This window comes from Aethalodelphis obliquidens, unplaced genomic scaffold (genome assembly GCF_003676395.1).
Source record: "Aethalodelphis obliquidens isolate GAN/ISIS:26980383/991018 unplaced genomic scaffold, ASM367639v1 scaffold6, whole genome shotgun sequence".
NCBI lineage: Eukaryota > Metazoa > Chordata > Mammalia > Artiodactyla > Delphinidae > Aethalodelphis > Aethalodelphis obliquidens.
In genome coordinates, this window is record NW_020837950.1 from 63,351,556 (window position 1) to 63,423,644 (window position 72,089).

Here is a 72,089-nt window from a genome sequence, read left to right on the forward strand (position 1 = left end):
GAAACAGCTATATGATTTGTTAAAATACATAGAAAGGGAATGATCCGTCTTGCTTAACAGAAGGTTTTACAGACAAAGGAACAGTAAAGATTTTTGTGGTGTTTTTGTTTCATTTTAAAGTTTTCCGCTTGTAGACAGCTTACCATGAGGAACCTTGATGGGCATCCAACAGCTTTTACCCTCACAGCTATGCTATTCCTTTATCAACAAGACAGTTGAGGCCCCCAGGAGACAAGTAAGGTGTCCAAGATTTCCCAGCTAACTAGTGCATCAAACCCAGTTCTGTGGGGCTCCAAAGCTCATGCTGCTTTCGCTCTTGCCACTTTGCTACCCGGGGTCTCAAGGGATCAGGAGAAGTTCATCGGGAAGGTATGGGGCAGGAAGAGGGAGTTTTCTGCAGCCGGAACAGCACCTCAGAGCGAGGGAAGCATTCAAGAGCATGGGATGCTGGGAGATATGAGCATCTCCTTGGCTTAGAAGGTAGAGGTGCTGTGTGCCCAGCTGTCTGGAAAGCACTGTAGTCGATGAAAGGATTTTAATGTCCCTTGAGGTTTTATAATAGTTAAAAAATTATCACCGGCCTCAAGGGACGTATTAAATCCTTCATTAGTTTGCCAAATATTATTAAGCACTTACTATTTGCTAGGCTGTATTCTAGGTGCTGGAGATACAGCAGTAAAGACGTAAAGTCCCTGCTTTTGCAGAGCTCACATATAGAGGGAAACAGATGCCAAACAAAGGAAAAAACAAAGAAAGAAACAATGCTAGACAGTGATAATTACTAGGAAGCCCAAAAGCAGAAAAAGAGGACAAAAATGGTTGATGTGGGTTACGTTTGAAAGCCATAGAAGGCCTCTACAGTAAGTGGATATTTGAGCAATATTATCTAATAGAGGGGATCAGACATGTACATAAGCAACCACAGAGTAAGAAGTATGTGATAAATACTGAAAAGGACACAGTAGAATTTAAATAAAGAAATTAACACTTACTGAGTATGATTATATTTTGGACAACATTCACAATATGCTTGACAGGCATTATTTTCCCCAATTTTACAGATGAAAAAAACCCCTGAGATACAGAGAGGTTAGGTAACTTTTATAACAGCACACAGCCTGGATTCAAACTCAGATTTGTCTGAATCCAAAGTCTGTGCTCCGTCCCACTGTCAGAGCCTTCTTCTTCTGGGATGAAGATGGGAAGCTTAAAGGAGGATTTGTTGGTAGCAAAGGTGGGCTTCAAAGGATACGTAGGATTTTGATATGGGAAAATTTGAAATAGGAATAGGAATGGAGCACCCAAAGCAAAAGGTAGCAGAAGGGAAAAGTGCGGGCTTTGTGTAAAAAGCAAGTTGGTTGAAGCCCAGACTAAGAGGGGACCCACAGGGAGAGATAAAGCTAGAGATAGGAACAGTTTTCAGAACAGAACAGAAATAGACTGTGCCTTTTATTTGGTAGGCGCTGGGAGCAACTGAAGCTGTTCCCCAAGAGATTCTGCTCATCCATAAGATGGGTAAACGCTTTGGGGAACTCCTGTAGTTCCCAATTTCTCTGATTATTTTATTAAACTCACCAGACTGAGCACCTTATTGTCAGTGAGTATTATCCACACTCGCTCACTTCACAATTAAGTCTAGTGTTAACCTGATACAGTTACATCGGGGAAAGGTACTTGGACATAGCTTTGCATGAAAAATTTCATGTGTGCCAGTTCTCAATTGATTCCCTGAGAAATGGCATTATCTCAGACGTCACATTGCCAGAGGGATGTAGTGCATTGGATGAACTCCATCTGGCTGATCCAACCCCCAAGAAGTTGATGAGATGCTGACAGGATGGGGAGGTAGAGGCTAGAGGTGCTGGCATTACAGTGAGCAGTCAGGGAGATGTTATTCAAGAGACAAGAAAGAGCACAACTAAATGCACCTTTGCTCCCAGTTGGAGAGCAGATTGCATTCTTTACAGCAATGTGATGACTCAAGCCACCCGCAGTGGAGGGAAAATAGGCTGGGGCGAGCTCTTTTAGGAAGAGCTCAGTGGTATCACGAGAAACCAATATGTGCCTCCGTGGTGCCAGTCAAGGTCAGACTCCTAGAGTGTCCTTCAGGCATTTTGGTGGCCTATTATATAATCTGCCCTTTTTGTGCTTTCTGTCTATATTTTTTCCCGTGCATTGTACGTCCCAGTCTCTGTATGTCAAGCTGCTTTATGCCAAAGGCGACAGCCAAAATGTCTTTCAAAATCATCTTTCAGTCATATTTTTCATTCAGAGACATAGATTTACAATCAATACCAATGCTAGAGTTCTATCTATGAATGCGCTTTAGAGAGAGATCCATGAACTCTTGAAATTGTTTGTACATTTTTGTATTTATATGCATTTTCAGAGGAGTAGTCCTGAAGCTTTAAAAAATTCTGTTACCTTGTTAAGTTCAAAACCTCTTTTATTTTCTTGGAATTGCCTGTTTTCCTCCCTCCCTCCCTTCCTCCTTTCCTCTTTCCTTTGTTCCTTCCTTCCCTCCCTTCTTCATCGTCTCCTTCTTTCCCTTCCCTTCAACTTGTTAACCAGCTTACTAATTACTTTCTAGCTAACCTCTCAATCTTCTTTATTTCGTCTCTCACTTAATTCGGCAGCTCTTCTTTTTCTCCACGTGGTGTAGGGTGGAAAGGTTAGGAAACAATAAAGGCAGGAGAATGGAAAGAAATGAAAGTAAGTAAAAGTCATAGGAAGTCAGACAGTGTGGGTTAGATTCGGGCACCGAAGTATTGGTTATCATTCCTCCCATACTTTTCATTGGTTATCACTTCTTTCCTCCCATACTCTTCCTTACCTCTTTTGGTAAAAGTACTTACGGCATCTACAAAAAAAAAAAAAAAAAAAGAATAAAGGAAAAGGTAATGAAGGCCTAAATACTGCTCCATACAAAACTAACAAAGGATAAAGGGATACCATATACTAAATTTATTATTTAGGTTGAGAAATGGCAAGTTTTCTTATTCATAAGGGTTAATGTTTCAAGTGGGTCAAAAGAAATGATGTTTGAAACAGATCTGAAGCAACCAATGAATAGAAGCAGAAATTAAGTGTCATGAAGACAAACTGGGAAAAAGGACTCTAGTTATTTGAGTTTAAATGTGTCACAATATGTTCCTCTAACAAAATATACGTAAAGTCAAACTGTACATAAAGTCAGAATTCCTCTAGAATTGTTCTCTAATTTCATGGACCATCAGGAATTGCAGTGTGTCTCTCTGTTTGCAAGATCTGGGTACATTAGTATTATTGTAAACTTGAAAATTGGTATTTGTATATACTAAGTTAGCATTATTATAAATGGAAAAAGGAAACTAGTTAGGATTAAACAGCCCTCGTTTTGAATCCTGGCTCTGACAACCACTATTGTTTTGCTATGGACAATTTACTTAAACTCTATGGGCCTTGATTCCTTTACGCATGAAATAGGACTAATAATGTTTAATCCATAAAGTTAGTGTGCAGTCGAAATCAGATGATTTGTACTTGGCATATAATAGATGCTCAATAAATGTTGGCTCACACCACAAAGACAGTTCTAAGGCAAAACAAACATTTGAAAATTAGTAAACTGTCTTTCATATAATTTAGTATTTTTCTCAATAATCCAGAATTTTGACCTTATCCATGAGTTTTAACACTAATCGTGTAGAGTGGTTGATTATATTTTTCTTTCCCACTCAGAAAGTAAGTGGTTTCAAACTATCTCTGTGCTGCTTTAGCTATTACTGTTTAATTTTTTTTTGCTCTTTCAACTACCAAAGAAGAAATAGTCAAAGGAAAGTGAATCACAAAATGTCCACACTCTGGTCCCGTTTCTGGTTTTACTCACCCTCCTGCTTGCCACATGGTGAGAGTTTGAAATATTTATTGTTATTATTATTGTTGTTATTACTCCATTTTTCCATGCAGCAAAATCAGGAAAATAAGAAATAGCTAAGAAATGGCATGGGGCTCCTGAAAGTGTTGAAGACCCTATGTCTGCTTTCCTCTAATTAGAATAAAGTATTTCTCCTGGTGCTCAAATGGAAGAGTAAAAATACCCCTCCCTTTTCTTCCTCTGATACGGGTTATTATTTTCTGCAGTAGATTGTTGACTCATTAAACACTTCACACTTGGTTCCCCTGAGCTGGACCCCTACACCCCTAAAAGAAGCATTAGATGATAGCTTCTATTAAAGATGCTTCAATCATACTTTTCTTTTTTTATTAATTAATTAATTAATTTATTTATTTATTTTTATCTGTGTTGGGTCTTCATTTCTGTGCGAGGGCTTTCTCTAGTTGCGGCGAGCGGGGGCCACTCTTCATCGCGGTGCACAAGCCTCTCACTATCGCGGCCTCTCTTGCTGCGGAGCACAGGCTCCAGATGCACAGGCTCAGTAGTTGTGGCTCACGGGCCTAGTTGCTCCGCGGCATGTGGAATCTTCCCAGACCAGGGCTCGAACCCGTGTCCCCTGCATTGGCAGGCAGATTCTCAACCACTGCACCACCAGGGAAGCCCCCATACTTTTCTTAAAGGACCGTTATCCATTAAACAGAACAAAATATTTTGAACAAAAATGTAAGTAAAAAATTTTTGAATATTATTTTTATTATATTTATTATAAATAGCTAGAGAATATGTGTCAATTTAAGTACCCAAGAACCTCAGGAATTACCATAAGACAATTCTGATGATGAGACAGTTCTGAAGGAACAGCTCTTCAAACAAGAGTGACTCCAAGAGACATGTACTGGGCTGATTTGCTTGTCAACCACAGGCAATCTGAAGGCATCAACATCGGAGGCTGTGTGTCACAAATTCATCCATCCTTTCCCTCCTGCCCCCTGTTTATTTCATATCTCTGCCAACGCCTTGGACTATTCTTTATCTGAACCCTACTCAGATGATGAGAACCGGAAATAAGAACATTCAAAGTTGCCATCTACTTCTCAGTTGAGACCTTTTCTTGGTTTCAGCCTTTGTTTATAAGTGTAGATTTGAGAAAGGTTGACACTGTACCTTTTGCCAGTGGAATACTTTCCCTGGTGTTGCATACCAATTAGACCCATAGTAGTAATTTTATCATTTTGAGGAGTTAATCTAGCTTTCCAGACTCAGTAGTCAAACTTTATTATAGTTTCTCTTATTTTTCTCTATAGAATGGAGACATAATATCCCCCAGTACTACTAATATTTTCTGCCATTTGGCCCTTTGCATGGAATTATATCCAACATTACCGTGTTCGGTTCCTAAAGTAAAAAAATAATTCTTCATTGAACTTTTGGGGGAAACAATTTGAAAACGACGGCCCATCAAAGGTTGTTTATTTCTGTGATATATTTCACTTTCGATTAACTTTTTTTTAGACTTTTCCAAAATTGAGTTGCACCAGGCACTTTTCCACCCATAATTCTAGCCTACTCAAGTCATTGCTAGTTTTACTGTTTTCCTGCCATGTACTGACTAAATTTCTCCACCTTGTATCATCAGCACATTTCATCCCCTTACTGTATTTCCCCTCTTTTAGGTCAGCACAGTAACTAAAACCAATACTAACGCTGACCCTTAGGACGCGCCACAGGTCGCGTCCCTCCATTTGGTGCTGCTGCCTCCTGCAGACACCTTTGGCTGCAGCATCCTATCTGGGTCATTGTCCACTTCAGCAATTTGGTTCCTCTGGTTCACAGTGTGTCCTCCCTCAGTACACACCTCTCAGAGGATAGCAGACTTCCTTTTTTTTTTTTTTTTTTTTTTTTTACATGTGAATGTATCTCCATCTATTCAGGACCACAGAGGGTGAAAGTTTAAGACTTCAGATAGGGAGGTGATGGAAGAAATTTTCACATATTGAGGTATGGGGAAGTCATTCTGGCTTTTAGATAATGAATTATAATGGAAAAGAGTAAAAAAATATATATATTCTATATATACAAATAATTTTACTGTACACATGAAACTAACACAATATTATAAGTCAACTAAAAAAAATTTTTAATTTAAAAAATAATAAACTTAAATTTTAAAAATATTCAACTTAAAAAATTAGTTCATGCGTGAGGTTAAAAAAAAACACTTTTCTATTCCTATTACAGATTTTCTATTGATTATTTCCATCAACAGAGGGAAACCTGTATTCTCCACATTGACCGCTGCTGTTCCTCTGCCTGACTGTTCTGAAGGGTCGCACTACAGTGTCATCTCCTTTAGGATGCATTTTTTTCCGGAAGTAGGAACGGTTGTCCCCTTCAAGTGCTCATCATAGGTTGTCCATCCCTCTTGAAGGTCCAAATAACTTGTATCTTTTTTTAAAAAATAAATTTATTTATTCGTTTATTTATTTATTTTTGGCTGTGTTGGGTCTTCGTTGCTGCCAGCGGGCTTCACATCTCCTGAGCCCGCGTGCTGCAACTACTGAAGCCCGTGCGCCTAGAGCCTGTGCTCCACAACAAGAGAAGCCACTGCAGTGAGAAGCCCATGCACCGCAACAAAGAGCAGCCCCTGCTCGCAGCAACTAGAGAAAGCCTGCGCGCAGGCTTCCTTTTAAAGAGGCGCTCATGTCTAAAATCAGAGATCCTTTTAAACCGGATATATGTACCTTTGAGAAAGCAGTGGCATGTTACTTCTCAAGGAAATAAAAATTCAATTATACTTCAGTGGAAGTGTGAATAACTACTGGACAAAATTCAGGCATGGGAGACAGATTACATAGATACCAGTCTAGTCCCTGATTCACCTTTGCCACTGGCGATTCCAGATAAGACATTTAAACGTTTAATTTTGACTTTATATTGGAATCCCCATTACTACTAGTGAATGCATTAGGTTGCTATAAAATATCAGGGCAATAATAATGCACTGAGATCATCATCTATAAAGAGAGGGATTTAATCCCTTTCATCAGAAGGTGAGAAAGAAGATCCGCATTCCTCCAGTAGAAAAGAGTTATTTCACAGGCTTTATCATAAAATATTACTAGGTCTAAGATCCCGGAAAAGCCTGACCATTTAATTTAAACCCAGAAATTTTATAGTAACAATTCTGAAGCTGACTCAAGAGCTCAATTAATTCTCTCACAGGTTATAATTAATGAACAGAAACTTTAAAGAAGTTGTTTATATTACTTTTTTATACCTCTGTAAATGTTTGTAAAGAGTTAAAGAGTAAAAAACCCAAGCGTTTCCAAGGAACCTCCCCCACCACCATGTCACTGATAATATTGTGGATTTTCAATGTTAGGCATCTACTCCGTGCTCTAGATTTCATGGTTTTCAATCCAGTCTATTTTCTTGTGATGTTTTGAGCTTGGTTTATGATCTATACGACCTGGCACACTTCATTTGCCATAAAGAACATTTATATCATGTCTATAAATCGCCACTTTGCTCTGATTTCATTAAAATCAAAGTATTGGATGACTAACTACTTCTGTATTAAAAAAAAAAATCACAGCAGTTGCTGTAATTTTAGCCTGAAATCATTTTCTGAAAAACAGATCATTTTGTAGCATGTGTACAGTATTGGCTAAATCAAATTCCTTAGGTTGATTCTGATGAAAAAAAGGCCATCACATGAATCTTGAAGGCAATGAATTAGAAACACAAAAACAGAACAGGTGACTGAAGGATCAGAGGAAAAGGAAGAAGGAAGATAAAATGTATGCAACCTGGGGACGCATCACGCTGCACTTCCTCTCTTTGGTTGGACTCGGGCTAGATTAGGGTCTGTCTACCTCTAATCATTTTAGTTGTTGTTTTAATGAATGTCAAATTACCACAGTCTCCTAAGATTTCAGTTAGGAAGACCTTCTGATGAGTCTTTTACCTTGTTTCCTTTCAATGCAGTAGGAATTATAATGAAGAAATTAAATCATTCTTTATAGACAATAGGAATACAGTCCCAAAAGCTTTTATGATTTGATGTCCTCTTGGCAACAGCATTAACTGAGTTTCAGGTTTATATTTAATATTTTGGAAGATTGATTTTTCAAGAGAAAAATAAGGTTCTGAAATAACGATGTCCTTAACGTGAATACAAATCCCCATATCTTTGTGTTACTCAGTAATTTATGAGTCAATCCCATAGAAATACCCAGGCACAATGATACCTTTGTTTACAATTAAGAAAAAGCTGAAAGATACTTTATTTTTATATAAAAGTATTCACTGGGCTTCCCTGGTGGCGCAGTGGTTGGGAGTCCGCTTGCCGATGCAGGGGACACGGGTTCGTGCCCCGGTCCGGGAGGATCCCGCATGCCGCGGAGCGGCTGGGCCCGTGAGCCATGGCCGCTGAGCCTGCGCGTCCAGAGCCTGTGCTCCGCGGCGGGTACATAGTTGAACAGGACAAATATACCTGCTTTTATAAAGCCTGCGTTATAGTGGAGGATTCAGAAATATAAACAGGCAATTGCATAACAGTGTGACAAAAGCTGTGATAGGGAATTATGTGATTAGGTATAATTCCCTGTTCCCTATCACATGGGAGTACCAAGGAAGGGCACGACTCAGCCTGGATTTGGGATTCAGGGAAGACTTTCTGTATGAGGTGACAGATAAACTGAAATTTGAAGGAAGACGAGGAGGAAACAGTGTTTCAGCAATGAACATGTGGAAAGGTTTGAGAGAATGCACGGAAGCAGAAATAGTTTGACTCACTGACTGAATGGTGGGGATAATGGTAATCATGTTGATCATAGAGAAAGGGGAAGCTAGAAGGTCAACAAGATCTACACATACTGTAAGACGCGTTAGGAGAATGAATTTTATCCTGATGCAAGGGACTGATAGGTTTAAAGGGAAAATGGCATAATTACATTTATTTTTGGAAGATCAGTCAAATCATTAAGCAATATGTAGCAAGAAACCAAGTTTTCAGTATCTCTAGTTCTAGGGAACATAATACATGTATAGATTTATGTTTAGATTCAATATAAATGGACTTCTGTTTTTACCAGTAGCATACTAGATTCTTTGACAGAACTACTGGCTAAAAACAACTGAAAATCTTCCACATTATTATTCATTGATATTCTGGCAAGGAATTAAGAAATTCTCAGAGGGAAAACCTAAGTGTAAGTGAGAACTCAGGCAGATAACTAGAACATTGAGGGCAACTTCCCCTTGAAAATATTTGCCAAATCTAGGTGACCTGACCTTTAGTTTTTATGTCTTCACAGGGTATGGAAAATTTTTAAAAGGCACCCCATATAAAAATGGGACCCCAAATCCCTGTACCCTCAGGATAAGGATGAAATAAAAATTGGGAATAGTACTCCTTGCCTTGACCCTCTTACCACAGCAAAGGAAATCTCTCAAAGTTTGACATTGATTTGAAGAAAAAAGGATCTCTTTAGAATTTCTAGCCACAGGACAGTCCTCAGGTAAGTTTGAAGTGGTTTGAGATTGGTATGTTTTAGGATTAGGGAAGAAGCACATTCAAATCCTCTCTGGAGGAATTCATCTTCAACTCAGTTCTCAAATAATTCCCATGAATATCCTAAGGAATATGAATGTACAGCCCAGATTCCAAAACACAAAAGAAAACAAGAAAGTGAGAGCTATCAGAAGTAGCAGATGGTAGTATCAAGTTCAATAAGTCTTCGGATATTGATAATATTAGAGACAGAACAGAAAATAAGCATGGTTACTCAGTTTGTTTATAGAAATAACATACAATATTTTAAAATTAATAAGGAGCAAGCTAATAAAAATGACTAAGCAGATATGAAAAAATTAGAATTTCTAGAAATGTAAAAAGCAATTTTTAAAATTGAAAACTCAGTGAACAGGTTTAACAGAAGACTGGAAACAGCATCAGAGAAAATTAGTGAATTGGAAGACATCGTTGAAGAAATTATGCAGATGACGTGCCAAGAGACAAAGAGAGGTCAAGAGCATAGAATACAGAGTGGGAAGGTGTAGCATATGTCTAATCAAAGTCCCAGAAGGAGAGAACACAGAGAATGGGGGAAATAAAATATTTCAAGAAATAATGGCTGTAAATTTCCCAGAATTGATAAGAGATACCAACACTTAAGTCATGGAAGCCTAGTGAATCCATCCAAGAAGAGTGTATAAAAGAAAATCTGTATCTAAATTCACCATAAAACTGCAGAATCAAAAGAATATTTTAATTCAATATAAAATGTTTATTCTAATATTTTATCCATATCAACATTAAAACTTTATAGAGATTTCCCTATTAACACAGTAATTAATTATAACTACTTTTCTAATCAGAGGTGGGTAAAACTTTGGCTGTACTCATTCGTTTATTTACCCATGTTTAATTATCATTTTATTTTATTTTTATTAATTTTTACCAGAGTATAGTTGCTTTACAATGTTGTGTTAGTTTCTGCTGTACAGAGAAGTGAATCAGCTATACATATATCCCTCTTTTATGGATTTCCTTCCCATTTAGGTCACCACAGAGCATTGGGTAGAGTTCCTTGTGCTCTACAGTATGTTCTCATTGGTTATCTACTTTATGCATAGTATCAGTAGTATATATATGTCAATCCCAATGTCCCAATTCATCCCACCACACCTTTCCCCCTTGGTATCCATATGTTTGTTCTCTACGTCTGTATCTCTATTTCTGCTTTGCAAATAGGATCATTTTATTTTAGATTGCATCTAATTTTTAACCACATGACCATGTGGTAATATAACCAGGATCTTGGACTCCTAGAGTGAAAAGAGATCATAAAGATAATTTATCCCAGTACTTACTTTAAAAAAGAAAGAAAGAAAGAAAAAGAAGTATTGCTTTCCTGTATCATAGGGCTGCTCAGTAGTTGCAGACTCAGGTCTCAAATAAAAACTCATTCTAAATGACTTAGTACTGGTGCCATTCCCCTTCTTTAGTCTGATGAAGGGAAAGACCATAGTTTAAATGGTAACACTGACAAGACTCACAGGACAGGTAAAATGTTCTTTGCTGAAACAGTGTTGGTACGACTAAAGTAAAATTGGAGTCTTTTAAAATAGAAATTTCAAGGGCATAGTGGGAAGAAATATTGCTTTTTGGCTCAAAGTCACAAATTTCATTTTAATCAACCAATAAATAATGATATTAAATATAGGGCTTGCTATTATGATTCACAAAAACTCCTTTCCCCAAGATTGCTGAGAACAGAAAAAAGGTCCATTCTCTTCCAAGGGGGAGAATGCTTTTAAGAGATGCAGCTTTTTCCACATGGACTACATTCTATTTCTAACTTAAACCTACATTTTAAATTAAACAGTTGTATGTCCAAAGCAACTAATAACATACCATAATAATTCCTATCTTCTCATTGTACCTGGCCTGAATATTAATAGAAACATTAACAGCTTTATTTTCTTAGCCTCTCACCCCCATAAGCTATATAAGCCTAATAATGTTTCTAAATTTGGCTTCTTTTATAGCTATAGTTATTCTTGTTTTCATAATTTTCTAGGCCGCCTTAAGTTAATATATATTAAGCATCTTCACGACTTCATTTAGGTGAATGGCAACAACTTTTTAAAAAGAAAACGTTTTTTATTCTATAAGACAAAGTATGCTGTAAGGGAGAAATGTTATAAAGGTATTGAAAGAAATAGGTACACTGATTCTGGGTCCAGAGGGCTAAGGAAAACCCACAGGTGAGCCTCTGAATGTCAGAGCAAAGTCATGTCACACAGTCACACACGTACTCACACCAACTCTGTGTACCTGTCAGTAACTCAGGGAAGCATCTTGCTAGGAGAGAACTACCTTTTATGAATTCCCACAGCCATTTGTCCCCACCAAGCCCATACTTTTCTTAGAACAAAGAGTGGATAAATATGACTTCTGCACACCTAATGAATAGGATAATTACTGGCAATGTAGGATGATAATTAAAATCATTTCCTTGCCAGAGTTGATAGCTGGCTATTCTCACTTCTCCCTCTAGATGGCAGTGGCACTCTTTCATTCTGAGACTGTTTTGTCTTTTTTTTTTTTTTCATCTGTTCTCTCTCACTCTCCTAGATAGTTGTTCTCAGCTCTTCTGGGCAATGATTTAAACAGTGCTTTGATGATGTAGGATGTTGGTGTTCAAAATCAGGTCTATCCTTTGCTTTTTTCTAGAAAGATAATATATAGCTTTTTCAAAGTCAATTAACACTTAGGGCAAATGAAATGGGGGGAGCAAAAGGTCACTTTCTAAAGGGTTGCCTTGAAACATTCTGGTATTATTCAGGTTTCATCCAGGAATTGCAAATCACTGGGGAAAAAAACGAAATAATAATTAGCTCATTTTGTTTCTTGATAACACCCAATAAGATGGATTAATGTGACTTTTCTGCTTTATTTCCTATGAAGCCCGTGGTGTGCTCAGAATGCTGGCTGGTAATTTCTACGTGTCTTGCAGTCTTGAAGGCAACTGGGATGCTTTGGGGACGATGTATGCATTGGGAGATGGCTGCTGCAGAGAAGCCCTAAAATTTCTGGATTGCGATGTGGTTGAATATGTTTTATAAAAGAAAATTGCCCAGTTTGTGGCATGGCAGAAGATAGGGAGGTGATAAAACAGCAAAAATTACAGGACTTTCTTTCACAATATAATCGGCATTAATTCCTACCCCAAATCTATGCTAAGTGAACTGAAGCTCAAGAGTTAGTAGAAGGTGGCTGCGTAAATATAGAGGAAGTCCATATTCTGACCTCAGATGCACTTTGAAATCATTGCCTGAGTATCAAGATGGTTCCCGAATGAGCATCTCAGAATATAACAGCTCAAGGTTCTAATAACTTACTTGAATTTCATTTAGAAAACTAGCCTGGACACCCCAAAACAATAAGCAGATATTAAAAAAATAACTGAACACATTGCAAATGAGGTTATCAACAAATTGACTTTTAAACTGACTGCTGGCCACGTGCTGGTTGGAACAGGCCGACCTGGAACTGTGCATTGGCCACACCTCTCACATCGTGACTCGCAGTTAAGATTGCAGTCACAGCTCCTTCCTTTTTATTTTAATATCAAAAGACCTTCACTCGGTTTAATAACCTTTTCCTTCTTGGATAAGGAGTTTCTGTTTGCAATCACATGAATAGAAAAAGACCTGCTCCAGAAGCTCTGGGAGATTATTTCATGCCTAGCTACAAAAATAAAGTTTTGAAAGAGCAAAAGGGATGGAATAACTACATAATGAGCAAATTCTTGTGAGGTAAATTATTATTCAGGAGTTTTGAACGGATCTCTTAAAAAAAGCAACTAATAATAATTACAATCCTGTAAATACTGTGGCCTGGTGGGAGACAACAGTAGCTTTGCTGGAAATACTGCTGGGCGCCTGCACTTTCTTCTGCTCGCACATTGCAGCCTGAAACTTTATAAACCCAGCAAAAGACCTGCATTCCCCCGCTGGGCAATGTCTCCTAGCTTTGATTCCACATACATTTCCAACTGTACAGGGATGGACACGGTAATGTGTGCCTTTTCACGCTCTGTGGGTCAGAGTAAAGTTTGAGGCTTCAGGTAAATTATATGCTAAAAGAAGGGTTGATTCAAGCTATGACGCTTCATCATTAGAAATATTTCTGTTGGGTGTCATTCGAAATTCCACGGTCAAAACCAGCAATCAGGTAATTGAAATTAATTGAAGGAGCGAAGGAGAGGGTGACTGCAAGCCTGTATTCACAGGTCAGACACTCTCTTTCTAGTTCTAATACTCCCATTAGAGTCTCCTGCTTCGCTGAGCCTGGGCCTTTGACCTTCTCCACCACTTCTTTCCGCATCTAATAGGACCAACTTGGATTCCCATTCTTGAAAACTTTAATAATGACAAATACCTCCCTTTGCATTCAGTTGAAGATTTTAGCTGCATTTTGGAGAGAGGTTTCAATTCAGAGCTGGCTCGAGCAGTTAGGAAGCTCTGGTAGGAGGGAAGAGGGTGTGTAAGACTGATTTCTCTACGATCATCAGAAAGTCTCGGGGAGGGGAGTGGTGGTTGATCTCAGGGCAGCAGCTTACTGTGCTCCTGACCTCTTTCTGGTCTGAGCTCTCTCTCTCTCTCTCTCTCTCTCTCTCTCTCTCTCTCTCTCTCTGCTGTCATGAAGAACTTCAGTGTCTGTCTTCCCCTCAACTCCCGCATCAGCACATTCAGTACATGTGACACAAGATTGTCACCAGAATCAGCCTGGGCCTCCCCTTGTCAAAAGGACCATCAACATCCGACCCCCCTCTTCCCAAGCGACTTGGTCTCTGGCAGGTGTTACAAGCTAAAATTGAGTTTCGTGGCAGCTGCTTCTGGAACCTCCGAGACAGGGCTGCATGCCTGGAACACAGGGAACAATGAGGAAGCTGCCCATCACCATCCTGTGCCAGTGCCCACTCCTCCCTCCAGAGAATGTGGCTGCTTGCAAAGAAAAGTTGTTTCATCTCACATGAAAAAAAATTTTTTTCTCTTGCTTGTTTACCCAGTGTTCACCGTTTAAAAATAAGGCAGCCTCTTCATTAAGGGGTAAACTTAGGAAACATTACTCCTACTTGCATTTTCCTCTAGGTGCCAACACTCCTCAGCAAGCTTTCAGACAACAGTCACCTAGCAACAGTTTTTTCATACATTAAATGATTTCAAACTCTCCCGTTTCTTCCATGAGCTGTATATTTCACCTTTTCTCTCCCTCTTCCCGCTCAAGGAAAGAGCAACCAAGAAAGAGAAAATGTATTCAGTTTCATCATAAAGGATCAGTTTTAAACGATTGCTTTTAAATGGGAAAATGTCTTCTGTAATAATCTGCTAATCCATTTGTGACTTTTTATTTAAGTGGCCGGGTATTAGGTAGGATCAGGTTCCACTGCAAGTGACAGAAATACCAAAAATAGAGTGAGTTTTACCAGAGAGAAAAGGTAATGCAGGCAGTCCTGGGCTGGTATGACAGCGCTGGACTCATTGGGAATCCAGGCTCACTGTTTCTGATTCATCGGCCATCCTCGATATGCAATGTCTAATTCTTTGTCTGAGGTAGGTGTCAGAGGTCCAGTCATTATGTCCTCGTTTTGGAGATCAGGAAGAAGAAAAGAGAAATAAAAAGGCACACTCCCTCACCTTAAGGTTACTTCCCAGGAGTTTCACAAATTCTTTCTGCCTACATTCCATTGGCCAGGACTTAGTCATAGAGTCACGCAGCGCTTCAATGCAGTCTTTATTTTGTGCTTTCAGGTGACCAACTAATATTCGGGTGTTCTATCACTGAGGAAAAAGAGAGGATAGATACAGAAGAACACCCAATACTCTCTGCTACAGACCAAATATTAAAATTTAGATAAACTGCAGAATTTATATTTCATCACTAGCTCTTTGTTCTTCCAGAAGAAAAAAATACTTTCTTCTCTTCTCTTGAGAGGAATAGATGACAGAGATGAAAATGTAGGCATGATCTGAGTTGCAATTGTTTAGCAGGCTTTGAAAACATCCTAGTGGATTACACAGAAGCTTAAACAATATTGGAACCATATTGCACTGAAACAATATAGGAACTTGACTGTGCTATTTATCACCCTAAGGAATCCAGAGTAAGGTCCATCTTGGTGCCCATCTGAGGGCATTTTCATTAAACGTCTTCCTAAAAGAATTTCTTATGAGTTGTGTGTCACAGCAGGGAGACAAGGTTATAGAGTCTTAAATCATTAAAAGAAAACTTATCTAAACTGAGAAATGTGTGCTGGAAAGTATCTGGGTTTATGGAAACGTTGAAGACTTTTAACAATATACCTGACTTTAAGGATGTTAAGGATTTCAAGTTTACCTATAGAATGTGACTTTGCATCTAGGTCTTTACCAGCTACCTGCTTCCTGAGTAAGCACAGTCAGCCCTTAATCAGTTGAATATTTTCTACTGGTTATGCAATTAAAATATGTATTAGTATATGGATGCCTGTTCTTCACTCCAGAGATGCTGATTTATTGGGCTGGAGCGGGTCCAGATACTGGCTTTTGGGAGGAAGTTTTCCTCATAATTCTGGCACTCCCTTAGGCTTGAGAACTAGTAGATTAGATGCCCCCAAATCGGACTCCTCTGACTCTATGCGATAATCTTTTAGGAAACGTCATCAAACTAAATATTGATGCCATGGATAACTTTCTACTCTTTGAAAGGTGGCTCCATTCATACATCAAATAATTTATCGTTTCATTTTTATATTTTTGAAGGTTCAGGAGTAGTTAAAAGCGAACACTTGGAGTCACATGTGTAAATATCCCAAACTCGGTTGGGACCAGTCACTTACTCTTTACATGGTTTTCTTTCCTTAACTGAAAAATGGGGTTTCCTTACCTGAAATAGAGTTTGTGTGCTGATTAAATGAATGATTTAAGTAAAATGTTTAGTGAACTGCCTGACATAATACAAGAGCTATTAAAATCTTTATAGTATGTCTTCAAGATTGATAGGACAGATATCATTAGCATACTTTGGTAATTAAATCACTATAGGTAAGTTAAATACCTTCCTCTGGGTAATTCGATTGGTCGTATTTATTTGAGTCTCTCCAGTGTGGGAATCCTGACCACTCTGGACCCTATGAAAACACAAAATGTGTATGTAATATCCAGTGCGGTTAGGGAGTCAGGTCATGTGTTTAGAAGACACAAAGTAGAAATATGGGAAGTATATTTGTAGCAGAGATTGCATATTAACCATCAAATCTATTTTTTCCCTGTTCCATTTTTGCATATATAGAATACTTCTAAATTTCCCTTGCGATTATTGTGGTCAGATGACTTTTTTCTTGCAGTTGGAATGTGAAAAAGATGACATGTGTCACTTCTGGGTCTGGACCTTAATTTGTTAAGTATACCTTCCCATTCCCACCTGATGGAACCTACGTGTAGCAGAGTACATGTAGCTTTGACCACGTAGAAAATAATGTTGTAAGGAATGGCAGAGCAACAGAATGGGAGAATTCTGTATCCTGAATGACAATCCTGATTAAGCTGCCCTAGGTAGTTGTACAAGAGATGAGTGAACTTTGTTTTTTAGGTGGCCCAATCGTTGCATTTCTGTAAAAGAAAACATAGCCTTCGCCCTGACGGAACTATTTACTAAGCCCCAGATTAGTCGAACATTCCAGAGACAATGACTTTGCTGAATAGTAGTTCTCAAAGTGAGGTTCCCAGGGCAGCAGAATCAGCAGCAGCACCTGTGAATTTATGAGAAATGCAGAATCTCAGGCCTCACCCCAGACCTTCTGAATCAGAAACTTGGGGGTGGTAGTCAAGTGTTTTAACATACTCTCTGGATTATTCTGAAACAGACTTAAGAACCACTGTTATGGGGGGAGAGGAGATTAGGAAAGAGTAGGAGAGTACAGGGAATGGGCTAGTAGTGCTTCAAGAGAATGGACATTGGAAGTAGAAGGCCTGGGTTTGAATCCTGGCTCTGCCACTTAACTCTCAGGCAAGTCAGTTTCTATTCCTGAGTTTATTCATTTGTAGAATGGGGATAATAACTGTACGATAACCATAGGATTGTTGTGAGGATTAAATGAGTCAATATGCTTAATGCATTTAGAACAGTGTGTGGCATGTAAAGAGTGTCAGCTATAATTGCTATTTGAGCAGAGAAGCTGTGTTGAAGAGTAGAGCATCAGTCTGCACGAACAAAGGTATAGAGGTGGGTCACGTAACTTGTCTGTGGAAAACAGTGGGTCTAAGATTTATTAAATAATTTAATAAATATTTATTCCCCTGCTTCAACACTTCGAGGACATAATTCAACAATTTCTTTTTTGTGGAGCTCTTTCTAATACTGAGTGGAATCTGTCTCCCTGTTTTAGTGCTAACTTTCCAAATTTGCATAGAATAAATATGATTCTTCTTGTACCTCAGCAATCATTCTTTTGGAATGATAGCGGCAGGGAGTACTCCAGAGGAATCAGTCTATTTATAATAACAATGGCCCAGCCTCATTCTTTTAAAAAATGCTTCAACATAATAGCTACAACTTCCCACTCTACTAGCCATTCCTCCACACTCAATCAGCTTTATAATTGCTTCTTTCCCTTCAGATCTCAGAACTTGGCCATATTATCACAGTATGTCCCAAAGTCCGGAGTCTTTGGGGTCTCTAAGCTAGCTCTTAGCATTGAGGTCCTGGGGAGGAAGGGTCACATTTCCTCTAATATCTTTTTTTTTTTTTTTTTTTTGCGGTACGCGGGCCTCTCACTGCTGTGGCCTCTCCCGTTGCGGAGCACAGGCTCCGGACGCGCAGGCTCAGCGGCCATGGCTCACGGGCCCCAGCCGCTCCGCGGCGTGTGGGATCTTCCCGCACCGGGCCACGAACCCGTGTCCCCTGCATCGGCAGGCGGACTCTCAACCACTGCGCCACAAGGGAAGCCCTCCTCTAATATCTTTGAAGAGTATGTAACAGAATCATTACCCTGCAGGGACCACCTTGCAGAGCCCTTTTTCTATTTCTTAGCTCCACTGCCCTCATGTGAACAGCTATCAAGTCAAAGCCAAGCTCCCAGTGTGGACTCATTTCCTTTATTTATTTATTTTAATTGGCATATAATTGCTTTACAACGTTGTGTTCGTTTCTGCAGTATGATGAGATGAAATGAATCAGCTCTATGTATACCTATATCCCCTCCCTCTGGGACCTCCCCCCCCCCCCGCCACCGCCACATGCCACCCATCTAGGTCACCACAGAGCACCAAGCTGAGCTTCCTGTGCTTTATAGCATGTTCCCACTAACTATCTATTTTATGCATGGTAGTGTATATATGTCCATCCTAATCTCCCAATCCGTCCCACCCTCCCCTCCCCCCGCTGTGTCCACATGTCTGTTCTCTATGTCTACGTCTCTATTTCTGCCTTGCAAATAGGTTCATCTGTACCATTTTTCTAGATTCCACAAGGGTCCCTATCACACAGCACAGCTGTAACTGTACTATAAGCAAGTCATAGGGTATTGTATCAATAATCAATTAAAGGTCCCATTTAACTCCCAGACAATAGTACAAGCCATCTTGTCTCCTTCTTCAAATCACGTCCGCATCCTAGTTGGTTTCTTTCCATTTTAACCTGTCTCCCGTCAAAAATAAAAGCCCCATTTCCTTGGCCTCACATCCTTCCTCCAGCTACTCCCCTACACAGCAAAATTTCTCCAAAAGAGTTGTTTGTACATGCTGTCTCTACTTCCTCATGTCTCATGGTTTCTGGTATATAAACAGTACATAATTATTGAACAGTAGCTCTATGCAAGGTACTATGTTATTTGCAGGGCTAAGTAAAGAGGAAGAAAACACAGATCTGATATTAAAAGCTCTAAACGTGGGTTTTCTGACCCCTACTTCCAACCCAGACTCCACTGTCTTGAAATGCTCTAATATCCATAATTCTAGCCAATTTCTAGTCAATTTCAAGATGCCATTCTCAGCTATTCCCATGTTCATCAGAAGACACACCAGGGCTCCAGAGTTACAAAGCACAAAGGCATTTAACTGCGTATCTATCTGATTTTAATGTTCTGCAAAAGCTGCTTTTTATCGAAAAATCCGGCTTTTACATCAAGTGATGATATGACATTAATGCATATACCTCTTCAGAAGTAATCAAAGAACTGAGGTTTTCTATCACAGTACCTGATTGCACTTTAAACTTCATTTTTCTATGGTGTGGCATGAACTGAGAATCCTTCTTATGATTTAGCAACAATTATGCACTTCTATATTCCACCCTGCTCTCTATATAGTAAGTAGTAAGTTCAGGCTTACAAGCACCGTAAACTAAGCACAGAAAAGAAATTGTGAGGGTTGGATTGAAGCACAGTTCATTTTGCTGCGGGGAGGACATATATTTCAATGTTAAGGAGGCCTTGGTAGTTTATTTTAGACTAAAACGTTAGCAAATGTACACAGAAGACACCATAGGGTTTTCATTTCCTAAGCAAAATTTAGTCAAATGTTAGAATCTTTGCTCTGTTCTGATGTTGCTTTTAGAACCAGGAGATACTGTTTTCCTGTGAGAGTCATGCTTTTGCTTAATAGAAGCTCAACATCTTTTCCTTTGCCTCTAAAAGAGTATGTGGCTAATGGATTAAAAAAGAAGAAAACTCAAATCAACAACAGCTTCAAATCTCAGCAATTAGAATGTAGTCCTCTGTGACTTGGCATCCTTAGAACATATATTCTGAAGTAGGGTAAGGGAAAAGAAAGGTGTAGGTGGAATAGCAGAAAAAATTGGGAAGAGCCACACATTCGAAAGAAATAAAAGGCTCCTGAGTAGTAGAAGACACACTTGGAATCAGACTAAACCAAGCATAGAAAAATATACTGAGAAGTATTCCCGACCAGTAGAAGAATGAATACTAAGACGCAAAAGATGATTTTCCCATTATTAATATGAGGCCTTCTAAGTAATTTTTAAAAATCTATCTAGTTTGAGCTGCATGTAGCTAGTTTGAGAAAAAAGTTGAGTACTTACTATAGTCACTCACAGTTGCTCTTTTTGTGATTAAATATACACACAAAAAATCAAATGTATTTAAATTTTTTGTCTTACTCTTCTTCTAAGTGTGCTTGAATCATGATGAATATAATGAGTTGTTATTTATAATATGAAATATGGAATGGAAACTAAATGTTTGTCTTTGTGGAGAAGAAATTTCTCTCAACTTGATACGTTATGGATTCGTCCTAGAAATTAGCCATCATTACAAGTGATGAGAAAAGTATCAATCAATTATCTAACTACATGCAGGGATACATGAGGCACCGAGCAGACAGATTTACATAGTTACAGCTAATCTGTCCTCTTGGCAAATGTGGTTAACTGAAAGCTTATCCTCTTTTGTTTTCCTGAGAGAGAAAGATTCAGGTGAAATTCACTGATGTTTGGTAGGAAGCCCAGTTGCCTCTGCCCTGATGTGTTCTGATGTATGGCTTTGAAGAAAACAGTACAAGCTCTTGAATTTGGTTAATGCAGGCTTTATTTTTCAATTAATTTAGGATTTCAGGCACAGTGTAATTCCAGTATTAACAATGCAGTGTTACCAATCAAAACAAACATCTCTTCCTGAAACCTGCTAGTTTGCAAAGTGGAGAATGTAGAGTAAACTGCTTTGTACATTCTCAGCAGGACTCGGAGGTCCTTATACCATTGTCTATGCTAACCAGCCGTAGGTTTATCACCTCTGTTTACTACTGCTCTTAGCTCATTTCCTACCAAAATGGGAATATTCACCCAGGGATCTCATGCCCAGGCTGGTCTCTGCTTCTCGAATGGCTTCCTTTACTGCCCGTTAAAATTCTCACGGTCCATTCCCGTCTCACGGTCCATTCCAAAAACACCTTCTCCGTGAAGCCTCTTCTGATCCTTACTACTGCAGGCAATTGTGTCTGCTTTGTCTGCGCCTGGGCCTCCCATTGTTTGCAGACTCCTTACACCCCTTATCATAGTCTGCCTTTTGTATTTAGTTGAGTCTTCCCCTTCTCCGCAGCAGATTATACTTGAGATAGAGCGTGGGTCTTATTCATATTTCCTGTAGCATCCAGTGCAGTGCTGTGCATCGACTGCGTGTATGATAGTAAACCCACCCTCAAATAGCATGAGGACAGACTTTATTTCAGGCAACTGTGTGGGCACAATGAAAGACTATAACTTATTACTGTCAAAAATGCTCAAATTGATTAAGACTTGTGAAAAGATAACTATTTTATGAGGAAGAATTTAAGAGAAGTCAAATGAGAGATTATAAACACCATTATTATTCACAAAATGGAAACACTATTGTGTGTGTGGTGGGCTATGAATGCCAAAGAAAACTTCAAGGAGAAAATGCAAGCTAGATCAAAAAGGATGCTAGGGACAAAGATAGAAATTGATTGGGGTTCCTGAATTCCATGTAGAAAAGATTTAAGGAAGCAGAAATTAAGGTGGGTGACCAAGGGTATTCAAAGTTCTTACAGGCTTGGGGAGAAGGTTATAAAATCCTGTCAGTGCCATCAGAAAGCAGTGCATAATGATGTGTTAGGAAAATTCACGGTGTTTGTGTGTAAGATGTTTTCAAGGGAGTGAGGCTTGTTATGTTAGTATGTTACCCACATGGTGCAGTCCTTCTAACACACATACAGGGCAGTTCTCCATGTAAAGGATAACAGTTATTTCCATTTATATAGTAGAAATGCCATAAAAGATTCCTTGCTTTATAAAAGGTTTAAACTAAAATTATTTTAAGAACAGTGAGCACTTCTGGTGAGTGTAAGATTACTTTTCTTCAACTTTTACAAAACTCTTTCAGAAACATAACTGGAGGGTAATGCAAGGTACATCTGTATGCTGTGTTAGCACACCTATGTATTTCTGGTTTACAAGGAAGGGTATCCTGAACAAAGTGCTCTTGCACTATTTCGTTTAGACTTTAAGTCTTCCTCAGAGTTCTAACCTTTGAAGATCTCAAAAGTGAATATTCTAAGCTGCATAGAAATAGACAAGACAGTGTAGAAACTTAAAAACTCAGATTTTTTTCTTGAAAAAATGTTGCAGTATCTTCTTAACTTCCTTGGGATATATGAGATTCACAAGGCCCACTCAGCCATCTGCTTTGCTTGATTTCAGATCATTTTCATCTTTTCCAAGGACACAGAGGCAAATAACGTATGTGCATATGTGTGTATGTGCACATGTAAGCAAGTGTGTGCATATACATACACACACACACACACACACACACACACAGCTTAGGTTGTGTTCTCATATCAAGTTTTGGAAACTATACTTTTCTTGGGGTTTTGTATAACCAGTTATTTAGCAGTAATGTTTGCCTTAAAGTTATTGTTATTTTTAAAATACAGAAACTTTTTCAAACTCTTTTTCTCTTTTCACAGCAAAAAGCAGTTTGGGTGATTATAGCAAACTTTCAAAGTCCATGCTACTGAGTGTCCTTTATGGTAGCAGGATGATTTAGTTTTACTTTTGTGCAGTATTTAGAGCTTTGGAGGAATGCTATTGAAAGAGTTATTTTTAAGAATTATGAAATTTGTATTATAAGAGTGTTAAGGTTTAAATTGTGTGCCCCCAAAAGATATGTTGAAGTCCTAACCCCTAATTCTCAGAATGTGACCTAATTTAGAAATAGAGTCTTTGGAGATGTAATCAAGGTAAGATGTGGTCATCAGGGTGTCTTTATAAGAAGAGGCAAGGAGACACAGACAGAGACCCATGGAGGAGAAGGCCATGTGAAGACACAGGGAGAAGGCCATGTGAAGTGAGAGATTGGAGTGATGAGGCTACAAGCCAAGGGACACTAAGGATAGCCAGCAAATGCCCGAAGAACATATCCCTAGATCCTTCAAAGAGATCATGGCCTTGCCAACATCTTGATTTTGGACTTCTAGCCCCTAGAACTGTGAGAGAGTAAATTTCTATTGCTTTAAGCCATTCCAGTTTGTAGTATTGATACTTTGTTATTGCAGCCCTAGGAACCTAATGGAGAGCGATTACATACAGCTCTGAAAGTAGGTGAATCTAAGAATGCCACAGTAGACAAGACTCTCACCCATAATTGAGAAGAGCACAAGTGACCTTTCTCCTCTAGAGACCATGCACACCACTGATGCTTTTTTTTTTTTTTTTTTTTTTTTGCCATGGGCTAAGGTCTACAGAGAAGTTGTTAAACAAAATAACAATACTAGCTAACGTTTATTGAGCACTTATTAGGGGCCGGATCCTATTCTAAGCACTTTACATGTATCATCTGGTATAATCCTACAACTATGTGTGTGAGATAGATACTATCATTATCCCCTTTTACAGATGAGGAAATTGAAGTACCAAATGGTTAAATAACTCGCCCAGAGTTACGGATCTGGGAGAGCTGTGGTTTGAACCCAGGCAGTTTGGCTCCTGAGCCCACCCTCATACCAAGTGTTCACTCCCTTTTCACTCCTTCCAGAATTCCATGGCATTGTGCTTTTTTGGAGGAGTGAAATTAGAAAGAAGGAAATTAATGTTGACAGAGCCCCTTTGTAAGTGAGTGATATGCTCAGATCTGTTACCCTATTTTATTACTTAATCCTCATAATGACTATTAAAGGTAGTTATTTGTGTAGCTTACAGATAAAGAAATTTTCTAATAGTTCGTAAGTAGTACCAGGATTTGAACCTGAATCTAATAAATGACACTTATTCAGCACCTATTCTGTGATAGGGACTTTATATACATTTTCTCTTTGACATTTACAACAATCTGGTAAGGTAGTTGTGTCTGGGAGTCATGAGAATGAGATATCAGAAATGAACAGAAATCCGGAGTGGGTTTCAGCCTGTGGAAGACAGGCTAGCTCTGGGCTGCTATGCTCTATCACAAGAAAGAGAGGCACCCACCCATGGGATGAGTAGGATACAAATATATCTATCACCTAGAACTTGCTTTGATTAAAAGAGAGAGTGTGAAAACAGTGAGAAAAAAGAGCACTGGCTTAGGGTCCGGCTATTGGCATAGATGGGTGGGAAGCTGGCTAAAGGCAGGAAAAATACATCACTGAGGAGGAAATATCCCATATGAGGTATTTTCTGGCTGTGTGACAGTTCCCATTGACACATCTGGAACGGAATGTTTGAACCTGAGGTAGAAACAACTGGCTTTTTTGTAAGTCCTTTCTTATCTGGGTCAGATTGTTCATCGTTTAAGCCAGGTGGGAGCTGCCCATGCACAGCCTCCATGATGCCTAGCCAGTATTCATGACTGTAAGATTTCCTAAGATTTTTTTTGAGTTAGATTGGCTTCTGCCTACCTTTAAATTACTCCAGGACTCCTAAGTGTACAGCTCTTGAAGGAGGTTCCTGGTATCAAAGACAAGTATGACTTCCATTTTCCAGGTGAGGATCTGAGACTTAGGTCCAGTATCTTGTCCGAGGTTAGATAGCTGATAAATGACGGAGCTAGGATTTGAAGTCAGGTCTATTGACGATTAAAACATATATCAGAATATAGCATCTCACTCTCTTGCTTGCAGAATTTCACTGCTCTGGCTTGCACAATTTTTATTTTTGCAGTTTCTTCTGTTATTCAAACTTTATGTGAAGGTATCCCCTCAAGCTTGTGTAACGGAGAATAGCATCAAATGTTGGCCGGTCTGTATTTACGAAGTACTTTAGGTACCACTCATCCTTAAACTATCGCAGAATTTTCTTAAACATTCTCAGCTCTCAACTTTCTTTCCTTCACAGAAAATTGTCAGGAAAAATGGTTAAAATAGATCAGATCACAATTATCTGTAGTGGCTCACCATTGCAGATAATAATTGTTCCTGGCTTCTGTGCCCATGAGACTCAGGTTTGAAATGTTTCAGACATGCAGGCACTCATGTTTCACCATGGACAGAAGCTCTTAAGCTGAGTATTAAGCAGATAAGTTTTGTGTGTATATGTAATTTTTAAATTATAAATTATTTTTATTATAATTATAATTTAATTAGTTTATAATTATAAATCCTTTAATTATAAAGGATTACATGCATATGATAATCTCCACCCATCCCTCCCCCCCAAGTCCCCCAGCCTGAAGAAAGATCACCCAGCACCACAGGGCATAAATATGAAAATCAAAAGTCCACATTTCACCATCAAAACCATTTTCAGGCCTTGGGAGCAACTTTCATTCCTTTTATGACTAGTTCCATAACGCTAGATAATGGCTCTCATAAGAAAATGCTTCATGGGTGAATCTGATTCACACCAAAGGTTGCCACACTCTGATTGCAGAATGAGGACCAAACTCATTGAGCTGACAGTTACAGTTCTTTATAATCTTACTGTTTAACTACATCTTTCTCTGGGTCTGATGTTCCAGGCGTAGACATTTTCAAGATCCCAGTGTCTTTCCTCACATTGTTCTCTGTCTGCTATGTCCTGACCTCCATTCTCCGCCTATTATTATTATTATCCTTCACATACTCACTTCAAATGCAGTTCCTCTATGTAAGTGTCATCTAATCTATTTTCCTTGATACTTCCAGAGCATTGATTTTATGCTACTCTGAACTGTTCAGTGACATCGCACACTATGCTCATTTAACTCACCAGATTCAAACTGCAGACCTTCAGAAGGGAGAAAGAGCGAGAGAGAAAGCGCGAGAGAGGATGAGCAGAAATCTGTTGTTCCTGCAATTGGAATCAGTCCTCCTGGTGCTTCTTATGGTGTTGGGCTTGTGAAACTTTTAAAGCAAAGCGTGATTCTGCTCAATTTTCACATTCTTTGCTGACTTTAGAACCCCACTACCCCAGCAAGATTCTAGTCCCTGTTAATTCGTTATTTGCATCTGTCAGTGCAACCTTATTTTATCCATATTTGACGACTTGCACATAACATACTACAGTGCTTTCTAGGCACATTCATTACTTGAAAAAGAAGTAACCGCTAAGTATAGCATAGTGGTTAAGGTTCCAGTCTCTAGAGTTAATCTGCTTGGATTTGAATCTCAGCGGTACCACATCCTTGGGTAGAATGACACGTATCCTAGTTCATCCAGGACAGTCCCTTTTTATACCTACTGTCCTAGCATACTTTCCAGTTAATTCCTCCTTTCCCTCTCAGAAATGTTCTGGTGTAGATGACAAACCATGTAACCATGGAGTCACTTACTTAGTCACCTGAAGCTTCAGCTCTTTCACCTGTAAAATGTGAAAAATGATGACATCTACCTAAAGGCTTGTTTCTAAAGCATGAAGAACAGAAGTTTGCACACAGTAAACTTTCAATAAGCGTTAGCCATGTTTCTTTATTGTTTTCTTTTCACATGGAGTCTGTGTCTAAGTCATACAGTTTAGAACTTCTTCATCAATATTCAGGGCTGTGGCTTCCTCATGCAATTCCTCTCCCTTACAGTATTTACTTTCAACTTTCAGGAAATTGTTGGGATATACAAATGTTCTTAGAAGAAGACATTTCATTGCCACATGTCAAAAGTTGTCATTATATTTATGTACATGCATACATATATATAGAAACACATGTACATGTTTCTAATCTATCTATAGACACATGCAAACAAAATTTATAAGGTCTTAATGTTAATGCCCCATACCCCCTCAGATAGGCTGCTCTCACGTACTGTGAAACCTGTGCAATTTCACATATTGGTCTGCAATATTCAAATAATCTGAAGAACAGGGATAACAAGATGTAATCAATATTTTATGCATTTATGAGCTCAACTTTTGTTTTTAAGAGATAAAGGCATGGAAGAAATCAGAAGTCTAAATTACTTACACCTAATGAAATACTAAGTCGTTTTCTTGGTTTAATAGGATTGGGGTTGAAAAACACATTTTAGGAACACCCTGTAAATAATATAAGACAGAGAAAAAAGGCAATGATTAATTAGGCCACAAGTTAATTAACATAAAACTTCATATGAAATTTATAGATTTCTAAGCTACTTATTAGACCTCAGTAAGTGGTTGAGAATCTGAGCTGTAAGGAATGAAGCTCACTTAAATAAATAACTACCAAGATCAGAACAAACGGTCTCTGCTTTATAAACCTTGCTCTGCGTGCCTTCACAGTTGAGGCAGAAGCCATCGCAAATGCAGTCTTATTCCTAAGCCTCCGAGAAGCATGTCATTATTCTTTCCACTTTGAGAGAGGAGCCTGTCAGTCAAGCAAGCTTATTTTGCAGGTCCTGGAGGGGAGGATAACACATTAAGGTTTCCTCTTTCTTATTCTTGGTAACGTTTTATCTCAAGTGCCCATTAACCAGCACACTCTATAATTCGGGCTGAATTATGATGAAAGCGCTCTCACGGGAGTACAAATCATCTGCATCAACCAACCACTGCCATTAGTTTACAAGAACGAGTCTCTGATCACACCCAGCAAGGCGAAGTGCCCCCGTCCAGGAACTACACAGTCTACCCTACTGAAGGATCAGAGGAAATTCCTTGGTTCTCTGTTGCTCTCACCTCACCTGGGCTACCTTAAGAAGCCATTGGGGGCTTCCCTGGTGGCGCAGTGGTTGAGAGTCCGCCTGCCGATGCAGGGGACATGGGTTCGTGCCCCGGTCCGGGAAGATCCCACATGCCGCGGAGCGGCTGGGCCCGTGAGCCATGGCTGCTGAGCCTGCGCGTCCGGAGCCCGTGCTCTGCAACAGGAGAGGCCACAACAGTGAGAGGCCCGCGTACCACAAAAAAAAAAAAAAAAAAAAAAAGAAGCCATTGGGCTTCATTTCTTCTTTTTATAATGACATTTGTGACACTTCATCCTGGGATTCAGATCTTAATTTTTCAGTTCCTTTTTTTATGTCATGATGAAAAGTCTGGGGAATATATAGTGTCAGCTGCCTTTCAGATTCATCATTTCAATATTTTCATCTGCTACAACTGTTTAATTAGGAGAGGTTCCTTTTGGTAGGCTCCTTTTGTATAACTTTAATGAAACTGAAGAGCATGAAATGTGGTTTCCCTGCTTTTAAATGAAGCTACTTTTATAGAAATAAGATGAGAAATGGAGAAATTGTTGAAGTCACAGTGCATGAAATGAAGGGAGCCCAAACTGTATTGGCAATAGTGCTTTTTTTCTTTCTCTCTTAAGTTGATGTTTTGAGGACCAAGGTTGTGGTTGCTAACAAACAGGGCTGATGCTGTTTTCTTTCCTTTTTCAAGTTCATAGACTTCTAACAGACATGCCCTTAAGGATTCAATTTGTTGTTGTTGAGGAAAATTATATGAAGCAAACTATGTGCGATGGAGGGCTATTTTCAAACAACACAAAAGCAAATTAACGATGGCATCTGGTTATGAGATAAAAGCTGAAATTGGGTGGGATTTCATGTAAAGCAGAATTCATTGTGTAGACCTGAAACAGAATAACTACAGAAGATTTCAAGCAACTTGTGTTATAATCACATGGCATGTACTGGGAGGCCCCACTAAACCAATAAGGTGTTAGTTATGTAGGTATTCTAGTCATCATCAAATTTTCTGTCATGCTATTGTGTCTCTAAAAATACAAAGGGAAGAGATGAAGCTACACTTTTCTCATACCTTAATCAATGTAACAACCACGTTGGAAATTCTACTGCCAAATTCAGGGGCTCTGCCTTGCCTTGCTATACAATTTAGATTAACTTGATAACGGACATTTTTGGGGAGGGGCGTGCGGGTGCAGGTCTTAGAACTGGTTTTAATTGCTAGTTTCAAATTAGGAAGATATTGAGTGAGATTTTCCTGCTGACCTAGAATAGAGGATTAGTACTCTCAGAGGTATTAACCCCCAAGTTTAAAGAGAGAACCTCTAAGAGCCAGCAACAACTGGGGCCTGAAACCTCCATCAAAGATTATTAGCTCATGAAGCCCAGCCTTCACTCCAGCAGACTGTAGAAAGGAGAACTGAGAAGGCAAAGAGAGCAACAGAAGCCTCGAGGGCTCGTGCTTCCGTCCTGCAGAATTCCCCTCCCCTCCTCACGGGTTAGCTGGGTGTTTGTCAGTTTCAACCCCAGCCCTCTTGTGGTACGGGGGGCCAGGAGCTGAGGGGTTTGGGAGATAAGACCAGACCTAGCTCGCCGTTGCAGAAAACTGAGCAGTAGGGAGGCTCCCAAAGTTCTCCTCATAAACTCTGAAAGACCACCCCTCAGTCCGCACTTGGACTTCTGACTTTCGCGGGGCAGAGATGGCCATTCAAGGTGAGCCAGGAAAGTATTGACAAGCAGTGAGGAGGTGGCTACAGTCATGGCATTTAGCTTAGAGAACTTTGCACCTCCTTCCCGTCTCTTCTCCTACCTACTCCAACCCCAAAGAGGTAAAGCCTTGAAAAGGGACAAGGATGAATTAGTGTCCCATCGCCCCTGCCGCCTCCGCTCGAAGATACTAAGAATGAAAATGCTGATTTCACCCTGCTCTCCACACCCAAGTTTTTGGAGCTGCAGACCTGGCCTTGGCCAAGTGGGGGAGGGCTGAGGCAGAAATCAGATTTAAATGGGATGTGAGGGCAATTTTAAACTGGAGAGTGTTCTAATCATTGAGAGTGAACTGAAATGCAAGAGACTTGCTAAACTGTTGGACAGAACAAGGTTGAAAGCAGTGATTGGGAAAAAAAGTGGTAGTTTATACCCAACATGTCAATTCGATTAATTCTATTTGGTTCCTTTGATGCCCTTTGATCTCTTTTTGTAATTTTCTTTTGATTTTAGGACAAAACCACTGAGGTAATCCCTCTTTAAAAAAACTAAAATTCAGTAAACACAAATGCTGAATTTTTTTCCCAACCAAAAACCTTCAATGTTTCCTACATTTAATGCCACAGTAATAATTTTCCCAAGAAAAGAGTTTTCTGGAAGAAGAGAGAAACAAAAAGAACAAAAAACCTGCCTACGAAACCCACAACATTGTTTTGCCTTCTCCATTCTTATCAATCATTCTAAACAGCTCAAAACCAAGTAAATAGTGTTATAATTAGTTATCATTTTAGAATGATTAATTTTCTATTTTCGCTCTGGGTAATAAACTTCTTCGTAGCTGTTTGTCGCAGGTTGGGTTTTTCAGGAAGCGGTCTCTGTGGTAGAATTTTGTGTGGGGGAGGTTTATTAGAGAGTACTTGTCCTGGTCAACAGTGAGGGAGTGAAGGAAACAGGAAGGAGTACGGGGAGAAATCAAACCATCATGCAGTTACAACAAAGAGTTGTCCTGAATTGGGGCCTGGGGGCTGGGCCTTTAATACTCTCTGCCTAGACCAGTCTTGGATGCAGGATGTCCTTAGGAAGGGGATGTGACCTGACTCAGCTGGGGGCTTCAGCTACCTATACTCCCAACAGCGGTGCACTGGTAAACCAGCTCTCTGGAAAAAAGAAAAACGCAACAAAACAAAAAACAACCACAAAACCCTTATTTTTTTTGTTTGTTTGTTTGCTGGTTTCTATAGTATAAGTCGTTCCATCATGGCTGATTTCAAACTGCTGTGATGATGCCACTGAATGAGAGTTGGGAAGAGATGCTCGTGATTGGCTCTCACGGAGCAGTAAGAGTGGCCCCAGCGCATCATGGGTTCGGTCCTCGGGGGAAGGATCTTGGTAGTGCACCATGGCATCCACCACACTGACTTCTTTTCATGTGAAGAAATACTTTTAAAACTTTAAAAATTTTCAGCTACACTGGGCACACCATAATAAATAGTTGCGAGTTTTAATTCAGTGAAATTAAATCACCCAGAGTGAGAAAGTCATTTATATTCCGTGATATCCCAGCAGCCTATTCTTATTTGGCAGTCTCAGGCTCTGAACCAGCAACAGCATCTGCTGACAATTTATTCTCTATTATCTTTTGCCTACTACTTAACCTACTGGATCAAACAATTCTATGCTCACGGTTCCCTATCCACCTGTAAGGTGGAGCGTTCACTTGTAAAAATTTAAATGGAGCTTTAGAAAATTTTTCATACCCTGATTGGAATGTCGTTTATAAAAATTTCAGATAGGTAATCATTATTTCTCCAACTCCACTGCTCCTTTGGCCAATTTATAATTGACTTCCCTATGATTTCGGCCTGATTGACTTTCTGAAGGCTATTGACTTTCTGAAGTCTTAGGAAGGGCAAAGAGGATACGAGGACTGTTGAAAATCAAATGGAGAAGTGCTGAATGATGGTGCAAGCTGTTGACGTTTTGCTTTACTGGAACCCACGGAGAGCGCTGACCTCAGGGCTTATTTCCTTTTCACACACATTCATCAGCGGTTGGCCTGTCTTCTCTCTGGGACTCTCTCTTCCCTTGCCCACTGTGGAAATGAACGTAGTCATCCAACTTCTCTCATTCTTGTCTCTAAGAAAAGATTGTGGGTTGCAATGTAGGAGCTGCACGCTCAGTTATGTATTGTTTTGTTGGATTTACTCTAACAAGTAAAGGCAAGCAGGCAGGGCCTGTGCATTAAGACACAAAAGGGATTTTCAAACCAGGAGGATATTTTCACTCTTTGTAATAATAGTTATCTCTAGTCTTCACTGAGGTGTAAAGTAGATCCCAGTTTGATTTTTCATCCATTTAATTTCTTAGTGTATTTCCTATGAATTGGTGGTTTTCTTTATTTCTGGGGATAGCTCCCAGAATTGTCCTACCTTAGACGAGAAAGCCATATAGTCCCTACAAAGGGGAAGAAATGTGGATGTGTATTAGCTATGGCAAAGGCTAAGCTGTTATAACAAAGGGACCCAGAAATAAAGTAGCTGGATTAAGATAGTTAGCTTTAGGTAATGCTTCAGCCAGTTCAGGCCTGGGTGATAAGGGATCACGAAGGACGGAGTCATTGGGGAACCCAAATTTCTTCTTTTTTTTTCTGCCGTGTTCGCCATGCTCTAGATTGATGTACTAATTGGCAAGGCCCTAGGAGGGATCTGGGATGCTAACATGGCTGTGCTCCAGTTCACGGGAAGGGCAAGAGCAAGAGATTTCTTTTTAGCCAAGATACAATTTACTTTTAAGATGCAAGTGTTACTTCTACTCACATTCCACTGAGGGCTGGAAAATGTAACTTCTAAGTGAATGGCCATGAAGTTATGCGGGGACAAATTTTGAGGGATGGCTAGCAGTCTGCCACTCTGGCCCCCTAAATATCCATGTTCACATTTCTCACCATCTTCCTGTGTCCCAAGAGAGACAGTCCAAAGTCCCATTCATTTCTGCATCAGATCAAAGTTTAGGAATCCTGGGGGATGATGGATGGTTCTCTTCAACAGGTCCAGATGAAGTTTTTGTGGTCTGGTGACTATGAACCAATAGACAAATTATCAGCCTAAAATATGATAACTACAATTTGAAACTCTCATTCATAAAATAGAAGAATTGGAAACACAGCAGTCCTTAGTTATTACGAAGGCTTCCTGCCCTAGCAGGGGAGTGCAGTTTGTAATTAGCCATCTGGCCACCTCTTTTTGTGCTTTCTGGGAGAGCTACCTTGTCCATTTTCCTCTGTGGACCCCAGCTTTATCCCTTGTAAGAGTCTCACATGTTAGGTTTTTCTCTGTCTGGAGTGGGTGTTGAAAAGTAAAGTTTTTGCAGTCTGCTCTGCTGCAGGCCCGGGACCTAGAGTGTTGCCAGACTTGTGATTTCTTTGGTAATACAATTTCCTAAAAATTGTACGCTTTCAATCTACTTGCTTCCATTCATTCCTATCGGCAGGTGACTTTAATAAAGGTTTTTTCCTAGACGTAGTCCTTATGCCTACTGATTCTCTTTCACTGCTGGCATCATCGCTCAGTCCACCCCCCAGTTCCTCACGTAGGCTTGGCTTGGAAGATAAAGCTCTAAAGATAAGGCCTAACGTAGTGTTGGTAGCTCATGCCAAGGCATCTTCACAGGAGGTGTTTGAGAGAGGCTCCAGGTAACAGACTTACGTTCTGCTGTTCTTGGTATAAACCAATCCAGTTTGTGTTTCCAATACTGTGAGTTTCCAAATTTCTGGATTCTCAGGTGATTTAGATTTCAGACTATAGGCAGAGAGTGTCTCACTTAGCGGACTTGTGATTCCTTACATGTCTGCTTTCAAACTGACACATTCTTGCCTGAATGTATCTCTTTCTCAGGTATCTTATTAAAAGTAGCACGGAACAACTAACCTCTAAATTTCTGGGTGTTTCCCACTACTTCCTCCAGAGCTATAGGCTCCCTGGGTGTGCTTTCTGAGTTGACACAGGTGAGAGTTTTGCTAAATGCATGACAAGGGTTACAGAAGGCCAGCAGGCAATGTCTGGCTTTTCTCTGCGCACCAGATCATTTCTAAACCAGTTTAGAAATGTATTTTAGGTTTTGTTCTTTACTATACTGCTTCCAGGTGCTAAGTTCTGTATTAATCAAGCTAAGTCGAGGTAAAGGTTATGCTGCTATAACAAAGAGATACCCAGATATGACTGATGTAAGAAGTTTTAGTTTGGCTGTTCCAGGATCTTAGGGTAGTTCTGCTACTCAAGATGACCGATAGACCTAGATTTCTTCCATTATGTCATTCCGCTAACCCTCACAAATGCCTGTTTTTTTGTTTTTTGCGGTACGCGGGCCTCTCACTGTTGTGGCCTCTCCCGTTGCAGAGCACAGGCTCTGGACGCGCAGGCTCAGCGGCCATGGCTCACGGGCCCAGCCGCTCCGCGGCATGTGGGATCTTCCCGGACCGGGGCACGAACCCGTGTCCCCTGCATCGGCAGGCAGACTCTCAACCACTGTGCCACCAGGGAAGCCCACAAATGCCTGTTTTTATGGAAGAGAGGAGAATGGATTTGAGGGAACCAACTAATAGTTTGCCAAAATCATTAGGAAATAGGCCCGAAATGTTTCAATAAGATTAATTAATATCTTAGCAATCACTACACTTTGCTATCTATCTCATTGTCTTCTTGTTTCACAAATGATGAGACTCTTAAGCCATTCTCCCCAAGTACCTTTTTGACTAGAATCATGAAATCATCCAATTGGATGAAATCATCTAATCGGCTCCTACAGAGGGCACTTGTGGGATGTTTGGGGAGTTGAAATGTCTGGGGACTGTTATTACCATATAATGCCCAAGAGGCCTGAATTATGATCGAGGGACATGACCTCAAACTAGAGCACTGTCCACTCAAAATGTGTGAAAAACTGCATTTCCTAATTCACAGCCCTCATTTTCAGGTCATTAGTGTCAGAACAGAGACAAGAATATAGATTTTCTGACTATCTGATAGGTTCACTTTCTAAAATCCAATCCTTGAAGAACAGTCTTGAGGGAAATTACACTTTAAAAACAAGTTTAAAAAAATTTTGCTGTGCTCTTGGCTCCCACCTGTTCTGTAGCAGCAGCAACTTACCTGTATAATTCTGTCTTTTCCTACCATATTTGAAGAGTAAAAAAATCTGTTAAAAATAGAATGACAGTTGTAGGGGAAGGAAATAAAACTCTAAATACAGTATCTCTATATGCATATATAAATAGGGATATAAACAGACAAATACAGACTATGGCTATAGCAGTAAGACTTTATTTTGGTACGAGGTTTGTGGCATCAGTCTCGTTGCTTTATATTCAGGCTTATGTATACGAAGGTACTGTGCTTTCCCTTTTCAAATAAAGAAGGTTGGAGAGTGAAGGTGGAGGCAGGGGGATGGGAGCGATCAAGCCCATGGGCACTGGGCAGAAGCCTGTGGTCTGAGTGTGTGGACAGGGGCTTGGTGTCTAAGAGGCTGAGACCAAGGAAACAAGGGAGAGACCCAAAGTCAGGAAGACCTCAGGGACCAGTGCAGAAGCAAGCCAGCAGCAGGCTCACATGCAGGCAAAAGTGGGCAGGGAACCAAGCTGTGAGGCACCAGGAAAAGGAGGTCTCAGCCCTGGGACGTTGCCTAGCACCACATAACAGCAACAACAATATAAAGCAGAAACAAAACACGGCCTTATCAACAGCAGTAATCACTACCGTAACAGGATTCCCAGGGAAAGCCACCTTGTTGCCTGGAAGGGAGAATGAAATAAGGAGTGGTAAACATGTTATCTTGACCAGAGGCACAAAAGTTAGACATAAGAGCAACTTGTGACATATTTATCTTAGCCTGTTGAGTATACAGAAGAGCATATTGTGACTGCAGGTCCAACAGTGCCACGGAGGAGGGACAATAGAACCATTTGTCTTAGTATCTTTGTGTCTTTCCCTTTCACGTATTGTTTAAGCAGTGAAAAAAAAAAATCTGATAAAAATAGAAATGACAGTTTTTGGAGAAGGAAATAGAAAACTAAATACATTATGTATATTTGCATAAATAGAACTAAAAACACAGAAATATGGAAGAAGATAAAGTAAGAAGACCATGCCACTGACGGTAGAGTCTGTGTCAGGAGAGGGTACAAAGACGCATTGTTTTCTGTAGGTTCCTGAGCTGTTTATTTTAATTTGCTGAGAGGATTGAGAATGTGTGAACTTGCTTGCACTTTTTAGAGTCCGAGACTGTCATATTCTGGAGCTCCTTTGAGTTCCCTATAGTGTTTTGATTTCCCATAGTTTCATATATAGTTGGAAAAAAAAAGCATAACTTTTTATTTGCCTCCTTAAAAATCTGTCCTGTCTTTACTGTTACATGGTTGTTACTAACTGGCATTTTCCAATCTGGTACCAGGGAAAATCACCTGTATGGACTTTCTTTCTTTTACCTGCTCTTTTTATCAGAACCCTAGCACAATTGGACTTCTGCCTTTTCTCTGTGAATGACACCCTCTCATTCCCAGGCACATAGAATTCTACTTCTTTTTTATTTTTGGACGATAGCTTCAGTGTAACAGCTTACTAGGGGCGCGTTTGAAAGATGAGCTGGATAGCCACTCACCAACCCACATAGCACCTTTCTCTTGGTTTGTGTGGTCTATTCTGGAGTTCAAGACTTTAGAATGGGAGGAAGTGGGAAATCAGTAACGCAAGATCATTCTTCTTTCCCTCCTTGCTGAAATTTCTTGCTACCATGAACTGCAGAGCCACAGTTAGCTCATGACAGCCAGGGTGGCAATAGCTTGTCACTGAAGTCCTGTCCATCTCCTTCCTGAATCTTCTGTGTCACAATTGCTTAGGTCAGCAAGGTATTTCTTTGCCTTCCTCTGGCGGGATTCTAGACTACGCTGTGTCCAGAGATCAATCTGGCTGCTGAGAGAGAATCAAGAGAGAGAACCTTGGAAAGTTACGAGTTTTTAGGGGACTTAAAGCTTATCTGCTTCACCTCCTCTTGTAGACTGGGAAAAGGAACCTCATGAAACACTGGCTGGGGATGCTAATAAGGGCAGTGTTACTCCCGGAAGCCAGGTCTTCTGGTCTGTTTCCAACAGGCCATGAGTATTTCCTTGCCATAGGCAGGAGTCTGCATGATGATATCCAAGTATTTGCTCTATAAATAGACTTCTCAGGGTGCTTTCTTCTTTATATTCTATATAATAACACTGTCGCTAGCAGCAATTTTCTGCCACTACACAGTTGGCAAACAGAAGAATGAAAAATCCCTAACCCCTCCTTTTCTATTTTTTTCCTGTTTTGTGACTTTTCTCCAAGGTAGACATGAAGGTAAAAAGAGGAAGGATGTTTGAATCCCTTTTTTTTTGCCCTATATAATTTTTTATTTTGGAAAATACAATTGTAACCTTGTTCCAGTTTCCTGAGAAGACAGTGGATTCCTCTGCCACCGTGGAAATCTCCTTCTCTTCTCTTCACATCAGTATCCTCTTAGATTTAACCTTGAAGTGCAAAATGTTGTCTGACTGCCTTGCCTAATATCTCAAGGAGCTCCCGCCATTGTAACTGGAGTCGTGGAAATCATTCCTCACAGATGGCTGCGTCCCCTTCTCTTTGTGACAGTGTCTCAGCTAAAGCATTTTCAGGTGTGTTTCCTGATGGGTGCTTGGGATTGTGACTGCCGTAGGGTGTCAACAGCAACATCTGCATCGATATCTTCTGGATAATAAGGACCCGAAGAGCATTTGTTAGAGATTTGTGGGAACCCAAGAGGTCTGGGTGTGCAGTCATAGTGTGCTCTTCTCTCTATTTGTTCATTTATTTGTGCTTTTTTCACTGAGCAGATATTTAGTGAGCTCTACCCTGAGCAGGGTGCTGGTTTTACTGTACTAAATGGGACACAATCCCTGCCCTCCAGGAGCTTAGAGTCTAGCTGGGGAGATGGATAAAAATGTGAATGATTACATAACCTGGTGTGATCGTCACTCTGAAAAAAAGCAAATTGAAAGAGTCATAGAGGAAGGACAAAGACACTGCGTTTCATTTGACCTGTGAGGGCAGAGAAATCTTCCTGGCATGGTGATGCTTGAGTGAGTGTTTAAGGATAGGTAGGCACAGGCCACGTAGTCAAGGAGGGAAAGACGCCCCCTGTCGGGGGAGAGAGCAGTTCAATGGCACAGAGGAGTGAGAAAACATGTCCTCTTGGGAAACTGCAATATTTTGGTGTGGCCAAGGGGGACTACACGAGAGATAAGTCTGGAAAAACAGTGGAGGTCCAGATCACAGCCAGCCTTCTCAGCCAAACTTGGACTTTCTTTTCTTGGACTGTGAATTTAATGAAAACTTTTGAAACATAATATAATCAGATTTATGGATTGAAAAACTGACCTGGGCAATAAGGTAGGTTTGCGGGGAGGTTGTGAGACTGAAGGCAGAGAGATGGGTTACGAATCAACTGTAGTAGTTTATACAGAAATGTGGGTGGCTTGAAACAAGGCTGTAGTAGTTGGGGATGGACAGGGGTGCTCAGAGCTGTTAGAGTTGATGGGGCTTGGCAACTGGCTGGATGCCGAGAAGGAAGCAGATTAGAATGCCGTTCACCAACTGAACTGGTACCATCTAAGGGCAGGTTATCTGATGGGGGTGAGGCTGGGGCTGGGGAACCTGGAGTGAAATGTTTGTGGTACATGTAAGAGAATCTGTCTGGGAGGTAATGCGCTCATAGACCTGTAGCCCAGCAGAGACATTAGACCAGAGATAGAGACTTATTGGTCATTGGCGAACTTTTGGTGGGTGAAACTCTACATATAGGTAGGGAAACCAGGAAGACAAGCTAAATGAAACAGTGGGTATGAATCAGGCTTCCTGGATTCAAATCCCAGCTCTACCACTTCGGGGCTGTGTAACTCTGGGCATGTTGCTTCCCCATTCCAAACCTTGGTATCCTTCCCTGTAAAGTGAGAATAATCCTAGTAAGCACCTCATGCATCACGTGAAGTCCTTAGTCAAGTGCCTGGCACATGGTAAATGCTGATCAATATTGACTGCTGTTATTAAACTGAGAGTCTAAGGTTGGAGCTGAAAAGACGATTGCAGATGAGGGAGATTTAACATTTAGAGAGAAACAGAGTGAGGAATCGCAGGAGTGTTGGAGTAAGCCATGAGCAACTTAGAACTGGGGAGGGGAATACATTTCGGAATGAGTGGGCAACAATGTCAAATAGTACTGCAAGCTCAAGAAAGAGTAGGTTTGGCAAACAGTGTGATACTTTTCGAGGACAAACACGGTAGAGGGTGGAAAGCCTAGTGGACTGAAAAGTAAATGGAAGATGAGATGATAGAGACTGCAGTATAGAATACTGTTTTAATAAGTTTGGCTGTAAAAATAAAGAAATCTCAGTATTTAGAGCAGGTTTTGAAGAGAGAGAGGGCTTTTGTAGAGTTGGGAGGAAACTGGCAAGTTCATACACTGAAGGAAAAGAAATACATGCAGGACGTATAGGTTAGAACTCCATATTGATCTCTCCCTCTTTGCCAGATAAAGTGTGTTGTGTCCCGAAGTCCAAGGTCAAGGGAGAAAAGAGGAAGAGAACAAACTTTAGTTGATTTCCAGGCACTGTGCAAGGTGCTTTCCATTTAATCACTTATTGAAACTTCTTGGAGACTTGGCAAAAAGAGTTTCCTGTTAATAATTCCTATTTTCCATTGAAAGAAGCTAAGACTTAGAGAGAGTAGGTAATTCACCCAAGGTCACAAATAAAAGTTGGGAATTTGGCCATGCTCTGTTGCTTTCAAAACCTGTGTTTCCTGAGCTATTCGGTGGTTTCATTTACGTGAAAGATTTGCAGAGAGTGCATATTTATTATGATGGATGGTTTTAGCAGAGAGTATCAGTACTCTGCCCACATCCCCTTAGATTTCTTCACCATTTTCCTGCACTTTGACTCTCATTGCTCTTTCCTTATAGCCAGCACCTGCACCTCTTTGTTGGAAGGCTGTCCTTACACTGTAAGAGTGTACTTTCCTGTGCAAAGGGTAGGAAATTCTTGGAAAATTAGGTTCACTACCGCCGCTGCATACTCCTAGCCCTTAGGCAATGCCTGATGCATGCCATGGCTGTAATACCCTGCTCTTTGGTCCCTGATATGAAAACACTGAGGTGTGGCTTACACTGTCACCAGATGTCCTGCAGGGAATTGAGCTGGTTACCCTCTCCGGTCCTTTGCTTGCTATCACATCTTTATATGGCTTCTGTACTAGTTTCCTATCGCTGTTGTAACAAATCATCACAATTTTCATGACTTAAAATAACAAAAACTTATAATTAAATAGTTCTGCAGAAGTCCTGTCTGGGTCTCGGTAGGCTGAAAGGTGTTGGCAAGACCGTAGACGGAATGGAGGATCCTTTTCTTTGCAGAAATTCAGTTCCACGTGGTTGTGGTCTTGTTTCCTTGCTGGCTGTCAGCTGGACCCACCCGTAGCTCCTAGAAGCCCCTCTCTGGTCCTTGCATATAACTCCCAACATCTACGAGACAGCACAGGGCATCAGGTCCTTCTCATGCTGCCATCTCCCTGACCTACCTTCTTTCACATTTAAGTACTCCTGTGATTAGATTGGGCCCATCCGTATAATACAGGATAATCTCCCTATTTTATGATCAGATGATTAGTAACCTTAATTCCATCTGTAATCTTACTTCCCTTTTACCAAAAAAGGCAACATGTTCCTAAGTTCTGTGTATTAGGAGGTGGGCATCTCTGGGGGGAGGCGTTATTCTACCTGCTACAATTTCCTCTCCTTGTGGTCCCACTTCCCCCAATCCCCCGACTGGTTTCTTCTGAAGACATTTCCTAATAACTCACTTTCACAAGTGATTTACTTGGGGGCGGGGGGTCTGCTTTTGGGGAATTCAACCTGAGACAATGAGGAATTCTCTGAATTCAAGAATAGTCTTGGTTATTGAATCGGCGGGGGGCGGGGGGGAGCCGGTGGGGAGGTTAGGCTAGCACTCCAAGTCCAGGCAGAAAACAACCACTCCCGTGCCTGTGTTCCTACCTGCTGGGCTCACTGGCTTTCTGGCAGTCAGACGGGAAGAACAGGGGAGACCTTGCTAATGAGATTCTCTCTGCTCACCTGAAATCCTCTGCACATCATCAGTGTAGCACCCGCAGCAGCCTTGCCTACCAGCCAGCGAGTCTGCGCGCGGTATTTATAAATACAAGCGTGTGGTTCCGCCACAACTGTCAAAGGCGGCAGCTCGTTAGTGAGTAGCGGATACCAGCCAGGGCTGCCCCGGCCCTGATGCTATGCGGCAAGGCATAGAAAATGAACATGCCACCCAGTTCAGGGTCAATATGCAAAACAGAAAAGGGAAAAATGGAAGCTTGACAGCCTGTCGTGACGATTATTAGCTGTCTTCCAGAGTCCTGTAGGCCCCCAGCTCCATGTACACACTTAGCCAGTCAGCGGTCTATAACAGCTCTTTAGCACACGCTCCTTTGCTGTGTGTATCGCTTGGGTCTGTTTCATCACGTGCCAAGTTCCTTATCCTCCAGGTACACAGATGCTCCAGTTACACCCACTGCAGCAGGGTCCCCAGTGAAGGAGGTACATATATTTAAACTTAGGACATTTTTCTGGTGTTAGCCAGGTTAATCACAGGCTCTGCCAGGTGACAGAAGGAGAGGGGGCTCAAACAGAGCACACCTGCTGAGCAGAGTTTACATCTGGTCCTTGAAAATATCACTTCAGAAACCATTAGTTGGACGGCCGTGACTGAAGGAGGCCCCGGGGTAATGGTTGCAATAGATGCCCCATGCTTGCTTTTCCTTTGCCTTCATTCCCTTTCTTTCACCAACCTACAGCTCCAGTTTATACTTCCCTTTCCCTTTACAACATAATCCTCACTCCCTGAAATTTACACCTACATTCCAGGCTCCGCATGAGAGCTACATTCATAATACCACCCATGAAAAGGCTTTTATGATCTTGAATTTTATACTTCTCCACATTTTTTCCCCACTACTTTCAAAATATACATTCCTCATATCCCAACAAAGGGGAGAAGATTAAAAAGAGACATACCAGGAAATAATTCAGTGAAGACCTAATAAAAGATGCAATCAATCAAGTAAGTGACAGTAGCAGTTTCTTTTAACATCAGATCTAATGGTTTCTTTTTCTAGTACAAAAGTGCTCCATTAACAGTGTGAGTCTTTTATTTAGGTAATTCACACAAGTGGTTGCCAGATGTAGTTTATTTTCAGGAGGGCACACTTATAGAAGCAGCACACTGAGCGGAGACAAGAGTTATCTCCATCTAACGGACTCTCTAATGACCTTCCAGAGTGAAAGTAGCAGTGAAATCCTAAAAACGAAGCCCTCAAAATCAGATCCAAGTAGCACTTCACATTTAAAGCGATGGTTGGTCTGCAAAGAATTGCGGTTGACTCTTTGCCTCGCCATCTGTCCTCAAGGTACAGCCTCGACTTTCCAGAGCCTCCGAGCCCTGTGTAGCCAAGGGCTGGCTCCAGCCTCATCTGTGTTTTGACTCCCTTGCTTCAATCAAAACTCACCTTTTGAGTCTTCTTCCCCTCAAATGCTTCTTTTCTATGAGGTACTTCAATCAACTAATCAACAACTAACGTTCACTAATGTATTCAATTTGTACAGTGATTGATAAGCTTCTACTCTGAGTGTCCATTAGTAAGGGACACCTTTTGAAGATGACGCCTTTAACCCAGAGCAGTGGCTACAACGGTGTCAAGCAGAGGGGGAGGTAAATGGTTTGGTTTCAGAGAGATTTGGGTTGGGATCCAGACTTGTTATGCATTAGCTAGTACCTCTGGATACATTGTCTGTGTCCTAGGAGGCTTATGTCTTATTTTGATGAAAGTGTGGATAATAGTGTCTAAATTTTCCTTCTTTCAAAAAAATATGTATTTAGTGTCTACTATTTTTGATGATTAAATGAGAAGAGGTCGATTAAAATATTTAATACAATGACTAAATGTAATTTCCCTAAAAACATTAAAAAGACGGTGAAAGTTTCTGGGAAGATAGTTTTGAGTTGTGTAACTTTTGTTCTCCTTCAATTCATATCATAAGTTAGTTGTTTAACCAAAGCGGGGCTGGCTTTGGGTGACGTGTATCTAAGATGCTTAAGAAGTTGTCTGGGGACATTGAAATCTGATTCTAGTGAAACACAGTAGACAATCCTACCTCAGGAAAAGTTCATCTAAGGTTGAGAAGATGGGCAAGTGCTTTAAATTCAAGATGACTTCTTAACAGTGAATGAATGAATGGCTTCTTAGGTTAATAACATTGATGACACAGATTTAGGGGTAAGAACTGTGTTCTGGGGGTTAGGCAACTAGGGTTTAGGTCTTGGGTTTGTTAGTTAATTATTACATGCCCTAAGAAAAGTCAGTTAAACTTTCCATGCCTTAATTTCTTCATTTGTAAAGTGTTTGGGGTGTAGCAGTTTATCTCTAAGATTGTTTCCATGTCTAGCATTCTCTACAAACTGTGTTCTCGTATCTTCCTTAAACGTCTCATTTTAAGAGCTGCCATTGCACAGATTATATTTGAACTGAGGCTTGACAAAACCTTTGTAAGCATTTCAACTTCTTTCTACGTATCATTTTCCTGACTTTTCTCCTTCTCTTCTGTTACCTTTTCTCACTCTCACTCTCTCTGTTAAATCTCTCGTATTGGATAGGCCAAGCTATGAATAGAATTTACTTTATATATGGCTTGCTAGACAATTGCATCCTTGAGGGATTCTGTCAACTGCTTTGTTAGTATAAAGACAAGGAGAAGAATAAATCAGACAAATGAGTGGGATGCATGATGGGAAGAATAGGGAAGGAATGGTTTCTAGGCAATCCACAGTTCTAGGACGAGAGCAAGATATCGTGCTGCACGTTAGCAGAGGGAAAGAGAGCAGAGCAAAGCTATGTGGCTTGTCCAGTAGGGCGTAATAAGAGTAAAGGCCAGTATGTACTGAGTTTTCACCATGTAGAAGGGACTGTGCTCAGTGCTTTACTAAAACCTTAAGAAGAAGATACTCTTCATAATCTGACAAAGATGAGGAAACTGAGGTCCAGAAAATTTAGTTTTATTACCGCAAATCACACAGGAAGTGGCATAATCGGCATATGGATTCAGCTCTGTGGCTCCAGTTCCAAGGCTGTTTGTCACTGTAGTCATGGCTTTCCAGGACCTAAAAAGATGAGTTTGGACAGAAATGAGGGATGAACTCTATCTACATGGTGTGGACTTGAATGTGACAGACAGACACAGAGCAAATCAAAAGGAAGCTAAGATGTGTTACATTGGGAAGGACAGTTCTTTCTAGTTAATACAGAAGCCTTTTGTTGGGGGCGGGGATGGGGAAGGTTGCTTTATCTGCTGCTTATGTTAGAGTAAAAGAGACCAGAATATTATCTATACCTTGGCATCCATAGGTTTTCTGAGGTTAGTCACGGATAGCATGGAAAAACAATAGGTAAAAATGCATGCTAGGGCTTCCCTGGTGGCGCAGTGGTTGAGGGTCCGCCTGCCGATGCAGGGGACGTGGGTTCGTGCCCCGGTCCGGGAAGATCCCACGTGTCGTGGAGCGGCTGGGCCTGTGAGCCATGGCCTCTGAGCCTGCACGTCCGGAGCCTGTGCTCCGCAACGGGAGACGCCACAGCGGTGAGAGGCCCGCGTACCGCAAAAAAAAAAGCATACTAAAATGAGAAAGAATATATGTGTTCATGCGCGCGTGTGTGTGTGTATTTGCTGATGTGTATTTGGATGACTCACTGAGAAGATAGGTTAATGAATTCACTGAATTTTTCAGTTGTTTAAAGAATAATCTACTCTCTTGCCTTATGCCAGCCTAAAAGGGCTTTGTAAACAGTCACATAAAAAGTAAGATAAAATATACCAAACTGTGTTGTCCTTGAACCTCTCTTCATACACTTGTTTAAAATTAATATACTTAAACAGAATGCCCCCCCTATCTGTGGCACCCAGAGGCTTAGAGCTATATATAACACATATTAATAAACTAGGAGAATGTGGTTCCTGCCACACTCATTTTGTTTTTGTCCTCCTGACGGGGCTCTTGCTGTCAGAGGCTTCTTCTCAGATAATGAAAGGCAATGCGAGACATACACATTCCTTCCTTCCTCCCCTCAATCCTCTGTCCTGTCATCTCAGAGCAACAGAACCTTCCATTAGTGTTCACTTTAATAAGCCAATTTCTTTGGGTTTATAAGTGACAGCTTTTAAATCAGTGGGGATCCATGCCACTGGGGGTATCTACATGTTGCTCTCTCACAATTAGGTTTTAATTAGCAAGGTAACTGCTAATTTTAAGAGAATGCAGCAGGGCCCGTTTCCTTTCCCTCCCTATTTTGGGAACGTCTGGCTGGTAATGGAACCCTATGTTTTATCAGGATATACCTAAATAATGTCAATAAGATCAACAAGGAAGTAAGCCAGAGTGAATCCCACCAGAACTTCTACACAGATTTCCTTTCTCATTCTAATTCTGCCCTGTATGTATGTCCTACTTCTGTGACTTACGGATACATATCAAGAAAACTTCGTAAAGTTATGGTTGTTATATTCATGTTTTCATTTTCATTCTATTTAAGTAGTTCAGAGCTGTGAAGAAAGAAGAAATAAATCTGGGCAAAAGTTACAGGGAAAAACCCAGTTTTTTTAATGAAGACAATCCTTTTTCACCTGGGGACTCAATATTAGGGTACATCAAACCATGGCTGTTTGCTGGGGCAATGCTGGCCACTTTCATCTTTTCTGCAGAGTAGAGGGTGGTTAGTGGGAGCGCTGAGGTTTGCTTTTGTCCTCAACAGCCCATGTGGGCATTTTATCCTTCCAGTTACTTCCGGAGCACCTGACCATCAGTATTGTTATACCACACATGCTATTGGTGGTGGACTCTCCTGTCCACAGCCCACAAATCATATGGAGAAGACTTTTGAATTAGCTCAGAGTGGGCTGTGGTGAGAGTATATATCCTTACAAACCCACTGTTTGAAAGCTCAGCTACAACTAGTAAGGGCAGGCCAGCTTCTCTAACAAATAAAAGTAAAAATCTAAAAGTTCAAAAATCATTTATTTGTCTCTTATATAACAGTCCAGGCAGGTGTTCCCAATTTTATGCTTCTTTCAGAATCATCCCATAAAACTAACTTCATGTAAAACTCCTAATTATGAAAGATAAACTATATTTAAAAAAAAAACTTTTCCGCTCTAGTACCATACATACTCTGTTCTTTGAAAGTCCACAAAACACTTGGGTGTAAGATGTTTGAGGTTAATTGCTATGTTGTTGTGTTGTTTAAAAAAATTGAAGCCTCGGGACTTCCCTGGTGGTGCAGTGGTTAAGAACCTGCCTGCCAACACAGGGGACACAGGTTCGAGCCCTGGTCCAGGAATATCGCACATGCCGCGGAGCAACTAAGCCCGTGCGCCACAACTACTGAGCCTGCGCTCTAGAGCCCGCGAGCTACAACTACTGAAGCCCGCACACCTAGAGCCCGTGCTCTGCAACAAGAGAAGCCACCGCAATGAGAAGCCCACGCACCACAAAAAAGAGTAGCCCCCGCTCACCGCAACTACAGAAAGCCCACGCGCAGCAACGAAGACCCAATGCAGCCGAAATAAAATTAATTAATTAAGTAATAAAATAAATTTAAAGGATAAATAAATGAAATAAAAAAATTGAAGCCTCAATTTGACTTGGGAGTCCATCCTTGTGGGCTACTGTGAAACAGGAGCAGACTGTCTAGTCTGGAATCCAGCTCTCAGAAATGTGCCCTTTAGAATCAGAAGGGACCACAGATCTAGCTCTGGAAGAACAGAAAATGAGTGAGTGCTACTAAAAAACAAGTTTGTGACTGCAAATTAAAGAATCATTCTGAGATCAGAGTAAATTTCCTATTGGTTATGAATGCATGTTTTCTTATTGGAGTATGATCATTGTTACTGAGGCAATTTTCGAAAAGAATTTGTGTGTTGGGATTTAGCCAGATGAGTGATGTTCTGGCCTCTCAGTGTCATGGCGGTGGCCAGCTGCTGAAGGGATTTTTGTCAGTAAAGTTATTTCTCATTGAGGTCCCAATCTTCCTGGATTTTTCTGTGGCTCCTCCTGGCTGTGCAACTTAGAGGAAGTAGAAGCGTGATTATGTTTTGTCAGGAAAGAAAGCTAGCGTAGAATTTCAGCTCAGTACCAACAACTTGCACTTTGACAGTGCCATTCAGCTTTCACTGCAAACTTTCTAATTAATTCAAGCTTCACTGAACTCTGACTTGTATTATTTGGAGCTTTGGTTAATTATTTTGCTTTCCAGACCTATGTTGTTGAAATATCAAATGCGTATTTGTAAGTAATGTTGGCAACTTTTCTTCTTTTATGGCTGCTAACTTTCTTTCCTGTGGTAAGAAGCCACATCTTGCTATCCTTAAGGAAGGCTATCATTTTCTCCAAAGAAGGACTGAGTGTTATTACAGATCCTAACTAAAAACTTTGGCAGGAAAAAGTGTGTGGAAAGCAGAAAGCGAAGACACTGCGTCTCCCACTGTGGGCTTTCACACTGCTCCCACAGAGCTACTGAACTCTTCCTACAACTGATCGATTTTATCTGTGAAATAGGTGAAAAATGTATCCCAGCAAGATAAACCCTGAACTGTTCCTGAGTTAAAAAAGCAGCACTATATAAGTAGGGCTTTTATTTGAAGGAAGAGAAACACATGAGATAGTATCCAGTGACAAAGCTGGACGCCAACACAGGTTGAATGCCAATGTCAGACTTGTCGAGAAAGCACTTAATGTTGTTGTCTATATAGAGAGACTTTATGTTTACAAGGCAGTCTGACAAGCTGAATCTTTTTTACTCTATAGCCCTATCGAGACCTCTACGGTGGTAAACAATTAAAGTCAACAAGTAATTATTGAACAACTATTATGAGCAAATCACTGTGTAAGGTTCTCCAAGGTTTAAAAAAATAAGCAAGACATAAACCATGGTATCAAAGAATTATAAACTTAACAAGAGTAGGACAGGCAAACAAATAACGATATAACAAGTCATAATATGATATGTCCTTAGACTCTATACAAGCATATGTTGTTGGATACTGAAAAGGATTAATGAAAAATATTTTATACAGTTAAATTAAACATCAGTTCCTAAGGGGCAAAGGCTAGGTTTTACATTCTGTATAACACTGAACACTCAACACAGATGACATAGTTCATAATTTTTAAAAAATCATTGACGTTGGACTTCCCTGATGGTGCAGTGATTAAGAACCTGCCTGCCAATTCAGGGGACACGGGTTCGAGCCCTGATCCAGGAAGATCCCACATGCCACGGAGCAACTAAGCCCGCGAGCCACAACTACTGAAGCCCGTGCGCCTGGAGCCCGTGCTCCGCAGCAAGAGAAGCCACTGCAATGAGAAGCCCGGGCACCAAAACGAAGAGTAGCCCCCGCTCGCCACAACTGGAGAAAGCCCGCGCGCAGCAACAAAGACCCAACGCAGCCAAAGATAAATAAAAAAATAAATAATTTAAAAAAATTCATTGAGGTTGTATCCATTGGATGTTCATTAGCAACTGTTAACACCAAGAAATTACTGGGAAATAAACGCATCTCATGTAAGCCCTTGTATTTGCCTCTGGAAGAATGCCTCTAGTCATTTCTTTCCCAGATTTAAGTTATAGGGCAATTTTAGGTACTTAAAATTGCTTTAAGTGATTAAAAGAGAGTCACTTCTGCTTAGGGATCTTGATAATTTCCTTATGAAGATTACAGTGGAGTGAATTCCAGGTACAAATACAGAGTCAAATTAGGATTCTTAAGTCCTTTGGAATAGTGATATGCCCAGGACTGGGTAGGTCTTGAAGAAGTGGCAAGAGTTGGGTATTTGCATCCTAACATTAGCCTGAGGGCAATTAGGGATCCTAGTGCGTGAAAATCCTAAAATAATCTTTGCTGGGCCTTCATAACCATGGATACTTGGGTTACTTCTATTTTTCCAGTTATTCCAGCAGCTTCACCATGTAATTTTTATTTTTGTTTCTTTTGAATGACTCTCTAAAGTTCTGCTTGAAATATACATCTAGAGGGTAGAGGGGGCACTGGGGCTGGGCTTATGAAATACCCAGAAGGGAGGTGGCGTAAGAGTATTAACTTTAAGGCTCTAAGTTATTTGAGTGGAAGGACTGGACTTTATATTGTACTAACATTCCCAATGGCATAATTCAATAAATACTCACGTTGATTGAAAATGTCAAAGGTAGGGGCACTCCTGCTTTAGGTATCAAGTCTAAGAATGATAACACTTTGCTCCAGTTTTTAATTAAACTTTTAATTATTTTAATTTAATTTAATTATTTAATTTTTTACTGTTCAAACAGCCAGTAGATGTCGTGCCTTTGAAGGAATCACTGTATTGCATCAGACAGACATTGGAATATGTGTAAGTCTACTTTCCTCACACACTATGTCTCCAAGCTAGTGAGAAAGGCAGATAGTACAATGGCATAATATGGCATTGAGTTCAAATTATAGAATTCAAACTTAAAATATTAAAATATATGTGAAGCTGAATCAGCCCGTGCTTATAGCTTGCTAATAAATCACATTTTCCACTTGCTGCTCTGATTTTAAGAACTAGCAGTTGGAAATTAGGGGCATAAAAGAATAGGCTTGATAAAGGTGGCAGGAATGTACAGTGGAGAAAGGACAGCCTCTTCAATAAGTGGTGCTGGGAAAACTGGACAGGTACATGTAAAAGTATGAGATTAGATCACTCCCTAACACCATACACAAAAATAAGCTCAAAATGGATTAAAGACCTAAATATAAGGCCAGAAACTATCAAACTCTTAGAGGAAAACATAGGCAGAACACTCTATGACATAAATCACAGCAAGATCCTTTTTGACCCACCTCCTAGAGTAATGGAAATAAAAACAAAAATAAACAAATGGGACCTAATGAAACTTCAAAGCTTTTGCACAGCAAAGGAAACCATACACAAGACCAAAAGACAACCCTCAGAATGGGAGAAAATATTTGCAAATGAAGCAACCGACAAAGGATTAATCTCCAAAATTTACAAGCAGCTCATGCAGCTCAATAACAAAAAAACAAACAACCCAATCCAAAAATGGGCAGAAGACCTAAATAGACATTTCTCCAAAGAAGATATACAGACTGCCAACAAACACATGAAAGAATGCTCAACATCATTAATCATTAGAGAAATGCAAATCAAAACTACAATGAGATATCATCTCACACCAGTCAGAATGGCCATCATCAAAAAATCTAGAAACAATAAATGCTGGAGAGGGTGTGGAGAAAAGGGAACACTCTTGCACTGCTGGTGGGAATGTGAATTGGTACAGCCACTATGGAGAACAGTATGGAGGTTCCTTAAAAAACTACAAATAGAACTACCATATGACCCAGCAATCCCACTACTGGGCATATACCCTGAGAAAACCGAAATTCAAAAAGAGTCATGTACCAAAATGTTCATTGCAGCTCTATTTACAATAGCCCGGAGATGGAAACAACCTAAGTGCCCATCATCGGATGAATGGATAAAGAAGATGTGGCACATATATACAATGGAATATTACTCAGCCATAAAAAGAAACGAAATAGAGCTATTTGTAATGAGGTGGATAGACCTAGAGTCTGTCATACAGAGTGAAGTAAGTCAGAAAGAAAAAGACAAATACCGTATGCTAACACATATATATGGAATTTAAGAAAAAAAAATGTCATGAAGAACCTAGGGGTAAGGCAGGAATAAAGACGCAGACCTCCTAGAGAACGGACTTGAGGTTATGGGGAGGGGGAAGGGTGAGCTGTGACGGGGCGAGAGAGAGTCATGGACATATACACACTAACAAACGTAGTAAGGTAGATAGCTAGTGGGAAGCAGCCGCATGGCACAGGGATATTGGTTTGGTGCTTTGTGACAGCCTGGAGGGGTGGGATAGGGAGGGTGAGAGGGAGGGAGACGCAAGAGGGAAGAGATATGGGAACATATGTATATGTATAACTGATTCACTTTGTTATAAAGCAGAAACTAACACACCATTGTAAAGCAATTATACCCCAATAAAGATGTTAAAAAAAAAAAAAAAAAGAATAGGCTTGGAATGAATTTTAAGGAATGATCTAGTTCATTTTTCTGCCATTGGCAGATTTCGGCTAAACTCTTCTTTTATGGGAAGAATCTCTCCTACTTGAAAATACCTGCTGGGAAGGAGATTCTAGCATTCCCTATAATACCATTATGATCCTTGGAAACAACTTGTTTCCTTCAAAAATAAATAGTTTTCTCAGTTATTTTGTTTCTGGCAATACCCATTTCAGGCATAATAAATCCAGTACAAGTGCCACTTTTTTTTTAAGCTTTTAGTAGAATATATTAGTTGGAGAGAAATATGTATTCAACAGAGAAGAAAAAAGTTTTTTCTTCCAGATGAAGGTTAATTCTAATAAGAAAATAGAAAGTCCATTACTAATGCCTTTGCATTAAAGCTCACTTCCTCTCCAGTGATCCTGAAGGGTGTTCTTGCATATCAATGTTGTACTAAATGCTTTCATTATCTCTGTGGCTTTGTTTATTCAAATGTTTTCCCCACATGTGATTTCTTCATATGTAAACTAAATAGATGCAAATACATGTCTTTTGAGAAGTCTGTAAATCTTTCTTTAATGAAGGTGCCCTTCAGTGCAATGGGCCTATTTGGGGATTGTTCAAAGATGGGTTTACTTTCATTAATTTTTTTTAAATTTTACTTTTAGTCAGAGGTAGGAAAGTCAGATCAAATAGAAGCAAATATTCTCCTTTTTGATATTATTCAAGACTCTTCATCTTCATAGTGCTCCAGATAGCTGATTGTTTTCGATACAGCAAAATTTAGGCCAATATGGAGAAAGGGTTAGCATCGCCTGGTATTGATGACCCAGGAAAACTGAGTTAAGCAGAGAAAAGAATTGTTGTTTGGTTAGTTGGTTATATAATTTAAATCACTAACCACATAAGCATGACAATGTGCTGTGACTAAAAAACAAGTAACTCACCCCTGTCAAAAAATGTAGCTTTCTTTTTTCCTAGCAATGAAAGTAACTGTCAATTCATATGCAATCCCAGATAAAAAATGGTGGTGAACCAGATGCACTGGTGCATGAGAATGGAAGTAATTGTTTGTGGTTTTCATAAGAAGATTGTCAGTTTGCAGCATTTAAATTACACACAAACTGCTTTTTACATCTCTAATTGTAGCTCTGTTGTTTTCAGGGAGGGTTGAATTGACATTGACAAACACAGACTTAGAAAGAATACAAAGACATGAAAACAGCACTAAATTTGCCCCAAAAACGATTCAGTGAACAATACTGCAACATTCTATTTATTCCTTGATATGCCAAAATTTCCTTTTCTCCTCCTAGAAGCAATGCTGACTTTGGTAAGTTAATGAGAAGTAGTAACTGCAGAGATGTTTGGTAAATCAAGCACATGAGTTTCATGAATTATTGTATGCCTACTTTTTTTTTTTTTTTAAGAATTGCTTAAATTTACTGTAATCCTTTGCCTGTTCCTTTTCTTTAACTCTTCAGATTCTTCACTTACCGTCAGTATTTAATTCACTGTAGCAGTTTTTCCCCTTTCAAATATTTCTGTGATAACATTTTAGCTGATAACCTTTTAGCTCTGGGAAAGTATAAAAACAGGGTCCTATTGATATTCTACTCACCACCTTTTGCTTTAATCCCCAACTTTTCTGTAAAATAAGGCCACTAACCTCTTGGGCCTAAAGAATGAAAAGCTGGCTTATCAGAGAACAAAACAATGAAACAAAGAGGTAATTTAAATTTTGATTTTGTAAAGCCAGTTGAGTGTGTGGTGTTAATTCTAGTGTACAGACAACTGCAACAACAAAAAAATGATTTCCAAATCTGCAATTCAGTTTTGGTTTCCTTTGAAAAAGATTTTTGGTTCTTAAAGGGTCATACTGAGTTAAAAATACAGTTAGAAAGATAAACAATAGCTTGGCAAGAGGAAATTCAAAGTACATATGCTGGGGAAAAGGGCCATGTTAAAAGCAGAAAACAAATGAAAAAAAAAAAAGTAAACTTCTACATTTGGGCATTTCTGCAAGGAAAATTGCCCACATTTTGCTTGGCACAGAATTTTGAAAGTTCATGCAGTGAGAATAATTAGCAGAAACCATTTATGTGTGCACTTCCAGAAGAGCTGGGCCCCTTGCACACTTGCAGAGGACTGTGCTGGGGAAAGAGTTGTCCTTTACCTTTAAAACTTGAGGGAAAGCAAGGAGCCCTTTGGTCCCCTAATGTTCACATGCTCCAAAGGAAGCAGAGATGTGGGAGACTGACACAGCAAGCTGACTGGATGCTTCTCTAATGATGAGCCACTTGCTGGTTTTCTTTGATTTGTATCTTGATCCAGACTGTGGCTTAATTTGAGTAGCACCAGAGAGTGGAAATTGTAGGATGACAAGCTTTAGCGCAATAAAAGAGACTTTTTTTTTTTTTTTTTGTATAGGCTGAACAGTTTAAAACTGGAACGGGTTGCCTCGGGGAGTGGAGTGTGAGCTCTCCATGGGTGCAGGTGCAAGAACAGGCGGGATGGCCAACTGTTAGGGAGATTGACAGGAAATTGAGTGGGAGGACAGACTAGATGACCTATAAAGTTCCTTTCCCTTCCAATGCGTACTCTATTTTGGTTTATTTTAAAATTCATTCTCAGCTTTTGCTTTCTTGGCTTTGGGTCAGTTACTATTCCTGGTTCTCTAGGAGCTGTGGAGTGCTGCTGCGTGTGTAGGGTAGAGATGGGGGTGCAGCATCACCAACTGAGAAGTTTCCTAAAAGTTGCACTCCCTTTATCACCATCATCCCTTCTTTTTCATGTGTGATGCCAGCAGAGTGGCCACCAGGCTTTGGTATAATGCATTTAAAGAAAGTCACACCGATGTCCCTGGAAACCTAACTTGCCTTTTACTTTTTGGAAACATCTATTACCTGCCAGTCCCACATACGGTTTAGACTAAATCAGCAGGAACTTTAAATTCAAATTTTAATTTGGAAATTATTCCACTAAGCAATTATTATGACCTCTGTGGTTACCTGACAATTCACTCTCTCCTCAACAGAGGATTGTTTCAAGACAATTTGTTTTTCAAACATGATGATAATTCTACTAGCCCCTGACTGAAAGGCAGGTGACCTCAGTTTATTTTCCAGTAGCCCCTTTTTTTTTGTTGTTATTATTTGGCTTCTATTTTTATAGAAAAGATTTGGGCTGAGTCACCTAAACTGTCTTGTCTTGGTTTCTTTGTGGCCATTGACAAGACACGATTTTTTAACTTTGAGATCTGTGCTTCCCTCTTTTCTTCTCAGGACCTTTCCCCTAGTCAAGCAGATACCTACTTTGTCTCTGGGGAGAAGTTGGATTGTTTCATGGGAATGGAAATAATAGAAGCAATTAGACTGGTGTGGTTTTTTTTGTTTGTTTTTTGTTTTAACTTTCCTAAGAAGCTTTTGAAAATCAAAAGAGAAAGCCCTGAGGACAGGTTAAAGTGTTTATATCATAACAAGGGTATTGGAGAAATAAAAAGAACCATTCTATCCTAGCCTTCCCCCTACTGTGTGACCTAGAAGGATAACTCTATAACTATATATAGAGGGAAATGATTGGATATGACCTGAGGGGAAATCTCTGGTGGGAGATGGAAGATTTCCCGAGACTTTTTGCAGAGGAGCAGCTTAGAAAACTTTTATGAACCAACTTTGGAAGTCAAGCAGTATCACTTCCACTGAATTTTACTGGTTAAGGCCATTATAAAGTTTCACTCAGGTTTAAGAGGAGGGAACACAGATCCCACCTCTTGATGGAGGAATCTCATGGGGAATATGATATATATTGTTACAGTTTTCCATGAAAAATACCATTTACTACAGTGGCTTGGTGTATCCAGACCACTGTAGATGAATAGAGGACATGGTGGATTCCAACAGTGCACAATTCCCAAAGGAAGACAGCCAATAAAAACTGTTCCATGTTTTATAATAAACTTCTTGGCTATTTTTGAATAAAGTGACATTCTCCTGAAATAAAGAGAAACTTTCATCAAAATTGACTTTCAATTACATAGACATGTAATTAGTCTTGTAATAGAGATATTACACATTGTCATGATTTATATCTACCAATTTTATCTCAGGATGCTTTGTTATATTTTTCTACTTTTCCTATTTTTCTTATTTAAATTAATACTTTTGGTATCTGGGGTGGAAGGAGATCTTCAAACTTTTAAGTAAAATTCTTAGGCTATAAGGCAAGAGTCATGTTTTATATATTTAATTTTAATACCTATATGATGAATGCATAAATTATTAAACTGTAGTAGACTGAAATTACCTCAATGGGAGAAAATTAACTAGTCCCATCTTTTCTCTCTTTCTTTCTGTATCAGCTGGGCTGCTTTAGGCTGTGACCTCTCATAATGGCTTAACCAATGAGGATTATCGATTACCTTACTAAGAAGAATTCAAGAATCAGGACTTCTCAGGACATAGTAAGTCAGGGCTGCCCTTCTCTGAGGATCTCTTAGCTCTGCCTCCTAAGTGTGCTGGCTTTATGCTCAGCCCAGTAGCAGTATGGCTGCAGGAGTTCTAGGCATCGCATCTACAGACAACAATGAAAAGCACGAAGAGATGATCTTTTCTGATGCTTCCTTCTTAGGAATGAGTAACTTTTTCCAGGAGACCCCCCTCTCTCATATTTCTTTGGCTAGAACTGGGTCATATGCCCACCTCAAACAACTACTGGCAAAAGAATAGGATAAGCTTCATGGATTTCTACCAAAAAAGATTTAACTCTAAGAGCTGGGATTGGGTCACACTTCCTAAATCGAGAGATTTACCCTTGGGTCATATTCAGCCTTCTGCCTATTTCTGTAAATAAAGTTTTATTGGGTTACTGCCATGCACATTCACTTACTTATTGTCTATGACTACTTTCACACTAAAACTGTTGAGTAGTTGCAACAGAGACTGTGTGACCTGCAAAGCAGAAAATATTCCCTTTCTTTCCCTTTATAGAAAATGTTTTCTAATTCTTATCCTAAACCATAGAACAAAATTGGGTTTCTGTAATCAAGGAAAAAGAGAGGATAGGATATTGGATAGGCAACAGGTTCTACTAAGTCTTCTGCGTAATTTTTCAAAAAGTACCTTATGGTTAATTTCCACAAACCTCACAGACATTGTTACACGTATATTGTGACATTTTATGCTGTTACTTTATGTCAGTGACCCTGTTAGGTGATTAAGGTTATTCTACTGCTGTATATAAAGGGTTTTTCCTAGGCTCTGGATTTCAGGATATAATCTACTGTGATGGGTTAATATTGTACCTTTTCCTTTGTTGTATAGACAAGCCATGAAGCCATACTGACCTCTAGCTTTATCAGTAACCAAATCACATTTTCTACTCAATACTCTACTTGGCCAAAACTTACGGACTGAATTAAGTAGAATGAAACTTCATGAAGGACCTGGTATGTTTAAATTTTAATGTGGGGTTTTGTTTTAGATGTTATTTTTAGAGCAATTTTAGGTTTACAATAAAATTGAGAGGAAGAAAAAATATCGAGAGGAAGATAACAGAGATTTCCCATATACTCCCTGCTCCCATACAGGCACAGCCTCCCGCATTATCAACATCACTATCGGAATAGTGCACTTTTAATCAAGGATGAACCTACATTGACACATCATAATCATCCAAAGTCCATAGTTCACCTAAGGGTTCACTTTTGGTGGTGTATAGTCAATGGGTTTAGACAAATGTATAGTGACATATATCCATAATTATAAGCATCATACAGAGTATTCTCAGTGCCCTAAAAATCCTCTGTGCTCTGCCTATTCAGCTCCCCCATCTCCCACCACTGGTAACCACTGATCTTTTTATTGTCTCCATAATTTTGTCTTTTCGTGAAAGTCATAGAATTGGAATCATGCAGCATGTAGCCCTCTCATATTGGCTTTTCTCACTTAGTAAAATGCATGTAGGTTTCCCTCACATTTTTTCATGGCTTGCTAGCTCATTTTTTCTTAGGGCTGAATAGTATTCCATTGTCTGGATATGCCACAGTTTATCCATTCACCTACTAATTTCAAGTTTTGGCAATCTGGTAAACATCTGTGTGTGGGTTTTTACATGGACATAAGTTTTCAGCAATTTAGGTCACACCAGGGAATAGGATTGTTGGATCCTATGGTAAGAGTGTGTTTAGTTTTGTAAGAAACTACCAAACTCTATTTCAAAGTGGCTGTACCATTTTGAATTCCCATCAGCACTGAACGAGCATGCCTGTTGCTCCACATACTCATTTGGTTTTGTTGGTGTTCCAGATTTTGTTTATTCCAATAGGTGTGTAGTGGTAACTCGTTCTAATTTGCATTTCCCTGATGACATATGCTGTGGAGCATCTTTTCATATGCTTATTTGCTATCTGTCTGTCTCCTTTGGCTAGATGTCTATTAAGATCTTTGGCCCATTTTTAAATTAGGTTGCCTGTTTTCTTATTGTTCAGTATTTAAAAGTTCTTTGTGTATTTTGGATAGCAGTCCTTTATCAGATGTGTCTTTTGCAAATATTTTCTCTCAGCCTGCAGCTTGTCTTCTAATTCTCTTCATGTTGTCTATCACAGAACAGTAGTTTTTAATTTTAATGAAGTCAAGATTATCAATTAGTTCTGTCATAGATCAGATCTCTGGTGTTTTATCCAAAAAGGCATCATGGAGGTCATCTAAGTTTTCTCTTATGTTATCTTCTGGGAGTTTTATAGTTTTGTATTTTACATTGTAGGTCTGTGATTCACTTTGAGTTAATTTTGTGAAGGGTGTAAGGTTTGCATTTAGCGTCTTCTTTTTTATTTGGCATGTGTATACCCAGTTTTTCCAGTACCATTTGTTAAAGAAACTATGTTTGCTTCATTGTATTACCTTTAATCCTTTGTCAAACATCAGTTGACTATATTTATGAGGGGCTGTTTCTGGGCTCTTCATTTTGTTCCATTGATCTATTTGTCTATTCTTCCACCACTACAACATGGTCTTGATTACTGTAGCATTATAGTTAAGTCTTGTAGTCGGGTAGTTGTTCTTCAACTTTGTTCTTCTTCAGTATTGTGTGGGCTCTTCTGGTTCTTCTGCCTCTTCATGTAAACTTTAGAATCAGTTTGTCAATATCCATAAAGTAATTTTCTGAGATTTTAATTGGTATTGCATTGGATCTATAGGTCAAGTTGGGAAGAACTGACATCTTGACAATATTGAGTCTTCCTATCCATAAACATGAAATATCTCTCCATTTATTTAGTTGTTCTTTGGTTTCATTCATCACAGTTTTGTAGTTTTCCTCATATAGATCTTGCATATATTCTGTTAGATTTATACCTAAGTGTCTTACTTTCGGGGGTGATAATGTAAGTATTGTGTTTTTAATTTCAAATTCCACTTGTTCATTGTTAATATATATGAAAGCCATTAACTTTTGTGTATTAACCTTGTATCCTGCCACCTTGCTATATAGTTCCAGGAGTTTTTCGTCAGTTCTTTCAGATTTTCTACGTAGATGATCATGTCATCTGCAGACAAAGACTGTTTTATGTCTTCCTTCCCAATCTGTTTTCTTTTCTTGTTTTATTGCAAGCAAGGACTTCTGGTATGATGTTAAAAAGGAGTGGTGAGAGGGGACATACTTGCCTTGAGCCTGACCTTACTGGGAAAAATTAGTTTCTTATCATTAAGTATGATATTAGCTGTAGGCTTTTGGTAGACCGTCTTTATCAAGCAGAGAATGTTCCCCTCTATTCCTAGTTTACTGAGGGCTTTTACCATAAATGGGTGTTGAATTTTGTCAGATGCTTTTTATGCATCTATTAATATGATCGTATGATTTTTATTTTTTAGTTTGTTCATTTGATGGATTACATTAATTGATTTTTGAGTGTTGAATCAGCCTTGCATATCTGGGATAAGTCCCACTTGGCTGTGGTATATAATTTTTATACTTTTTTGGATTCAATTTGCTAATATTTTGTTGAGGATTTTTGCAGGTATGTTCATGAGAGATACTGGTTTCTAGTTTTCTTTTCTTGTAATGTCTTTGTCTGGTTTTGGTATTAGGGTAACACTGACCTCGTAGAATAAGTTAGGCAGGATTCTCTCTGCTTTTATCCTCTTAAAAAGATTGTAGAGAATTGATAAAATTTCTTCCTTAAGTATTTGGTAGAATTCACCAGTGAATTCTACCAAATATTTAAGCACCCATCTGGGCCTGGTTCTTTCTGTTTTGGAAAGTTATTATTGATTCAATTTCTTAAATATATAATATATAGTTCTATCCAGATTGTTTACTTCTTCTTATGTGAGTTTTGGCAGATTCTTTCAAGGAATTGGTCCATTTCATCCAGGTTGTCAAATTTGTGGGCATAGAGTTGTTCATAGTATTCCTTTATTATCTTTTTAATGTCCATGGGATGTCCTCTCTTTCAATCTGATATTAGCAATTTGTCCTCTCTCTCTCTTTTTTCTTAGTTAGCCTGGGCTATCAATTTTATTGGTATTTTCAAAGAATCAGCTTTTGGTTTCTTTGCTTTTCTCCATTGATTTACTGTTTTCAATTTCATTGATTTCTGCTTGAATTCTTATTATTTCTTTTCTTTTGTTTATTTTGGATTTAATTTGCTCTTCTTTTTGTAGTTTCCTAAGGTGAAAACTTAGATTATGAATTCTAGATATTCTTCATTTCTAATACATGCATTCAAGCAATAAAATTTCCTCTAAACACTGCTTTTGCTGCATCTCACAAATTTTGGTAAGTTGTGCTTTCATTTTCATCAAGTTCAAAATATTTTTACATGTCCATTGAGAGTTCTTCCTTGACCTATATGTTTTTAAAAGTGTGTTGTTTAACCTTTTTTTGGGGGGGAGCGTTGGATTTTCCAGTTATCTTTCTGTTATTGATTTCTAGTTCAATTTCTCTGTGGTCTGAGAGCACATAATTTCTTTTTTTTAATTGGGGTATAGTTGCTTTACAATGTTGGGTTAGTTTCTGCTGTACAACGAAGCGAATCAGCTATATGTATACATATATCCCCTCCCTCTTTTGGATCTCCTTCCCACCCCCCCACCCCCCATCCCATCCATCTAGGTCACCACAGAGCACTGAGCTGAGCTCCCTGTGAGAGCACATATTTTCTGTTCTTTTAAATGTGTTAAGGTGCATTCTATGGCCAAGAATGTGTTAACGTAAGTCAATTCCAATCTAAGCAGAGACCAATGCAGAAGAGTCATGACCATTTCCTGAGAATGCCTGGGTGCCCGGGGGCACACAGGGTCCATTGTTGGAGTGTGTGAGTGGAGGGGGCATTAATTTAGATATGCATTCCAATTTGGACTTTTTAGATTAGACAATGTGAAACCTCCCTTCTACTCAAGGATGAACTAGTTATAAGCAATCTAGAAAACTACTTCCTAGGTAATATTGCCTTGAACATAGTGGTCTAAAAGTTTAATTATGAAAAACAATATTCGTTGCTAGAAGATACGCAGTGTAGTTGTATATTCCCCAGGAATCTAGATATTTAAAATTTGCATCCTTTTTCAGACTCAAGTCCGAATATCTGAGAACTATATGCTGGGGTCATATTATTTCGACTCTTCTTTGAGTTGCTACCAAAGAATTCTTTGGCATTATGCCCTCATTTGGTACCAAGAAAAGTTGCAAAAATAGCCATTTGCAAATCCCTACTGCACAAATTGTAGGGATGTTGTTGAAAATTATGTCAGCTCTACCTCTCTGATAGCTGTATGAATTTCAGCATGAAATTGAGCATGAAAATTGTATCTCTCCTCAGTACCTGGAATGTTTTTAAACTTATAGTTGAGGAGAGTTTTTTTCAGTATCGTATTTTCATATATAGTTACATATAGACTTCAAGAAAAACATGTCAGACCAACAGAGGACCTATGGTTGGAACAGGGGTAGCAGCTGAATATACCCACTCTACCCATCCTTCGAGGCCTGAGACACTGTTGAGGGAAATCTCAGGTTCTGCTGAGCTAGACTGGAATCTAGCCACAAACCTATTGCATTCCTACTTGGTTTCACCCATGAAGCTTAGAGTCAAATTTGTAGTCCAGCTTTCAATTGTCTAGCTTACATTAATTGACCTAATGATTTTACCTCGACTATACCTCTCTTCTGAATTTTATACCTCTAACAACAGCAAAAAGAAAAAATCATCTTTTATGAGAAAAAAAAATTATCTCTAGAAAATGCTTCAAATCCTTTTTAAAGAAAGAGTAAGGTATAATTTGATAATTATAAATATTTCTAGGTTTATGACCAAGAATTTTACCAAGGATTGATAATCAGCTCATTATGCAGTTGTTTTATGCAGGGTAATAAGCCCTCTATCAGATTCTTTTTGTAATTTTCTAAACTACAGGTAAACACACAGATTAGCACCAATATTTTAAAAGTGTTTTGTTTTGGTCTCCCTGTCACCTGAAAGCACAGCTGATAAAAGGTGAGAATTGTAGGTGGAGACTTCACCTTACAAAAGTTATTCCTTATTTTTGCATGGACTTTTCTTTTCCCCGTTGAGATTCAAAAATGGTATTCATTCTAGCTTCCTTCATTCTCATGAAGCTAGCTGAAATCCTAGCTGGTAACATGCTTCATCCTTTCCTCTATTAGCTTTTATCACAATGAAAGTGGCAGACCTTTCAAGGGGCTTTCTCGCAAACTGTCTGGGATTTTGCACTTGCTCTTATAAAGACTCTCGACTTTTGTGAAAACATTCAGAACCTGTACCATGCAAACCACCAGACACACAGTCTTTGACACTCTTCTGTGTGGCATTTCTATATTGCTTACATCTGTAAAATCCCAGGTCTCTTTGGAATCAATTGGAAATACGAGATATTTTTGAAGAATTCTTTAAAGAAAAGCAACATGCAGATATTGTAGCAAATCCAGCTGTGTCTGGTATAGGCAGTGGGGGAGGTTCAGACACGGTGTCCCTGTGTGATAGTTGGGATGGGAAATAAAATGTGTGTGAGGGCGGGTGCTACCTCGCTGGCGTCCTCTCCTACTGTCAGACACCCTCCCCTACCTTTAAAATCAGGCATTCCTGTGTGGGTCCAGGAATAGTTTCCATGTGTCGGAAGCATTACCTCCCCTTCTGCTTTTAGTTCAGGTGGCTTAAACATTTCTGGGTGTGTAAATGAAATAACGAAAATAGACTCTTCATTCCTAGATTTGATGTTCTCTCTAACTGAATGACTGTGTTCAAAGAGTGACAGTTACTAGATAGATTGAACCTGGGCAGATAGATAATATGAAGGATAATAGAATCCAGATCACTTTCATTTCAACAGACTCCCAGAATAGCTACTCTATCTGAATAAAAAATAGTGCTGGGATTAGCTGCTTTAATAAGGACAGTGATAAACCAAAAAACGTCTAAAGAACAGAACTCAGGATGGGGAAAATATTATAGAAAAATACCATATGAGAAAACGGTGAGGGAACTAACATTTTTACCCAGAGAAGAGGACAAGTGCATGTGTACATGTGGTCTGTGTCCTTGGTGTGTATTGATATGCAGGGGTGACGGAGAGAGAATTTTGAGCACTCTCATGTGGAAGAAGTAGAAAAGATACCATTAGATGGAAACTCAGTGGCTTCAGAGGCTAGTGTATATATGTATGTATATATATGTATATATACATATTCACATATATATATATTCACATATATATATTTTAGCAATTAGTTGATAGCAGGTGGAAAACTCTCACTCAGAAAGGCATGATTTCCTGTCATTGAATTTATATTCACTGACGATTTTTCCAATTATTGTTAAACCCTTCTTAGAGGTGCTGTGGAAGGCATTCTGCATTCAGGTTGGCTTTGGGATCTCAGACTAAAAGTTCCTCCAGCTCCAAACTATCCTAATTCTCTAATTTAGAATTTAACTTAGTTCAGATTGACACTTTTTTTCCCTAATTTCCCCTAGCCAGAGTTGTGCAGGTTCTAAAATAGACATAACTGTGATACTCTGCCTAGTGTGTTCTTAGATATTATTATACAACTATGACTGTTCTTTAACTTTTTGGTGATCAGAGGGGTTTCAGACAACTGAAAGCGTCTTTCTTTCATCAGAGAAGAACTAAACATTACTCCTGTGACACCTCTTTCAAGATGGCCGATTGTAGTATTCTTCCTGTGCCTGATTCTTGTATTAGTCACCTTTCTTTCATCATGGGCTTCGCAGCAGCTTCCTTGGTTCTGTAGAGAATTAACTGTTTCCTTAATCATCTAAGTTACTTCCACCAGAATGGTTCAGGGGATGGAGAGAGCAAGATCTGATACATTCTAAATGTAAGTATTATTGCCTGCTTCTTAAGGAATACATGCTTAAGTGCACATTTCAGGCAAAAGTACACTATTATTTAGGATATCCAACCTCATGTATCAGTCTAGCTCCAAGATACCCACTCAAATTAATAGTATTCAAGGGGGATTTAATAAAGATACTTTTTGTAAAGGTGTGGGAAGGGCTCAAAGAAAGTACAAGGAGTAGTGCAATACACAGGGGCTAGTATAGTGGACCTCTGACAGCTCCTAGGTCTGGAGGGAAGAGAGAGGAAGCAGTTACTACCATCTGGAAGGAAGGAGACATGCAGAGAGAGCTGTCTTGAGAGGAGATTTGACCTTAGGTTAGAGCTGAGCGTGTAACCGAATAAAGCCTCATGTAGCCACAGCCCAGAAAGTCAAACTCAGATGGTAGGTGTTTGTAGCACAGTAAGGGTTGATTTACAGGACACCAAGCAAGGCCGTGGGAGGCAAGTCTCAGATCCACTCCATCTTGGTCTTTGAGTTAGAGATGTGGGGAAGAACAAAGGAACTGGGATTATTGTCTTGCAACATTTCTTTTTTTAAAATTAATTAATTAATTTTTGGCTGCATTGGGCCTTTATTGCTGCACACGGGCTTTTCTCTAGTTGTGGCCAGCGGGAGCTACTCACCATTGTGGTGCACAGGCTTCTCATTGCTGTGGTTTCTCTTGTTGCAGAGCATGGGCTCTAGGTGCGGAGGCTTCAGAAGTTGTGGCTTGTGGGTTCTAGAGCGCAGGCTCAGTAGTTGTGGCGCACGGGCTTAGTTGCTCCGTGGCATGTGGGATCTTCCAGGACCAGGGCTCAAACCCATGTTTCCTGCATTGGCTGGCAGATTCTCAACCACTGTGCCACCAGAGAAGCCCCTTGTGACATTTCCTAACCATGGTTTCAGGAGTCAGGATGTCTCTGGTTTATGATTCTCTGGCTAGGTGGTCCATGGCTTGGAGGGGGTCTCTGAGCTCATCTTGCTCTGGAGAAACAAACTGAGGTGGTACGTGAATGATGATATCTACAACAGCATTTTTAGCACATTAAGATTGACAACAGCAATCTTAGTCATCTGACTCTGGTTGATTATTTCAGTTAGCAAAGGACTGAGGTCAGAGGGAACAAGAAAGGGATTGAGGTCAGAGGAGACAAGCAAAGGAATAAAGTTTTGGATAGAGAGATTAATCATCAACTCGGTAAGGGAACTAGGTTTTAGAGGGACCAGTTTCAAGAGCCAGCCTGAGGCAACCCAGCAGGGAACCAGGAGAGCAAATTCCCAGCTCAGTGATCTGTTCTCTGTCCTCTCTACTGCAGGATCCCCAACTGTATATATTGTAACCTCTGAAGCCACAGTGGACTTTGCATATAATGATAACTCTTCTAATTCTTCCTTATGATAACCCTCAACATTCTCCCTTTGATGTAGTTTGTATGGTCAGGCTCCTGGAACTGAGGAGACCCTGGTGAAGGGTGGAGTACGGATCTGAAGGGGAAAATGGCACATTTTTGACACCCAGCATTTGCCTACTCTGGAAGCATGAGTGGATCCTTGGAGGGACCTTGATTACACCTCTTTTTCTTCTTCCTGAATGCCTAGAGAAGACCATTTTGGACCCCTTTCTCCTTGATCCTTTTGTTTTAAATGCCTTCTGAGATAGTATCACATGAGTAATATGAAGGGAGAGAACTGGGAAGAAGAAGGTGACTTTGTTCCTTACCCTTCTCTCACCAAAATGTCCGCTCTCCAGCATAGTGACTTGGGTGGCACCTTTTATTTCCTTGCAGACCTCTGTTGTGACAGTGTTTCACTTTTCCTAAAGGTAAAGTAGAAGGCTATCTTCAGTTTTTTTCTTGACTTTGGATTGAAGACTGTCAGGGGCAGAACCTGCAGCTGTCCTGAAATTCTCAGGGAAACCTACTATCCTGAAATTGTGCTAAGAAAATTGACCTGAAAACAGTGCTAGACCATGACTGTACATCTGCTTCTACTGCCTTTAATGTTATACCATCCCTTGTGGAAGATTAGTCTGTCTTCTTCTCTTTGTATTCTCATTAGGGAACAAGCATTTTGAAGAGGTGTTGGCTAGCACTACTACCTCTGTTTGATATCACAAAAGTGTTTGACGTTTGCTTCTTTCTCACATAATAACTGAGTGAGAAATCAGAATGTTCAACTCAGCAAACCCAGGGCAAGAATTCGGTCTGTAATGTCGCATAAAATGCCATGCTGAAAGTCATATTAGGATTTTGAAAATAGAAGTCTTTAGTACATATTTTTTCTAGACTTGAGAGAAACCATGACAGTTTTTGAGAAGTTGATGGGGATTCATTGTTTAATAAACAAAAATAAAAGTAGTAGGCTGGGAAAGGCATTTGGTAAAAGCTCATTAGAGGTGGCATAGAGCATGTAAGCACCACTCTCTTCTCTTGGTAGAGTTACATGAAGTAATAATAATTTGTGTGCATTAAAGTGTATATTATTGGTACAAAAATCAAAAGTTGAGAGCTAATGTACCCTGCAACATGATGCAGAAAAATAATCATGCTTGATTTTATATTTTTAAAAGGATTTAAATAGGTCTCTGGCAAATGATTTTTCACTTTTTAACATAGAATTGGAGTTGGCAAACCTTTATGTAAAGGGCCAGATAGTAAATGTTTTAGACTTTGCACACCAGCTGGTCTCTGTCACAACTATTCAACTCTGTCATTGTAGCTCAAAAGCCACCATATACAGTATATTAATAAGTGGGCATGGCTGTGTCCCACTTAAACTTTATAAACACAGACAAGGGCTGGACCTGGCCTGTAAGCTGTAATTTGTGGACTCTTGACCTAGGTCTAAATATTTTTTGTCTGCCATTTCTAAAATTTTAATGGCCTTGGTAAAATTGGACAAAAATTATATATTTTATTAAACTAGAGTTATGAGACATTTCTCAAGAATTCAGAATGTTAGGAGATCATCATATCCTTAGCAGTAAGGACACCTCAGTAGATACTGTCATATTTTAAAGGTACTCTGGAACATCTGATGATTTTGTGGTTTTAAAATGAAATGTTCTGTTCTTATTACACACACACACACACACACACACACTAATAATAAATAATGAAGGCAGAAGGAAACTTTTGGAAGTGAAAGATATGTTTATGACATAGGTTGTGGTGATGGTTTCACTGGTGTATACTTACCTCATCAAGTTGTATACATTAAATATTTACTGCTTCTTTATGTCAATAAAACACAATGAACTGGCTTAAAAAAACACCTGAGGACTTGTTTCAGGCAAAAAAAAAAACCCAACCAAACAAACAAAATCCCCAGATATGCTCTTGGCAAATAATATATCAATGTGATCCAGCCATGGAGTACATAAAGACATGCATTTCATCTTATTTGAAATGGATCCATCAAAGTACCAAGAAGTTGTGTACTAAATATTAATAGGGGAAATTTTTTCTTGAATTTGAATAGAATAAATGTAGTCAATCATGAGTTAAAAACAAGATATGATTTTTCTTCAGTTACTGAATCTCTTTTTTTTTTCTTGCTTTTGGCAATGTCCTTCAGCCAAAGAACAGGAGGAACACATCTATAGCTGAACAAGTTGTGTTTATTGTAATTGCAGCTTGAGACAACACACATCATGGGGACTAACAAAGACAAACCTAACATTCCCCTGAGCTTGACTAAACTTTAGGTAGCCTTCTTTCTGACTATAAGCCCGTGACCTCCCTTCCTTAGAGCAGTTACTTTGGAAAACTAGCTATTATGAATTCTTTCTCTACACTTTGAGCTGTAAATCTTCTCCCAGCCTCTTGCCAGTTTTATAACTTTCTCAAGGACCTGGGAGCCATCCCTTTGAAATGGAATCAGCAGGGAAGATAGTGTCCCTATCTCCCAGTCTCTGTGGGAGGGTAGGAGCCAACCCTCGAGAAGCACTAATCAGCAAACACAGATAGTCTAATCACACTGACTGACTTCCAACTAATGTCCTCCGGTACTTTTCCACTAGCTCACCTTGGGCTTAAAAAGGCACCTAATTTTTGTTTTAGTGGAATTGAGTTGAACCTCTCTTCCCTATTGCAATAGTTTTGAATAAAGTCTCTCTTGCCTATTTAACTCTATCCTATGCAATTTTTCTTTGATAAGAAATACGGTTGTTTCAATAAAAGGGAGTTAGGACTTATAGGATTTGAGCTTTGGTTGGGAAATTTTGGGGAGGTGGTAAAGAAGTGGGAGCTCACTCTGTGAGAACACAGGGAAATTCTATGAATGAGTATCTCAGTAAATCTTATTTATAGGGAGGGAAGACTAGAGGGGGGCAGAGCTGTAATTGGTAGAGAAGCAGCAGTCACTCATTTAATGAGAGGGGATGACTTGTGTTTTGCATGTTGCACAGTGTCCTTGCTTTTGTCTCACTTTATCATGGTCTCATAGTGACCTTGTCTATGTTGATGTTCTCTGAGACTGTTTATGTCCAACAGGAGAACAAAATGACCTGAATGTGAGCATCAGACCAGCTTGCAATAACATTGAGGGCTAGCCGTGAGTTCTGAACAGCTCCAGATGCAGAGATCTGCTTGTTTTCTTTTTCACTTTGTTACATAAAAAGAAAAATATTGCTGCTCCATATGTGAAGTTTTTAAGGACAAAGTAATGGTTTTGGAATTCATATTTTTAGAAGATCAGAAGGGTCCGATTAGACATATACACAGAAAGATATACATTCTCTCTTTATCTCTTATTCTCATAATAATAGTATCTGATTAATTATGGTCTTGGTGAACCTGGAGAAAAGCTTTACCTTAAGTCATGGTATGAATAAAATGGCCTCAAGGAATTACAAGATCAGGGCTATTTTATCTATGCTTACTGTATACTCTTGATTGGTCATTGTTCTTTAGGTTGATAAGTAGCAATTTTAGGATTTATCTTGGAATGAAGGTCCTGTAATAAATAAATATCCCATAAGTTCATCTGTTTTTGCTGAGTTAAACCATCACTCTTGTCAACAAGGTCTTTGCTGGAGGTGAGATGAAGTTTTCCTGGTTGAAAGATGTGCCCAAGACTGAATCGTGAGCTGACAATGTTGAATGTGGAAGTCCCATTCTTTTTCTCTTTTTTATAAATTTATTTATTTATTTATTTTTGGCTGTGTTGGGTCTTCGTTTCTGTGTGAGGGCTTTCTCCAGTTGTGGCGAGTGGGGGCCACTCTTCATCGCAGTGCACGGGCCTCTCACTGTCATGGCCTCTTGTTGCGGAGCACAGGCTCCAGACGCACAGGCTCAGTAGTTGTGGCTCACAGGCCCAGTTGCTCCCTGCCATGTGGGATCTTCCCAGACCAGGGCTCGAATCCGTGTCCCCTGCATCGGCAGACTCTCAACCACTGCGCCACCAGGGAAGCCCTGAGGCCCATTCTTGCTTGGTAAGAATTCACTTGGTCAACTAACTTCAGCAGGTTCACCTTGGTCTTGATGGAATTTTCTTCTTAGCATACTGGACCTTCCATTCATTGCGTAAAAGATACCTAGTATCTTTTACACTATGAGTGGAAGATCACTTCTTCATCTAAGTAAGATTCACTTATTATCCAGAAATATTTACTGAGCATCTCCTATATAACAGACACCGTCCTAGCTACTCATAAACATTAGTTAACAAAACAGACTCTCATGGATCTTAGCATTTATGAAGACAGGTAACAAACAAACAAATCAATAAATAATGTGACAACTATTGTGAAAGAAAACATCATAATTGGAAATAATATATTGGAAGGGAGGTGTACAGAATCAGTTCTCTCTGAGGAGCTGAATTTAAGCTGAGACCTTAAAGCTGATAAAGAGTTAGTCATGCAAAGATAGAAGTAGGGGCTTCCCTGGTGGCGCAGTGGTTGAGAGTCCGCCTGCCGATGCAGGGGACACGGGTTCGTGCCCCGGTCTGGGAAGATCCCACATGCCATGGAGTGGCTGTGCCCGTGAGCCATGGCCGCTGAGCCTGCGCGTCCAGAGCCTGTTGCTCCGCAACGGGAGAGTCCACAACAGTGAGAGGCCCGTGTACCGCAAAAAACAAAAAAACAAAAAACAACACCAACAACAAAAAAGATAGAAGTAAAGAATGAATTCCTTCCTTTCACTGTCCTTCATAATTGACCCATCAACATAGATTTAACTTATAGCCTGATGCTGTTGTTTTGTTTTATTTTATTTATACAATGTTTGCTTGTCTGGCTGGGTCAGCAACCCTCATTAAATTTTGTTCTTTTACATTACTTTTATACTTAGGTTTTTATTAATATAGTTACTGTTACAGTTTGACCTATAGTATCTCACAAATAGATATTTCCTTTAGGGTTGTGGAAGTAGGATACTTAACCTGTCTTGCTTTTGAAATTCAGTTAGTTTTCTATGATGTTAAGGACAGTTTTCTTCATCAGAGTTTCTGACAGTGAGAAGTACCAGCCTGTATTTGTAGGTTTGATATATAGATTAAGTTCCAACAGCTTATCACATTTTTATATAGATCAATACAGCTAGGAAAAACATGAAACCAGGGTTCCTGGTCTGTTTAATCTTTTGTCATTTCTAATGTCCTGTTGACAAGTTTAGGAGCTGTCTATTGGAAGGGGAGAAGGAGAGAGACACAAAAAGAGAGAGAGATGGACCTCCTTTGAGGCCTTTTTTTTCCCTCTACTGCAGTCTCTATAAGTGGCATGACCATATTTTATTTCCTTCTGATTCTAAATCTTTGTTGTCAATTAGGATTCTCCCTCTCCCTCACTTTGCACATCTAAATACAAAGGCATTGAATTTGTTCACTCAATCTGTTTTTGCTCTCCTTTCTCTGTCATGATCTCTTTCTATCTTGAGCCTGTATTGTCCGATAGGATAGTAATTAGCCATACGTAGCCATTTAAATTTCAATGCAATAAAATTAAATGAAATATAAAAGTTAGTTCCTAAGTTGCACTAGCTACCTTTTAAGTACTTAAAAGTGACATGCGGCTAGTGGCTACCATATTGCTAGAACATTGCCATCACTGCACAAAGTTCTGCCGGACAATGCTGCCCCAGACTATAACAACAGCCTCTCTGCTTTCACAATTGTGCGTGTTCTCAAGCAAAATCAATCCCATCTTATCCTATAGCTTGTTGCCAAAGTTAATCTTCTTAAAGGGCTAATTTTGCTTCCTTGATCAAAAATCTTCAATGGATTTCTCATTAACTTCAGAAGTAAGTCCAAACTCCTAACCCTTATATTCATAATGCTTTAAGATCTAATCCCATTCTCCACTCATGTCATTAGCAAATTTTTTTTTTTTTTTAAATGATGATACTCTATTCTGACAAAGAGAACGGTGAAACAGATACTCTCGCTTGCTGCTGGTAAATTGGCATTTTTTCTAGAAATAAATATGGCAAATGTTGCAAGATACGAGAAAGAAGTATGCCATTTGCTTCACTAATTTCATTTCTGGTAATCTGATCTTTAAAAACTAACTAGAGATGTGGTCAAAGATCGGTACAGAAAGGTGCACATTAAGGTGCACAGCTTAATGTTTGGGAAAAACTGGAAATAATCTAAATGCTCAATCAATACAGAAATACTTAAATCAATTATGCTGCATCTATACCAGCCTCAGCTTTGGAATCTTGATACCACAAAAATATTTATAGCTTCATTTTCTGCTACCTCATTCGTTTCTCTATTACTTCTTAACTCCAGGCACATCAAATACTTTTATACTAAACTTTCATTTTTTTGTACAAGCTGTTCTGTCTGCTTGGAATATTTTCTCAGTCCAGATCACCAAATGTCTACTGATGCTTTAAAGCCAGCTCAGATTTCATCTCCTTCATGAATTCTTCTTAGACTTTCTCTATTATAGATGGTAGCTCTTTTCTTCATACTCCCATGTATTCCCATGAAACTTGTATAGCATGTATAATGTTATATTTGTAATTCATAGCTTATCTGTCTTTCTCACTCTCTCACAAACTATAAAATCTTAAAAGCCGAAAGAGTGTTTTTGGTTTTTTTTTATCATTGTCTTTTTAGTATGTGACACAGTACCTGGTCCATTTTTGATACTAAATAATGTTCCTGAAGAAATGAATGCAGGGAAAACAAATGTAACTCTAATCACTAATGCCCAGAGGAGTTCAGTACACACTGTAAGATCCCCGCCCCCATTTTCTTATGATCGAGTTGGGAAATCAATGTGGGAAAAGAGGAGATAACCATAAAAATGAACTGGAGGAATGTCAAAGGTTTAATTTTGTATTATTGTTAATGTTAATCCTCTTCAGGCTGTGTAAACTTTGTTCAGTTAAGCAAATACTCTGGAAGACAAAGATTTTATATTTGCTGGAAAATTCACAGTTGCTAATGTCTGTGTGTTTTTAGTGTCCTTAGGAACCTTAGCAAATAACTAACAGATTTGCATTTTCCTTCCACCTAGAGTGAAAGGTCTCCAGGTCCCTTACTGAACAATGACATTAAATAAACACCAGAATACAGGCACTGAGTTGGTAGAAGGGATTTGGGCTGATCTTTGATTTTGGAATAGATTACTCACAGATACTGTAGCCCGGTAAAGAGAATAGAATTAAAATTACATTTATAATTATATTTGTACTCACTCCGTATGCACTGTTGACATAAGGTTTTATAAATCATGACTTTTATATATCAGGCAGGTCATGTAATTTTGAAATAAATATTCAACTCAAAGTGAAGCAGACTCAGAGTCGGAAAAAAAAGTCCTGATGTGTAACCACTGGTAGCTTAAAAAAATTGCATTGAAAAATCCATGCATAGTACTTTACCACCAAATCACCCAAT